This window comes from Ostrea edulis, chromosome 2 (assembly GCF_947568905.1).
Source record: "Ostrea edulis chromosome 2, xbOstEdul1.1, whole genome shotgun sequence".
NCBI lineage: Eukaryota > Metazoa > Mollusca > Bivalvia > Ostreida > Ostreidae > Ostrea > Ostrea edulis.
In genome coordinates, this window is record NC_079165.1 from 97,069,386 (window position 1) to 97,135,797 (window position 66,412).

The 66,412-nt window shown below is 34.7% G+C and overlaps 3 protein-coding genes and 1 long non-coding RNA gene across 4 annotated transcripts in view; 1 reads left to right on the plus strand and 3 right to left on the minus strand.

Annotated features, from left to right (window-relative positions):
- LOC125680583 (cytochrome P450 3A9-like) overlaps nt 1-4,598 on the minus strand; it is a 30,486-nt gene extending 25,888 nt beyond the window's left edge. Inside the window, exon 1 of the mRNA XM_048920264.2 lies at nt 4,310-4,598. Coding sequence (XP_048776221.2) covers nt 4,310-4,392 — 83 coding nt within the window. The 5' untranslated portion in view covers nt 4,393-4,598. The remainder of the gene's footprint in view (nt 1-4,309) is intronic.
- Nucleotides 4,599-11,709: 7,111 nt separating this feature from the next.
- On the minus strand, nt 11,710-16,222 carry LOC125681762 (uncharacterized). The gene is made up of 3 exons (XM_048921979.2): nt 16,077-16,222; nt 15,602-15,668; nt 11,710-14,557 (listed from the first exon to the last, which is right to left on the minus strand). Exons 2-3 carry the CDS (start codon nt 15,657-15,659, stop codon nt 13,497-13,499), a joined length of 1,119 nt encoding a protein of 372 aa, XP_048777936.2. The 5' UTR covers nt 15,660-15,668; nt 16,077-16,222; the 3' UTR covers nt 11,710-13,496.
- A 9,364-nt stretch (nt 16,223-25,586) lies between these two features.
- Nucleotides 25,587-60,714, minus strand: LOC125679734 (neural proliferation differentiation and control protein 1-like). Its single transcript, XM_048919190.2, has 7 exons — nt 60,496-60,714; nt 55,707-55,760; nt 42,800-43,066; nt 40,472-40,538; nt 29,353-29,520; nt 29,046-29,145; nt 25,587-27,408 (listed from the first exon to the last, which is right to left on the minus strand). The coding sequence occupies exons 1-7, from the start codon at nt 60,572-60,574 to the stop codon at nt 27,310-27,312; spliced, it is 834 nt and encodes a 277-aa protein (XP_048775147.1). The 5' UTR covers nt 60,575-60,714; the 3' UTR covers nt 25,587-27,309.
- Nucleotides 43,320-44,914, plus strand: LOC130052003 (uncharacterized). The gene is made up of 2 exons (XR_008800311.1): nt 43,320-44,413; nt 44,685-44,914. It is a non-coding gene; the product is annotated as an uncharacterized LOC130052003 (long non-coding RNA).
- Nucleotides 60,715-66,412: the final 5,698 nt, after the last annotated feature.

Here is a 66,412-nt window from a genome sequence, read left to right on the forward strand (position 1 = left end):
GTGGATTTTGTATATATGTATTGAAAATTCAGAACATGTATGATCCCGTATATCACGGAACATGAATCAGTGCCAGCTAAAGTAGCAATGCCACCTGATTCAAATACATTTGTAAGGAAAGCTGTATCGATCGATCATGCTGTTCATTTCCTTGTCAGATATTTCTACGAAAATTCAAGTAGTTGTGAAAGTCCTTGTTCTCAAACGAAAACAAGGAAATTTCCTTTACCAAGCCTGCTTCAAAAAGATATAATCTGTATCATCTGTGTGGCCTGGAAGTAATAATAAAGTAGACAGCATGTTGTTCTCTGATAATACCGATATATTCTCTTTCATCAAAATATTGTTTCCCCACATACGTCCTTAATACAAGTAGGGACAACTAGGGAGGAGCTCCCCCAATACTCACTACACCTGGTATTACCCCATCAGAAAATGAACTATAGATGCACAAATAACACAACATTGCTAATGCTTGAGGATAGAAAACACACAACTTGTTAAATACAAATCATATCAAACCATGGGAGGTTCTATATAAAGAAATCAATGGAAAACAGAAACTATTTTTAACCCCCCCCCCTCCAATAAAAAAAAATTCCTTTTTACAGGTATTATAAATTGTCAATACTTTTGTTGTTTCATGGGGGGGGGGGGGGGGGGGGGGCACACATACATGTATATAGGTTTACAGACCAAAACACGGCAAAAACATTCACTCTTTGATAAATTGCAAATGTGGTTTACAGGGCTTGAAATTAAAATTTTATGTCACCAGTCCATTATACCAGTGGGTATAATTTCAACCAGTCCACAGAAAAATTTACCAGTCCACCAGAGTTTTCCAGAAATAAATATATTTCGTTAATGTTATAAAATAAAATTTAATGGAATTTAATTCGATATGCCTCAGACTTGTAACATTTATGTGAGATTATTTCATTAGCAAAATCATAAAGCTATTTGAAATATATATGAGTTGAATTTCCGTATATGTAGGCAGTAATCCAGAGTTAACTTGGGTTAATTCTTCTATGATATCGTTTCTTCCCAATTACACTGGCCACACGGACTATTTCTGTTGGATCAAATATAATCTGACATAAGCTGATTTGATAGTGATAACATCCATGTGAGATCAGGAATCATATATAGGAGTGTATTTTATGTACTAATCCCCCCTCATCTAAGATATATAAAAATTAACTCTTAAAATATATTATACCCTAACTCTAGACTACTTTGACTAAAATACTCACAAACAATACATGTATTTTCTGACTCAGTTTCATATATATATTTAAAAATCATTCTCTTTTATCACATTCATATTTTCAGTTTTCAATCAAGCAATGTTGCCCCAAACTGGACTATTGAACTGTCTATTTTTGCTGTTAATCTATAACCATAATTTTGAATTACAAAAATAACAGGTGTTTGTACATATACCATGTACCTGTAAATTACAGATAAATCGTATATGTATATAAATAATATATACAAAACAAATGAATTTCAGTTAGGCCTAGATAAATAAATTGTGTGTTTCCGGTTCCCCGACCGACCCTAAAATATATGAGCCGACCCTGAAAAATTTATCCGCCAATATACTTCCCGGAAGTAAACAATTCCGGTTTCACTATTAGAAATCCTAATCTCGATCATTAATTTTCCGTGTTTGAGAAAATATATATCCTATACGCACTCAGCTCACCTCGGAAGATTCGTACCTCATACTTTGATGTAGGTAATGGAATCAGCCGAGGTTGGCCGAATGATACTATATGCATTAATCAGAAATGTTCAGACAGCGATTTCTCCGGGAAAAATGGCATCGTGCTTGCCTTGACAAGCATATTACTGGTAATTACGATAGGAAAATACAAACATCAAGTGGGAAAAAACTTGATGACTAAAGTAAACAAGAGACCCAAAGGGCCACATCGCTAACCTGAGTTACCTTGGCCCATATCTGAAGACTTTCTATATATATTTGCATGTATTGTACAACCTTAGTCCGTATTGCAGGGCTCGAAATTAAAATATGCCCGTCAGTCTGTGACTGGTTAAAAGTCTGGCGGACTGACTGACATTTGTTTTAGTCAGTCCGATGGGACTGCTTAATTTTCTAAAGCATCATTTTGGAAAATATACTTTAACATGAAATTTTATACACATTTGGCATGCTTCAATCTGTAGATCTATCAGACGAATCTGATTCGTAAGTATAAATCCCACATTTAAGTGTTACAATATTTTCTGAGGCATAATGAGTTAAATTTCATTTTAATAACATCAACTAAATATGTTTAATCATTTCTGGAAAACTCTGTTGGTCTGGTAAATTTTTCTGCGGACTGGTTGAAATTATACCCCATCAGTCCGGCTGGACTGGTGTCATAAAAAGTTAGCTTCAAGCCCTGTATTGTGGCCCCAACCTACCCCCGGGGACCATGATTTGAACAAACTTGAATCTGCACTATGTCAGAATGCTTTCATGTAAATCTCAGCTCTTCTGGCTCATTGGCTCTTGAGAAGAAGATTTTTAAAGATTTTCCCTATATATTTCTATGTAAAACTTTGATCCCATATTGTGGCCCCAATCTACCCCCGGGGGCCATGATTTGAACAAACTTGAATCTGCACTATGTCAGGAAGCTTTCATATAAATTTCAGCTCTTCTGACTCATTGGTTCTTGAGAAGATTCAAGAAGATTTTTAAAGATTTTCCCTATATAATTCTATGTAAAACTTTGATCCCCTATTGTGGCCTCAACCTAACCCCGGGGGCCATGATTTGAACAAACTTGAATCTGCACTATGTCAGGAAGCTTTCATGAAGATTTCAGCTCCTCTGGCCCAGTGGTTCTTGAGAAGAAGATTTTTAAATGACCCCACCCTATTTTTGTGATTATCTCCCCTTTAAAGGGGGTATGGCCCTTTATTTGAACAAACTTGAAAGCCCCTTACCCAAGAATGCTTTTGGCCAACTTTGGTTTAATGTAATTGGCCCAGTGGTTCTTGAGAAGAAGATGAAAATGTGAAAAGTTTACGCCGACGCCGACAGAAAACGGAAAAATTTTGATCAGAAAAGCTCATTTCAGGTGAGCTAAAAACAATGAATCATTGTTTAGTATTTTTGAGATGCATCATGAAGAGCCATCTGATTGGCCAAAACACTGCAAAACTACAATATCATGTTCAATGGCCAAATAAATCGCATTCCAAAAACACGTAGCCGTATGTCGTTCAGGGCAGTATTTCTGTTGGTGACTTAGCTGGATTTGAAATGAAATATTTAGAGTTTATTTGTGAACCGAACGTTGACCCTACATTAGACGCAGGGTTATTAGTGGCAGCTGAATTGGTGACCAAAAAATCTATTGATGTCTTCCAGGTTTTTTAATGTCGAAAGGACGAGCATTTCCAAATTAAGAAAAAAATGTCCAGGTAGCTTTTCCATAACTATGTCAGTGTAATATGCATTTCTTAAAATAGTTTTACATGTACACAATGTGCTTTAATCCTGATGTAAAATGTCATATTGTCAAAGTTGAATTTTAAACAATAAAATGTTAAAATAAAATAAAATGTTTTCCCTACCTACCTACCTACCCTATTTTTTTTCAGGCTGGAATAGGAAACACACTATTTATTTATCTTGGCCTTAAGAATTATAAATTTTCCTGTCCTTTTCTTCCAGATAGCAAAAATCATCAAAGTGTGAGCTGCAGGCAATTTCACCATGCATGCTTGGGGGAAAATTCAATTATCAGTGTTTAATATATTTACAGTCAACAACTAGGGCCTAATTAAATTGCCCCATGAGTTTTGAACAACTTTTTGATAATTTTCGAGGAAATTAAATGCATAATTTCACCTACTTTGCTATGTCATATATTATTCAAAACAAGAATCAGTTGTGATGTGAAAATAAAGTTTGAAATTTGCTTTCACGGAATTACTGAATTTTGGAGAAATCAAAAGAATGCTTATGAATTCCAAGGTAGCCATTAATAATTTTGCAAAAGAATTCGCCTAGTAAGTAGTAAAGACTAGTTTACCATTTTGAAATGTAACAAATATATGATAATCATGCATACAGACTTTAATCGAATGCGAGTCATGACATAGAAGAAGCGAGACGTGAATACCCATGTTAATGATGTTTGTGTATGTAATATACAGATATAGGTATAAAGTAAGTGATGCACTGATGCATCAGTAGATCTACATCCATCAGTGATGGTTTAGGAAAACATAAGAGCTAGGGCCTATTGTAGAAGAGGTTCGATGTGATGTATCTTACCATAACAGCAAAAATAAAATGGTCGACAATCCTCCTAATAGCAATGTCCACGAATTCAACAAACAGCACAGGTGCAACTCCATTCTAAGTCACCAGTAAGTGGCCTTTAATTATGCCGATACTTTCACTTTCAAATCGGAAATGGTATGACTATATACAGGAAAGACACGGTTCACGATTGATGAGAGAAATTCGAGGAAATACAGATAACATCCTGTCACACCTTCACAAGAGAAATATTGTTTTAACTTTTTCCACTCTTACAATTCAGTAGGCTTATCAGGTGACCATAATGCGATCTACTTTCGTGCAGAAAATATTTTTAAAACTATTTTTCTTTTTTACCACATTTAATATACAATGTATATAGTTTTACAGATTGGTGTTAGATAAAATTCTGCAATATTATCATAAGTATATGCATGTATATTTGTACAATTTTAGTAGGTCATGTATTAAAGTTAACAATTAATTAACTGAAACATTCCCTATCAAGTTGGGTGTTACACAGGGAGACAATTTAAACTCCCCAAATATTTTAGTAATATTATGAATGGCAACGTACAACTAGATGACAAACTAATTCATTGTTTAATGTATGATGTGGTTTTATTGTCTCAGTCACCTCAATAGGTCTTCAACAAAATATCGACTGTCTTGATAAGTTTTATAATGAGCGGTGTCTTGATGTCAACATTTCAAAACCCAAACATTCTGATTTTCTTTAAAAAGCAGGTACAGTCCCTGAAACGTTCTACTTTACCATTTTCCCGTTCGCTCAACGTGCGCTCTCCGACTGTTCACGAAGCGTTCGTGAACCGTTAATATTGCCATTCGGAACACAAGAGTGAAAGGATTGATCTTCACAGCAAGACAAGAATGAAAAAGGAACGTGTGCGTAAGAGTGAAAGTAAACTTTCTTATTATATCAGAAATTTAATTTATAAAGTACAAATGTCAGGGGCATCAACTGTGAAAATTCAAGGAAAATGTAGTACAGATCACTCACCAATATCAACGAATATGATTTATATAAATCATTTTATCAATACAAAACATATAATTATTATTTGGTTAAAAAGTGCGAGGAGAAGTTCTGAGTGAGAGAAGACTGTAAGAGCCTACAGTTATGAATTCAACCCTTATAAATGTACCACAGGGGCTAAGCCCGTTTTGGGCCCGAACCCTGTGATCTATATTTATGGTATCACAGGGTTCGGGCCCAAAACGGGCTTAGCCCCTGTGAAATGTACATGTAGCGAACCGGAACGAGCGCTGGTACATGTACAAAATATGAGGCAGTTTCAGTAAATAAATACCTCAACCAGCAATCACAACCCCTCCGAATTATCATTTCAACATTTTCAAGTTTGTGCAAATTAAAGCACAATGTATCATTGTCATTATTTTGTCTCACTTGACAAGAATTTTAAACAAGTCATTCCCCCCTTACTTAAAAGAAATCCCAAACCATGCTACATTTCAATGCATATTCGTGCCCAAATGTCAAACTGATTTGACAAGTATTTTCATATTATTTTACGCCTATATAAAATTATGAAAGACATTGTCAATAAATGTATTTACTCTTTCCCCAAATTTGAAACATTTGTATCGTTTGTCTCTAATATAAAGATGTAATTTTTCTCGTACATTTCTGTCCCACATATAATATACGTGTAGTTCAGTACAATCAACAGTTTTATCCCATCAAAAATATATACAAATATTGCACAATCTAAAGGTAAATTCATGGCCACATTAGATATTTTGTACTTACATTAATTCTGGGATTACTTCCTCTGGTGGATATACTATACATGTATTTGCACATAAGAAATTTTCGTTTGTTTGTGCGTCTATGATTAATGCTTGCATTGATGTGAAATTTATTACATGTAATAAAGGAAAGGATACAATTCATGGCTGGACCGTGACTCTTAACCCGGGACCCCTGCATTACTAATTAGGCACTCTAACCACTGAGCTATCCAGGCCGATATCCACGGTCCATACAGCCCTAACTCATCATTCTAGAATTTCTAAGTGTTATGAGCTTATACTTATGCTTCCGTATATACTACTAGATAGAAAAGGATACAAAATAACGAGTGGAAGTACTAGTAGAAGTTCGTTACGTTTTTCCTGGATAAGGTTTTCACATTGTGAACATTTTCTTTATGAAATGGATAACAAATTCTCGGATAAGTTTGTCCAATTAAAATTTACATTTTGTGAAGTAGTCAACTCTTTTCTTTAAAACAAAAAACCCTTTCGAGAGGAAAAAAATGATTGAATTGTAAGCACTTTTTATTTCCGTAAGAGATTTGTGCACAAGCAATGAAGTTTTAGGATATCAATTTCCTGTATGAAAATTGTAGAATCCTTGAAACCTTTTATAAGTTTAATCTAAATCGGATTTAAATTTTGTACACAGAGCTAAACAACCGAACGAACAACCGAATGAACAGACAAATTACTATTTCCTCCTTCGTAACCGGAAGGTCGTGAGCTCGGGCCCCGCTCGTGTTTTTGTGTTAATTTATTTGTTTTTCGTCCTGAGACTTGTTTTATTCATATTGAGACGTTACCAGAGAAAATGAAGTAACACAAATTTAGACCTATGCTTAGTTTTCAGGGCCATAGCGGTGAACGTGCCAACGCCTACCGCGACCTCCGTTTTTAAGGTCATATCTGAAAGACCCGTGACTCTCACTTCTAAATGTCGAGCGTTTGGTGAAAGAGCAATCACTACATATATCTACGTCTTAGGTTTGACGCGGCCACGACTCTAGTGGATGTTGAACTAAAAACCTCCATGTCACGAAGCGAACGCTCTAACACTGAGATTCCGCGACCGGTTTGCAAAGATGCGAATCAAATCAACCATTGCCCTCATTGATTGAATTAATGCGCGCAATAATTGAATTGATGATATAAAATATCTTAAATTATTTGAGCTTCAATGTTAATTTGGTGTTCCATACTCGACGGATGTATAAAAAAAAAACAAAAAACCCACCGTATTACTGTTGGGACGTGACAATATTGAAACCCATTAGGAACCAATGTATTTCTACAAAGCACAAACAATCAAGTTACGAGTGGATGATAATAAACAAGGAGAAATTTATCTATTCATCATCTTTATATCCTTTTCCCCCTAATATCAGTTCTAAATGAAATGTATGTACTTTGAGAAAGGGTCGCCTTAATGTATTCCATTTTATACTACTTTATGACAAACGGGATGATTTCAGCTTCTCCATCGTCAACTTCCCATATTTATGAAAATTTAAAATGAATCTAGATTAATGATAAATTGGACAGTGCTTTATAATAAACAATTACACATTTTCCCCACATTATATAAATGAACATTTAATAGTTTTAATGTACACTCTTATTTGTGAACAAACAGTAGAAAAGGTATACAGAGAGGAACGTTAAACAAGATGCAATCAATCAATAGTTTCAACATTCATCATACATTTACATTTATTTAATTTTAAGGGGGAGGTGGGGGGGGGGGGTGAAAACTGTGAATTTAGCTTTTTGTCAAACACTAAACTTTTAATCTCGCTCCTTTAAAGTCGTCGATTAGTTGGATAAATTACATTAGTTCTATCATTGGGTAGAATGATATCATTATCAATGGCAATGAAAAAGTCAGATTATCGCTACTCCGAAATACTTTAATCATGATTCAACCAAATACTTCATTCTAAGTATATTTCCCAAATTGTTTGCCACAAACTTGCTAGAATTGTTTGCTGCGAACATTTACCAGAACTGTTTGCTGCAAATTTGCCAGAACCAGATTGCTATCAATATGCATGCCAGAAATGTTTGACAGAATCGTTTGCCTCAAACTTGCCAATACTGTTTACCACAGAGCTTATTTGCATGACAATTATGAATTTGCAGCAAGCTTGCAGCAAACATTTGCCAGAGATTTGCTGCAAACTTGCGGCAAATTTACCACAACTGTTTGTCAGAACCTTTGTATTTCGGTGAGGGTAGCAATATTTCATTATCACCTGCATATCGTGTTTACATCTCTCAACTGATTCGATACACAAGAGCTTGTTCTGCTTATATGGTCAGTTTTTAAATTGAAACAGGCTACTGACAAACAAGTTGATGGTGCAGGGGTTTCAACAGTTTCGTTTAAAATCAGCAATTTCGCAAATTCTATGGTCGTTATTACGATCTAGTTTGCCAATACAACCTAGCATTGGGTCAAATGCTGTTTGACGTGTTTCATTCCGATTGTTAGGCCGTTCTTGGCACACTGATTTTGACTGCGGATAACTCCGTTTACCTGATCAAGATATAGGTCTCACGGCGGGTGTGACCGGTCGACAGGGGATGCTTACTCCTCCTGGGCACCTGATCCCACCTCTGGTGTACCCAGGGGTTTGTGTTTGCCCAACTATTTATTTTGTATTGCTAATAGGAGTTATGTGATTGATCACTGTTCGTTATCTTCACCTTTCATGTACAAAGTACGCTTGAACTTTGTACATATAGTATAAAATAGAACACATTAAGGTCGAAATGGATTTCTCCAGAACTGAAGAGTTCATTTGACTATAGTCCGTCGTTTCACCGTACCGTATTTTAAAATCATACAACCATTTCAAGCCGTTGGCTGACTTCATGTGCATTATACCAATGATTCTATCAAGAATTTAAACATGTACAGTCACGGGCATCTTTGAGATAAGTATTTGTCAATATATCTTTCGATGCGTCTTCATGATAACACAAACCTTGCCTTGTTCATAGCGATTTTAATCTGAGACTTAAAAGAAATACTTTACGACTGTGTTGATAGGTTTGCAGTTTATCAATTAACATAACAAATGAATTACTACAATCATCATTTATCAAACCGTGTACATAAGTATAGTCAGTGAGAAACTGTTTATATGCAATTAACACAGAGACGACGAAAGGGTAAGATATTATTAAAGTGGAAACTTAATGTAATTACATTTTAAAATTTATCATTGGACATGTGTCTGTAAACCCAAAAATGTGATTTTTTTTTTAAATTTCGTGTAAAGTAATTTCTACCCACTCAGAGTTTTATTCAATGCATTCATCCCATAAACTTCTAAAAATATGCAATTATTCAAAATGTATCTAAAGTAGAGTACAGTACACTTACAGAATATTATATTTATATATTATTTAAAGGTAAAGTATGAAGAGAACCAAAGTTGCAGGTATTGTATGCCTTAAAAATGGCGATCTCTTCGTTTTGGATTGTGGTACGCGCCAACTAATGAACTTTAACAGACGATACGAGTACCGTGCCACGAGACACCTTCCCGTTTTTTGTCATTCAATAACAGGCATTGAAGGAAAGACTGTTGCAATCACATGCGGGAAAAATGTCCTCTTCTACTCGATGAAAAATGGTGGCATAGAATCTGAACGCAAGTCATTTGGTCTGATCGGATTAGGATTCCACGTCGTCTTCAACAATGGACGCTTTGTCATTGTGTGTTTCTCCACTTCCGATGGTGGTGTTATCCAAGTTACGGACGGCCACGGCAAAAATATTCGAACGATTTCTCAAGAATCTTGTAACAGCATCCTTACACAGGACACGAAACTCTGCATCCACGAAGATTGTGTTTACGCTTGTGTTCCAGAAACCCGAAGAATTTTGGGATTTAGTATACACGACGGGAAGCTTACGGTAAACGTTGGTCTACGCTGGACTCCTCAGGATATTATTTCGACTCGCCATTTCATAATAGTACTCGACGAAGAACAGCATTCACTTGGTGTATACAACAGAAGTGGTAAATTCCTTGCGACAATATGGCAAGGGCCAAGAAATCGATTCAAGGAATCGGTGGAGCTGATGTGTTTTGACAGGAAAAGAAGCTCGATACTGCTTTACTCTTCCCTCAAAGGGTCTTTAAAAGCAATTCAAATTGAGGAATAAGAATTTTCAGAACTATCTGAATGAGACGTATAAAAACGTTTTAATTTCTTTGTACTAGAACTGAATTGATAATAATGCAGTGACAACAGTTTTACTATATAAACTCTATATGTATTTGCACTCTCCTGTATATTGTCGGTAATAAACATTTGCTATATTTCGTTGTTTTTTTTGGGTTTTTTTTAAATTCATAAACCGTTACAAGTAATCTCAGATTCACACAAAATTCTTTATATTCTCCCTCATTTTGTTCGACCAATGAACAAAAAATGTTTTAAAAACTTGTATCCCCCACATTACTAGTAGATTCTATAGGCACCTGATCCCACGTTTGGTATATCCAGGGGTCCGTGTTTGCCCAACTCTATATTTTCTAATGTTTATAGGAGTTATGAGATTGATCACTGTAGTGTTCTTTATCTTCACCTTTCATACAGCACTACACGCTAAATCAGTGGCGGATTTAGAGGGGGCGCAGCACGTCATTGTGTTTACGAAACACGAAGATTTTTGGGGTTTAGTATACACGACGGGAAGCTTACGGTAAACGTTGGTCTACGCTGGATTCCTCGGAATATTATTTCGACTCGCCATTTCATGAATTTTCAAATTTAAGGTAAATCGCGGTATCTTGTTTCCAAAATGTACTAAACGATAAAAGAAGCAATAATTTCTTCCACTCCTGAAGAAATAAATGACAAAATCGTTTGATTTCTTAAATTACTTTATTGGGAGAACTTAATCCCCCCCCCCAAAAAAAACCCTTAAAATTTGGGTCATTTTATTAATTTCACCTTATTAAAATGATAGAAAATAGTACAAATGACTAAATGGGAGAAATATGTCAAGCCCCATAAAATCTGCAAAATCCAGAAGCTTTCGGGGACTTTGCCCCCTGGACCCCCACTAGGGTTTCGCCCTGGACCCACTGCCTCACAAAGTGGCGCCCCCCGAAACCGCAATTCCTGGATCCGCCCCTGCGCTAAATAATAAGATCGACGCGGTAATATAGAGAAACACATGCCAATAGGAATTCTGTGCACGTTATGTCGTGTATCAACATACCAAGTGTGAAGTCAGTTGTCCGTTGAACAAGATCCACACACACAACTTTTCTGACCTGGTAGCGACCTTGACTATACTGACCTGCCGAGCAATAGGATTTATGTGCACGTTGATGTGTTGTATAAAATCTACGAATCAAATCGTTCTCCAATTATCCGCTGTGGAAGACCAATTGTACACAAACTATGTCACGTCTGGTAATGACCTTGACCATACTGACCTGGTATGAAGTTTGTGAGAGCGTTCTACAGTTGTGTATGGAACAGATCGACTGAAGTACCGACCGACATGTTTAAAACAATATAATAATGTCCTCCTTGTACAATGGGTGTACAATAAACTGTAAATAGGAATAGCTGTTCACTAACACTCTACTATAATTCTATTTATATACACGCAAACGTTTACAACAAACTTGCATTTTGATTACTAATATGCAAAAATAACCATCATGAATCAAATAAGAAATGGTAATTCAATTCTTTTTTTCTTTTTTTTTTTTTAAAGTGAAACGATATAACAATATATGATTAGTTTGATAATGCATTAGATAGAAGTTTTGACAATTAACGCAATTCGTCTCCTCCCACCTCACTAACGCAGTAATAAAATTTCTTACGAGTAGGTTTAAGCTGCCACATACTCTCGTTTTGAAATGCCCAATTGCCACGTGACCTACCCGAACACCTATTCGAATACTCTAACGCACTGGATTATAAATATTAAAAAACGAAACAAGCCAAATTACAAAATACGAAGATGATGAATAAATGTCTAGTTTGATCGTACTATGGGAATATGACAATGGAACCCGTGGATAATTTCTGCATATTCAACCTCGTCAATAATACTTGTCAAATCACCCCACGCTTCCTTCTCTGGTAAAACAAATTAACACATGTTTCCATGGTTTCATATCCCCATTATACAAACAAGGCATTTATTCCAAAATCCGATTGATTAAATGATGTGTACGACTTTATTTTAACATTCGATCCATAAATAATCTCCAACCTACCATGCATCAATACAACTAGTATAAAGCTGAAAACTAGAATGGCAAATGACACTCTTCGCATGGTATCCACAACACTACTTGCAGTGATTACGAGCTGTGATCTTGACCTATGACCCTTTGAACAGAATCCCAAAATATCTATATAATATAGCAAGTATGGGACTGAAATGGAATGAAAGTTTCATTAGCTGCAGAACTCTAAGCTCCCTTGTCTAACAGATTACATGGCGACTGCTCGCGTCGTCCGTCCACAGCTAGTAGTATAATATAAGAGTCACATTTAAAGCAATACAACCTGTAACTGACAGTAAATAAATTGAAAAATAAAAGAACAAATAGTGAACATATTTGTGATTGAATATACATCACTTAATAGAATCAGAGTTAATCTGAAGCAATAAACCCGTCAAATTAGCAAACAATGTGAATTCATGAGTCATTGTCATCCTGTCAGTAATTCCTGCTCGTAATCTCCGATGTTGCAGTGACCTTGGAGGTCACCAGTTCGGAAAAAGCGAAAGAGAGGCACTGAGCACGTGTTAGATTTGTAAATAGTTTAACATGCCAATTTTATAGAAAATTCACAATAAAATTTTCATTTGAGTGGCACATTTGCGTAATCATTACCTTTTTACATTTATATAGTATTCCTAGTCATTCATGAAACAACGTAATATTTTAAAACAAACGACACGTGTAGTTACTCGCGTCAGTTTCCGTCTATGTTTAAGGCCTCGGTCTCAGCAACCCGATTATGTTCGGCAATCACCGTTCCCATGTCCGTGTATACGACACAATGGCGGTTTATACGAAACGCTCATTGTAGGTATGCTCTCAAACAATATTCCCTTGTTTATTTTGTTGAATTTTTCTTCAGATCTTTGGGATTATATTAGTTACACCGGTAGGTGTTATTTGGTGCATAATTGGATAGTTGAAAAAATACCGTCAGTTACAGTTTGTATTGCTTTAAAAACAATTCTGACAGTGTTACTCTAATCTAATCTACAGTCAAATATCATGCAGGACAATAATTAGTCATCTTAAATATAGATCACCACGTATTCAAGTGATTTATCTTCTAACTCGATAGAATAAGAAAATATAAAGTGAATAACTTTGGAATGACAGATGATATATCAGCTATTTCCGTTCTGGACGTACTGATGAATAATGTCAAGAAAGCGGTTGGTTACTTTCATTTCATCCTCATGCATTTCCTTCATTTGCCTCATCCTGTGTTCCTCCCTTTCGCGCTGCTCTCGACGGTAATTCTCAAAACTCTCCAAGAGACTCTGCAGATCGCTAGCTCTCCTCTTTTTCATTTGTGGTGGTTCTGCACGAATCTCTATTTCACTTGAGCCTCGTTTAAGATTGTCTGAAGTTTCTCGACAAAGATCAATGATGGCAGTACCCGTAGAAGAGTTGTGATGTACTGGTTGCGAGCGATCTACATTTTCTGTCGAAGCACTTCTTTGGTATGGAATGTTGGATATTGACTTTGAGAACCGTTGTTGTTGTGAAGGCTGTCTATTCCTCTGAACGATACTGCTGTACGTTACGTTGGGATGACTAACAGAATCGATGGACTGTGCCATGGTTGGATTTGCACGGGGATAATGTGGATTAGAGATTTGGGTTGGATTAAAGCTAGAGCTCAAAGTTTTATTAGCTTCGCTCATCCCTTTCCCATTGTGTGGTACTAGCAGCACCGGGACTACTGGGGATCCATTAGTTTCGTTCGATGAGTTTCGTTGTGCACTTCTTTTCGGTTCGATAACATCTGGAAGTTTCGGATCTGTTTTTTTGCTAGATCTCAGTTTGCTACTCAAATGGAAAATTGCTTCTAATTCGTCAAAGAATGAACATTTCCGGTCATGATTTCCTGTCATACTATTATGTTGGACATTGTTTCGGTAAACAGTTTTGAGGTTTAGAAATTTCCTTTCGCACTTTTCAGCATCAAAAGTATAACCATTTGAACGGAGGATTTCTGAAATTTCTCCCCAAATTTGTTTTTTCTTAGTGTTTGGATCTTTGAATTTGTCCTCATTCTTCACATAGAGTTCAAGAAGAGTTTTTGTGGCGCCATGGGTCCATTTATTGTCCCATGGAAAGCCGGGACCAGACAAAATCATGGTCACGCTAGCGTTTGAATTGCTTACTTCCGATGACAAGGTCGTGTTGTCTGTGTCATCCTCTGTAATATTCATAATAATTTTTTTCATTATTTGAAAGTAATGAATAATAATTTTACTTTAGTTTACAGCATATGCATACAATCGATTCTATAATGTGATTAAGATCAGATGTTAGATCCGCTCACATACTGCGAACTACTTGACCGGATCAAAACCTAGTAAATATAATCTCCTGTGATTTCTTGACACGTCATTGTGTAAAATATACTTTGCAATGGGTCCCATTAAAATAATGGCCATTATCAACTTTTGACAATCTCCCTAATCTTTACTCTATCATGTATCAAATGTACCGAAGAAATATATAAGGTCCGTTATCTACACTATACACTTTATACATTTCGATATGTTTTGTAAAATGCTTTGCCCCTTGAACCTTACTAGGGCTTCGTCCTCAACTGACCGGGCTCTCGAGACGGTCCTCATGCTCCCCCTCCCTGCCCAGTTTTGTGTACTTCTAGATCAATATTTAACCGTGACAAGTTGACAGGAATTATTGTGTAAACATTGACTAATATAATGTTTAACTGTACATACTTTTTTCAGATTTTTACAACATGGGTACAAACATATGATATGTATATATTTAGCTCTTGCGAAATTTAACACAAGGCAATTAATTTTTGTTATAACAAATCAGTTACCACAAGTTACAAATTTGCAAAATGAAAATATCAATTTCTAAATTATAAATCAATAATTTATTTCAAGTAAATCAAAAAGAGTATTCAATAATTAGTAATAACAAATCATACAAATTTCAACAGCAAAAAAGTGAATGAGACATCCACTAATGCGGCCCTAGTAACTTTATATAGAAACAGAAAATGACAAATTATGCAATCTGAAAATTGAATCTAGAGGGAAGAGTACATATATTACACATATACACAAACACCAATCTAATTAAAATCAGACCTTTTCTAACCGTAGAGAAGGTCTGATTTTAATTAGATTGACACAAACACACACATACACGTCTGCTTGGCTTTTTTTTTTTATCACAAGAGGGAAGGGTACCATCTTGGATCACAATAACATACCAATGATTTGGATAGTACTTTTATCATCTTCTGGATTTGCGTTTGATTCGCTGGCCATGGTATTATTCTAAAAGAAAAATTGTTAGGTTTAAATAGAAAGAAATTACCCCCCTTAAAGGACCCCTCGCTGTAATCTCGAAAGAACAAATCGATCGATTACGAAACAGTGGGAAAAAATCACTGATCATATGATTAATGCATGAGACGTATGATTTCGTAAAGTAATTAACGTGTGTCTATTTTTCATTCTTTACAAAACGACACCTGTATATCAATTGATTCATCGCTAGTACTTTAAAAAGTGTAGTCAGTCATAGCAATGCAAGCTAGTCTCGAGCTATTTTTAGCTGGTTCGGGTTATTGTGTATACATGTGATTTATCGTAAACACGAGGGTTATATATCTGCGAAAAGGACGTAGTAACTCGGAAAAGAATTAAATGCATGTTAAATTGCTAGATCGGTATTAAACTTACCGGACGTATTCAGTTTGACAGCTATAACGATTGACCAGAAGTAAAATCCCGTCAGACCAGCCACTGTGATCGAACTTGAACATGATTATTGTCTCGATGCTCCGCCATTTTGCTTGCAGGGTGTATGGATTATTTATCAACGCGTCAATCATAATCATGATGAGAGGTTCCACAAAGGGGCATGTCAATTTGCAGGAGCTGTCATTCATTCATTAAATGTCTTTTGTATTATAGCCTAATATATCCACTATCTATAAGCTTACCATGCTTGTTGCCAGACAAATTTTACTTTATATATTTCTACATATCGAACTTGTTAATATTTTGGTATACGTTCACATATTTACCGGGAACTAGTCTCTGTTGTACCCGACCTGGTATCTTTTGCCTGGGGGTCGCAAAATTTTACATATATAAATGCTACAATTGTCCTAGAAATACACTACATATTCAATATTCTAGAATATTACAGTATGAAACAAATGACATTTTACAGTACACGTACATTATTGATTGAATAATAGTTTTAGATGGATTAATTTGTAAGAGTTCCCACGAACATTGATAATCAGTGTACTATAAACACTCGATAAATACAGTCTGTACTTATTATACACGGTACACCTGATACTGGTCACATACGCCATCCACCACTCAATTCTTCATGGACCGCAAGTTATAGAATACTACACAAATTATACATGCATAATACTGAATCCACACAATGCTCCAATCCAAGGACACAGTCTTGAATGAGAGAGAGAGAGAGAGAGTATACAATTATCCATCACAAGGGAACTATAGAATTCTGGCTCAAGGGCTTGAAACCCTTCCCGCAAATACTAATTAATGAATTCAGAACTAGAACAGATTTTGGTATAAAAAATTTCTAATCCAGCGACTTTGACCCAGTGATGAAAATCATTCGGAACTTATGTCCGAGGTAAGATAGCGTCCAAAGTGCATTTAAATTGAAAATATATATATACATGTATAATATATACAAAACCAACACTAATTTACAAGTTTTAAACCCCTCCAGCGACTTTGACCTATATTCATAAGAAATAAATCTGCATGTTTGTTTTGATATCTCCAAATATACATTCAACCTTATTTGATTACCTGTTGCTTTGTATATTTAAAATACCGGTATATGGGTTTTAGGTCAAAGTTTATTTAAGGTAATTCCACCCTTCTAGAATTATAGGTTCAATCTTATATTTGATTGTTGATTTTTCAAATAATACGTCTTAGTAACAAATAAAAATGAATAAATAAGTATGTTGCGGTATTAATACTTTTTTTTTATCAATTACTTAGCACACATATACCTGTATCAATGTCAGAAAATTGCAATTTTCCTTAAACAGCATTATCAAAATTTCACAAAAACTGGTTAAAACGATATAATAGTATTCATAACAATTTCATGAAACTGTTTCTTTAAAAAATATACAAAATGTTTGCGAAAAATAAAGGAAATCTATCGCATAATGGACTTGATAAAGGATTAAATGAAAACAGAGTTATGCCCTTGGATTCAATATTTTCAAACATATACCGGTAATTGATTATTCATATATATAATTTAAACATTTGAAATATCTATATTCATATATATAACTTAGACATTTGAAATATTTATATTCATATATATAACTTAGATATTTGAAATATTTATATTTATATATATAACTTAGACATTTGAAATATCTTATGGTTAACAAGATATTTTACAACCGTATTGAAAAAGACTCAACAAAATTTATGTCCCCGATATGCATAAATCTTAAAGGCATAGTGTCTATCTTTTATCTCACAAATGACATCACAATATTTTGCAAGAAGAACTCGAAAAACAGATTTGTAGATGAGTTATCTATAGCTGCAGCGCCTTGATATTGAAGTAATTTTGACGTTGTGGCCCTTTATAAAAATTTTGTCTGAAGGACACTATGTTAAACTGGTATCCCGCTGATTGATGGATACTCACAAACATAAGAGATGCGAAGTCAACAGGGTACCAGTTTAGGCAAATGAGAACAGGAGATTATTTTGTAATTACTATCGTATCCAATGTGTTTGTAAACATTCTGAAGAACTTTTTGTGATTTTCTAGCTATGATCTTTAATTTCGCCACCTTTTTGGAGCATGCAAAATTTTACCAATATCTTAAGACACTATGCCTTTAATAAAATCATTGACTGCGAAATCTTATGACGTGACTGGAGGGTGGAAATCCATTAAAGTCAATGTTTTTATCAAGAGATTATAAAAATTAAGTGAAAAATAATTTTGTTTTCAAATATTATGTTCTCTTCAATGACAAGAACCAATCACGATAATGCAAAGTACCACCGTGGCCAAACGTCATTTGGATACAACCGTTCCTATGCAGGATACAACCATGCATTTAAGGCAGAGTGCAACCAACCCCTACGGCAATTTACTATGGAGGGTGTAGACTATATAATTCTCAAGAATTATCCTGTTTAACAAAGAATATGGGCCACTTTCTAACCCCTCCTCACGGACATCTACACTCTCCATAGTAAATTGCCGTATGGGTTGGTTGTACTCTGCGTTATCTGGCGTTTGAATGGTTGTATCCAAATGACGTTTGGCCACGATGAGTATGATTCCATTCCTGAAGTATCATGGCTGTGGTGTTTTTCCTTTTATAAAAAGTGAACAATAACTGGAGATACACCAGTGGGCGGAACCATTATTTGCATTTGTTTTAAATTGTGCTTTTGTAAATAAATTATTGAACACCACCTGACAATTTCAACACATGGTGAAGTTCATATCAGAATTCACGAGATCCACAGGGGCTAAGCCCGTTTTGGGCCCGAACTCTGCGATACCATTTATGGTATCGCAGAGTTCGGGCCCAAAACAGGCTTAGCCCCTGTGACGAGATCGGCTCGCGGCCGTGTCGATATCCATTTTATCATCTCCCAGGTTAAATTCACGAAATGTGTTCAGATCACCACATGCTTGTGAGAAAATCCTCATGATCATCATTGAACAAAAACTGTACACCCAAATCGTGTGAATCGCCAATCAATGTTCATAGTTGAGGTGCTCTGATCAGACGTTTCCTGTACATCTGCTCTCAGCAACTATCGGGCGATAAATGTGCGGCGGGAAGAGGAAAATACCAAAGCGATCATCTGACAAAAACTTTACTTTTAAAAAATCATGCAATAACCACTAGTCACATGACAGATATTATATTTCTAATTGGTCATGATACAAGTAAGTTATTGAATATTCATTTCGGTGTACCATGATGTATTTGGATGAAGGGTGAAGACTCGTGCTTCGCACTCGTTACCGCCCTTCGCCCAAATAAATCAAGATACACCGAAATAAATATACAATAACTATTACATAAACTCAAATAAGTAATAGTTATTGTATATTTATTTCAGATTTTGTCAGGTGATCGCTTGATCATGCATGTTCATCGCGCACTAATCGCCCGAGAGTTGGTGAGAGCGGATGTGCAGAATGTGTCTGGTCAGAGCACCTCAGCTAGTTATGAACATTGGCGATTTTCACGATTTGGGTGTACAGTTTTTATTCAATGATGATCAGGAGGATTTTCTTACAAGCATATGATCACACATTTCGTGAAATTAATGTCGGAAATATTTTTAATGGATGTCGACACGACCGCGGGCCTAGATGTCGTGAATTCTGACTTGTGTTGAAATTGTCACTTTCAGGTGGTGTTCAATAATTTATTTACACAGCACAGTTTTAAAAAATATGCAAATGATGGTTCCGCCTACTGGTGTATCTCCAGTTATTGTACACTTTTTATGAAAGGAATTTGAAGATGTATTCAATTATCTGAATTAGATCTCACCTATTCATTTGATGCGCTCAACAATTCATTCAAAGATCTCTAGAAATAATGATGTATTCAAATATAAATTACTGCGCGCTACAGTTGAGTTGTTACTCTTTTCAAATGAATTGATGATATCAATAATTGAAATGATGCCGCTATAATTCAACCAATTGGCGCATCACCAATTCAATAATTGAATTGTTTTCTTCAAATCAATTCACCATTAGTGCACGTAATAATTGAATTATTGCACTTTTCAATTGAAATAATGATTGATGCGCGCAATATTAAAATTTAATTCTGAGAGAGAGAGAGAGAGAGAGAGAGAGCAATCACTTGATAAGAGATATTTTGATTTCAACATATCAACAATTAAATTTATGATCTCTTTAATTGAATTGTTGCCCTCTCTAAAAGAGTGATACTCTCATTGATTCTTTATACGACATCGTTATGAATTATTAAATATATCTTCAATTCAATGAAAGAGATCATCAAATCATTTATACTGAGATCCAAGTTACACTTTGTGAACAATACTTCCACCACATTGATACGCACATCAATTTGATTAATAAGAGCATCAATTCAATTATTGCGCGCAATATTTTAATTGATGCTTGTATCAATTCAATTATTACCCACAGCAATTCAATTGATGCACGCATCAAGTTAATCATTGCACCAATTCAATTGATGAGAGCAATAATTGATTTGATGCGCGCATCAATTGAATTCTTGCGCACAATAATTGAATTCATTTTTTCATGATATCTTCAATTATTTACGTTTATGTTAAGTTGGCGCTCCATAGAAAGCCGATAATAAGCAAGGTCTCATATACAATATTCCATCCCTGCAAGCTAAGAGGTTACAAGATGTGGTTTAGTACAAGTAAGCGGAAAATCCTCTCACGAAATATAATGTTATTCAGTGGAAATCATCCTCAAACATAAACTTTAGGTTAATGCATGTCCTGTAAGACTGCGATGGGTATCTTCTCCCTCCCATTCACAATGTGTGAAGCACGTATCAGTATGAACGATAAGAAGTGTTCTTTTTATCGTGTGCTGATGGTGACCTAACCGCGATCATCCTAAAAAGGAATTGGCGGCTGACTTTCTTTCACAATTATGAAAAGAAAAACTATAATGATACTCTGAGAATCCAAATTCTAGTGAACATTTTCACCCACTTGTACTAAATATATGATTCTATGTACAAAATGCTCCAAAACCGCTGGCCGAAAACCATCAGCAGCAAAGACCTGTGGCAGCGAAACAACCAACTCCCTGCAGAAGAAGAGAAGGAAGATGGAGGAGGTGGATTGGCCACACACTCCGTAAGCCAGGGTCAAACATCATAAGACAAGCGCTACCCTGGAATCCCCAAGGAAAGAGAAATAGAGGCCGGCCGAGAAACACGTGGCGCCGAGACCTCGAGGCCAACACCAAGAAAAGGGGATACACTTTGGAACAGATTGAACAGAAGGTTCAGAATAGAGACGCCTGGAGATCTCTTGTCGGCGGCCAATGATCCAGGAGAGATAGCAGGCATAAGTAAGTAATGCACAAAGACATCAACCTTGTTTTATCGGTCGCAGTAGCCAAGTGGCTAGGGCACGATCGATACTTGATCTCAGGCACCGCATCAAACCCATATACCGGTAGCAGTCACTGCACCATCACAAAGCGCCTAGCATTCGAGGAAATTAAGCTTTTCGGATATTACTTTAAGAACAGGGATCCTGAGTCACGATAGAACGACAAAGAATCTTCATTGCTACATGTATAGATCAACATCTGTGACATTTACGCTATATGGAGCACCACATTAACATAAACGCAAACAATAAAATTAAATTATAGGGAGCAAGAATTAATAAATTACTCTGCTCTCATCATTTGAATTGATGCGCTCATTAATTGAATTACTGCGGGCAATAATTTAATTGATGCGCTCATTATTTTGTTTAATTTGGAGCTCGATATAAATAATTTGATGTTGACACAGAATCTTCCATTTAAAAATACAACTAATTCTTAAGCCTCTGCTATACTGTACTGTTTTCATCCATGTAAGTAGATGGATCAACTCAAGTCATACCCGTGGGGATCCAGGTTAGAATAGGTCCTCAGTACCCCTTGCTTGTCGTAGAAGGCGACTACCAGGTAAATGGGGCGGTCCTTCGGACGAGACCGCAAAAACCGAGGTCCCGTGTCACAGCAAGTGTGGCACGATAAAGACGCCTCCCTGCTCAGAGGCTAAAAGCGCTGAGCATAGACCTAAATTTTGCAGTCCTTCACTGGCAGTGATGACGTCTTCATATGAGGAAATAATCTCGAGAGGGACGTTAAACAATATACAATCAATCAATCAAAACCAATAGGGGTCACTTTCTCTTGAAAATTTACCAAGCTTGATGTCTGTCAAGCAAAGGGTTCTCCAGATATTAACCAGACACTATATTTTGATGTCCAGTTTGACCCCTGACCTTGGATCATGTAACCTCGAAATCAATAGGGGTCATCCTCTGTTGCAGATGTACATGTACCAAATTTGATGTCTGTCAAGCAAAGGTTTCCCTAGACATTAAGCGGTCAGTATATCCCCATGTCCAATTTGACCCTTAACCATGTGACCTCAAAATCAATAGGGGTCATCTATTTCTTAGGATGTACCAGCGTACCAAGTTTGATGTCTGTCAAGCAAAGGGTTCTCAAGATATTGAGCAGACAGTGTCTTCATATGTCCAGAGTGGACTGACCCTTGACCTTTTCACCTGAAAATCAATAGAGATCCTCTTCTACTCATAACCAACCCACATATGAAATATCATTACGATCAAGTGAATGGTTATGAAGATATTGAGCAGACAACATGTGGTCTACCGACCGACCGACAGGTGCAAAGTAATATGCCCCTCCTTGAAGGAAACCTATAATGACATTTGGCAATCACTGCATTGTATGTATAAAATCCAACACATTATTATGCCTCTGTGCTATTGGTCTACTATACTATTTTCAACCATGTAGGTAGATGGCACCACTCAAGGAGTTATGAGATTGATCACTGTTCATTATCTTCATCTTTCAAGTCATATGTACATGTATTATTGTTTAGAAATTTTTTTAATGTCAATTGTGTAAAATACTAAAACAGAAATATTTTAAGGCATTCCATGTATAATGAAAGGATAATGAACAATTTTGAAGGATTTAGATCATTATAAATGTTTATTGTTAAATAATGATGAAAGTGAAGCAGATGAAATTCCCATGACTGGTAAATGATTAGAAGCTGACCTTTTGCACTTAAGACTTTTTGGAAGAGTTGTCTGCCCTTTGTAAAACTAAGAAAAATCAAATTTTCTAAAAATGTGTGAGGTCAATGATTAATTTTATTTCATATTTTCATTAAGAGAAAGTGTAACTTTCTACCAAGAGATTTGTATGAAAATATAATTTCTATTTAAAATATTGTAATAAAACATGTTTTTCCCATATACTTCGTTAAATTCTAGGTGAAATAAATCAAGCAGTAAACAAAATTTTGAAAATTCCTATGGTGGATTATTTTTATTTGATGAACCCTTCAAAATGATACCATGGTTACAAAAATTCCACCATCCATTTATTAGATATGAAATATGTTCATTATACATTGAATACCTTAATTACCTGTGGCTTGAAAACTGGTTTCATGCAAGTATATTATAGTATAAGTTGGCCAAATTTGTTCAAAAGGGGCATAATTCCTATAAAAATTTCCTGCAAATATGCACATCTACACTGTACGTCCTTATTACATATTGTAACAACAAAGTTTTATTAATGAAATTCTGTTCAGTGGTCTCGGAGGAGCTGCACCGACAGACTTTCAGTAGTATATTTAATTTTCGAAGTTTGAAAAAAGGGACATAACTCCCAGAAAAATATCAAATACGAATTTCCTGCAAATCCGAACAGTATAATATCCTTATTAACTACATAGTTTCATAAAATCCTGTCAAGCAGTTTTAGAATTGTGTTGACAAACTGTATCAGTGGTATATCTTATTTTGGCCAAACTTCTAAATTAAAAAGGGACACAACATCCAGGAAAAAAATCAAATCGGAATTTCCTGGGGAAATGAACATCTTCATAGAGAGTCCTTATCAATTACAAAGTTTTATGAAATTTCATTAAGTGGATTCAGAGGACTTGCGCTGACAAGATAAGGAAAGAGACACAACATATTATACCCTTTGCATATTATTGTATGGAGTGTAAAAACTTTGATCCCTATTGCGACCCCACTCCATCCCCTCTGGATCAAGATTTGAACAAAGCTGAACCTGCACTACCCGTGGATATTTGTATGACTACATGTAATCATGTCCCTTCTGTTGTTGAGATGGAAGATTTTAAAAGATGTTCGTCTGTATATTCTTATGTAAGACTTTGTTCCCTATTGTGGCCCCACCCTACCCCCAGGAGCCATGATTTAAACAAACTTGAATCTACACTATGTAAGGTAGCTTTCATGTACAACTTTTCTGGTGCAGCGGTTCTCGAGATTTTAAAAATGACCCACCCTATTTTTGCCTCATCTTCGATTATCTCCCTTTTGAAAAGCAAATAGCCTTTCATTTGAACACTTTGTTCAAATTTGATTGAAATTGTCAATTGTTTTGGAGAAGATAATGTGAAAAGATTACAACAAATTTTTTACCAGAAAAATAAATCAGAAAGCTCATTTGAACCTTCTGCTCAGGAGAGTTAGAAATAGGTCATGAAAGCCCAAACTCAAACTTGGTCTGTAATCCATTGATTTAAGTTCCTGTATAAATTTTCAATTCACCAGCTGCCAAAAAAGTCTGAAAAACTGTCAATGGAATGATGGCTGATCACGAAAAGGCTCACACCTGCAGGTGGGGCTCTAAAAACAACCACCGACTTTCATCTTGTGCACTACAGGCTGTCAAAAACCTGTAACAAGTCTTGTAATTTTCTAATCCTCATTAGTAATCTAACAAGAGAACTACTATCAAAACAATTAAGGAGCTCTGCAAAGTGGGCATCGCCCCACAATATATGCAATCGGTATATTATTTTTTGCCAAGAATTGACATTTGGGTTCTTCCTCTGTGAAGTATGGACTCTGGCAAAAACTGTTACCTGTAGGGTGTCTACAAGCATTTTCTGTTACACCCTGTAGCGACTTTGACCCAAAAATCATTGGGGTTTATCCTCTATTGATAATAACAAAGCTATATGTAAAGTATCATCTCAATCGAGCAAAGAACGTGGCCCGTCAAGTGTCTACTAGCTCAGTAATAAATACACTCAACCACCCACAAATGGTTCCATAACTAGATCCCATCGCAAGGAATTGCGGGGAGGATAAAAATAATGTTAATCCTATCTTCGTAATATGTACATACTACTCTGTGAATCCAATGCGTACTATATAAGAAAAATTGTCTCAACATAACTTCGATTTGTGAGTGCATTAAAAACTTAAACTCATCCAAAGACGATGTTTGGTAATTGAACAGTCCAGAGAGTGTAGCATTTTTATAAGACCACAGGTCCATCACATCCAGGAAAGCTCAAATTCATTGCAAATGATTGAATTCACAGTTTAAAATAAAGAAAGTTTGCTTTGATCAGAAGTTTTATTTCATATGTGGTATATTGTACAGAATCACACGAGCTGTTTAATATATCAATTCTTGAAAAACTGTCCTAAAATACTGAATGTGCTTTTAATACATTTTTGTGTCAAATAATTTCACTACACAGAAAATTTCAAATACTACAAAACCTCTGTAACCATTATAATTCTTGGGAAAAAAAACACCTTTAAATCAACCATAAAAAAGAGGTTGGACAGGGACTTTCCGATATTCTACATATGAAATGAAACCTGTGAAGATGAGGTAAATCTGACAACATCAGACAGCTACAATGATCATGTTAATACATCTAGTTGTTTTGGCAAAAGACATGATTTCTTGTATTCTCTTCAAAATAGGACTTTCTATCTTATGCCAAAACAGCTGTAGCTTGGATTTACACAACAATTTTTAATGGCCATTACCTATAGACAATAATCTAGTGTACTTTCTACTGAATGTTGGAATATTGAGATGAAAAGTATTACAGTTGAAATTTTCCTGCTGCAGTAGATAAAATGCATTAAGTTTGACAATTATTTTGGCATGATGTACACATATGCAAGTGATATGGTCAAGTCCAATTTAATCTTTTTAAATGTATAATGTTACAAAATATTGTTTGAAGAGTAATCTTATAAATATTGCAGAAACATAAATACTTTGAAACAATATGGAATGTGCAAAACAAGAGATCATTATGGTTCTATGGATTTCTTTTCATGGAGATTGCTTTAGTATGTACTATATGTATAATATTCAGAATAACTGTCTGAAATAGAGTAATTTCCATCATTTCTGATGGATAACAAATAAATATAATATATAAATCTTAAAACATCAAACCGGGTATCAACAGCTTACGAAAATTCTCCAGTGCATCAAACATGGAATTCTTTTTTTCTCCTATTTCTTCTTATCTTGTAAGAATCATTAAATTTCACTATCAAAATGCATTGGTAGATCAAGAAAAGGGGAGGTTGCAACTCAATAACGTACCCTTTCCACTGGAAAAGGGGGAAGGGGGATTGCAAGCTCAAAAATAAAACCACCAAAAAACCATTAACTGACTTTTTTTCTGTGAAAAATTTTCATCAAAAAAGCGGGCTACAACCCCAGTAATCCCCCTTCCTCAACAAAATGCCATTATTTTCAACAAAATCCTACATACCAGAATTAAATGCAACAATAATTGATTTTGTTTCTGAATAAATTAGTCAAATGAAATATAGATATACAGATAAAGAAGTAATTTGTCACATGATTTACAATATTGACCTGTATACGTCATTGAAAGACTGTCTAGAATTAACGCCGACTTAAACCCTCTATGTAAACATAACAAGTGAGAATCATGGAGATTTTTCTACATGATATTGCGTATCACAATTAAAGTTAGGAGTGATGAATAAAAGTAGGAAATGCAGATCTAACATTTTCATGTATACAGGAACACTAAATACAACAAAGAAAAGATGAAAATAGACCCATTCTGCCAAGACTACACCCATTACTGTGTTGATCCACAAGATAGTACAATAACAATTTACTCAAACTACACAAATCCAGGAAAAACTGTTGAGTGAAATTCAGTGTAAAGCATCCGAAACATTACAATTAAAACAGCCAGTAACAATCAAGAGCAGAATTTTGTCAAGCTTTCTGACAATGAGAGAATAAGTGTTAGGAAAAGGAGTGGTGGATCTACTGTTGAGGTGGATCCTGAGGAGTGTTTGTGGACTGTGTGCCTGTAGGTGTTTCTGCTGAAAACATGGGGTTCCTGACCTCCATCACTTCACCCGGCTGTAAATGAAATAATTTAAAACATGAATGCAGAGCACTATAAGCAGACATATTTTATCTATTCATGGCACTAGCACTACTTAATATCATAAAATCAGCACAACCCAAATAATCGAATTTTCAAATGTGTAGAGATAAATATATCAATATCTATGAAACCAGTCTTTTAAAAAACTCTGAGGTCTGATGCCTGATACTAGTTAAGTTTGTCTGGTCTGAAACTTGTCAAAAAAGTTGTTTGATGGGCTAGTAATACATCATAAACTATTCTTAACAGAAATTACATTGAATAAAATATGAGTTAACTTTTCCTGCATTTTACTTTTCAATATGATGCTTGTTACCTTGACAGTCCATGGATATTTAAAAGTGTTTTAGCAAGTGTGACTACTGTAAAATTGTTATCTATGCTGGGGGTTAAGTATGCATTTTTCCACGTCCAACATTACGCGTTGGGGAAAAAATATGCAATAACTGAATATACTATATATAACATATCAAATATTTATAACAATAGGCTTGGGGGGAAATTTAAGTGTTCATTACATGATCGCGTAATTAGTATAAATTTCCCCCACGCGTAAATAACTACTATTACAGTATATCCTTGTCCTTTGAAATTACAGTGAAACCAAAAAAATAGGAGGGGGGGGGGGGGGGGGGGAGAGGGGGGAGAGATGGAGAGAAAATATGAAAGTAAAGTTGTACATGTAAAAGGTAGGCAAAACTTCCCACTTTACAATTTAGAGTCCGCCCTTACTCTCCCCCTCACGTCATGATATAAAAGTGGAGGTAAGAGTCCGAGGAATATCGGATTAGTTGATAACTTGATATATATCCCTACTGAAGGAAAGCCAAGTCAGACATCTGAAATTTTTTTGGGTTTCTTAAAACTAAAGCCAATCCGGATGTCATGGCTAGAAAAAAAACACCCATTTCATTTATCGTTAACAGGCTAATAATACATGTGTGTGTTTTAAATATCCATATAACTAAAAAGAAATAATTAACCCAAAAAATAATAAACATTTATTACTACATGTAGATACCGATTACATCTTATCAATCACGGATTGATACAGTTCTTTCGATTTTGACCGATTATCGATTATGAAATTTTTCCGATTATTCAACACTACACTAGAGTATATATGTGATTTAAAGTAAAACAAAAATGTTTTAATCACCCTAATAGAATAGCAAAAGTGGCTTTAAAGATTTCTTTAAAAATCATACACCATTTGGCAATAGCACAAGGGATGAAGATGGACATCAAAACTGTAGATTCCTTGAATACGACATGGACTCCCAATGATTCTGTCAGGAGCCCAAAACTAAGGTGAATTCTGTAGTAATACTGCTTGACTAGCATGTTATAATTATTGGTAATTTGGTGTACTATTTGATTTTGAAGTTTACTGTATTTTGGGCATCATAGATGTGTGAAAATATTGGGATGGGGTGGGTGGGGAACTCTCCTAGAATCTTCAGGCTGACAGTTTTCAGTTTGGTTCTCTGCTAATAATATGTCCAAAAAGTTAGTGTCTAACAGTGACTGTTTCATAAAGCCAGGAACACTACTAATATTTTAGCACTTGACATAAGTATATCTATCTCAACACCCGATTAGTACTTACAGGAGCCAGCCCCGGGCACTCGTACACTGTATAGTCTCCCTCCTCATTCTCCTCATCGGATTCCTCCTCTGATGCTTCATTCTTCATCTCCCCGTTGGCCCTGTTAAATGTTATTATCACACTTCTTAAAACTTCACAAGACCATTTATTGAATAATTTAATCATCATTGTTTTGTTTTTTTAATAACATACATGTTGCATGCATCAACAGTTTGTTCCAATCATCATCTTTTTTGAGTAATTCTACCTGAAATGCAATAATCTGAAATATTTTTTTACAGAGAAATCCGCAGAATTTAAAACATACTTCTCCATAGCAATCATCTGTTGTTTCTGATGTTGGTAATGGTACATTTGAGCACTCTGAGCCAGTTTCCTGTCTCCAGGCCCTGGTCCTATTCGCTCCTTAGCAGGACCAGTGACCCCGTATGCAGGGTAATCAACTTCACTTGCAGCTTTCGCTTTCTTGTGTAACCTGAAACAGAAAATCAGACATATCAATTTTTCTCCAGTCATCAGCCATGTACTTGCTAAGAATGATGTTTTGTCTGCTATACTCGGACTTTGCATTTTGTACAAGTAAGTATGATTCCTCATTCACAATTTTCTCCTAGAGAAGTCCTTATGACAATTTCTGTAGACCTTTAAGCTTTCGTTTTTCTACCAGCAGTTTCTTTTAGTATCGAACTGAACTGCAACTTTTTGAAACACTATTACATGTTTAACACCAAGACATGTATCATGCATCCATACACAAATTGAAAATGCAAAAATTATACAAGCTATTCTACTGACCAGGCTAGTTCCATAGGTGTGGGGTGTTTTGGAAACCAATGCATACTGAATTTTCTAGGCTTTTAGCCAAAGTAAATCTCCACTACACAAAAATACTTGCTCTCATACACTAGTTTTAAACAGAATGTTCTGATATGTCATAATGTGGGGAAATTACATTTATGCATCACTCAACATGTAAAACTTATAGGGTACCAATTTTGATGCACCAGATGCGCATTTCGACAAATAATGTCTCTTCAGTGAAATGTTATGTCAGTTCACATCAAAAATGGAAAATTTGAAGTATTGGTGAACCTTTCAAATCTAATCAGGTTTAAGCAATATCTCCTATATATATATGAGATTACGTATTTCTAATCATAAATGTTCAATATTGTCCTAAAAATGTAACTACTCAAACTTCAGCAATATTTACAAAAATTTGATCAGTATATGTGACTGTGTAGGAAGTGACAATGATGATGGAGCTTTAGGCTAGGATCTTACAACAGATTACTGGTACCGAGATCATTAAACCACTAGAGTCATCTGCACACTCCAACTCATCTCATTAAGCCTTAAATGGATTTATCACATGCACTGACATTAAAGTATTCTAGTGGGTGCAGTAGTTGGTGACAATGTAATTGCAAAGTTCAATTCTACCTTTCAGAGAAATACTACTAATTGAATGAGACAGGGGCTTCAATAAGCATGCATTAGAGAGGAAATCTTTAGAATTTAATTATTTCTGGAAAAATTCTGTTGGACTGGTAAATTTTTCTGCGGACTGGTTGAAATGATACCCTATCAGTCCGGCTGGACTGGTGACATAAAAAGTCAGCTTCAAGCCCTGCAGTCCAGATATCACTAGATTTCTTAATTCACTTCCAAAATTAAAAGAGAAAACAAAAACTGTATTTCCCCACGACTTGGATTCATGAACATGGTTTACTTCTTTCCACCATTTTGACACATTAAATCTTTAAAACACTGGATTTAAAAACGAACTTTTGTGTTGGAATTTACGAAAGGATAGCTTGATCTATACCCACCGAGGAAGGCAAGGTAGGCAAAGTGTTAACAAATCTAAACACATCTAGTCAACAGCCACACAGTTCATCACCTAATCCACACACGTCATGTACAAGTCCAATACAAGCACTTGTAATCCACATCAGCTGCACAAAGCACCACAATAAAATGTATATCAGTCCTTAAAATCCAAACTATTTACAAAAAATAGGCAGAAAATGTGTTGTCTAGTGGACACTGTGTCAATGACAGTTAACAGAATATGTCAGACAAAAATCCAATCACAAAAGCAAAAGACCCGCACAACCAGCATGAATTCAATGTATCAGTCATATCAGTCACTCACTCAGTCAATCCTATTTTGCAAGACTATCGATATTTTCTGTATAAGATGTGAAGACCTGGTAGAAGAATATTAAAATGATAATCCTTCTTTAGTAAATGATACTGAATATACATATCATATTACAACTTGCACACTACTATGACTTGTTGCGTCTGCGTCAGAATCACCAATAGAGTAAACAGTCATCTGACAGCAAGGTGCCTGACCATTTCTAGTGCTCTCTTTGTCACCTTCAAGTTTGTCAATGGAACTGAAAGCGAATACTGTATTTAAAAAAATCAATAGATTTCCTGTCACCCAAAGGCTGCAGTTACTACAAGAGTTAATTTTTCCTGTCATTCAAAGGCTGCTGGTCCTACAAGAGTTAGTTTTCTTTCTATCATTCTAAATCAAGAACGTTTCCCACAACAATATACAAAACCTATGTGAACTTAAATATTTGTAGTTACCAATAACTTTCTGTGTATTATTTTTCTTGATGAAAGCACTGACAGAGTTCGGCAGACCAAGTCCACCAAAGATTGGGAAGTCAACCTAATATTCTGTATTAGGTGGACTGTTGATACACTTTAATTAATAAATACTTTTATTTCATGAGAAATACACTGTGGTATGGTACAACTAAATGAAAACATATGGCAGCTGGAAGTTTATCACAGAAAAAATGTTACAAAATTGGTTGGACATTGCAAATCCAACCTTTGCCAGTCAAGAGAACTAACAGTGACGAAAAGAAGGTGACACAGTAGAGTTATGAAGCAGAAAAGAGGTGTAGATCGTTTCAAATATCATGGCCATCTACACTTCCTTGACTGACTAACCATGGGAGAAAATTTCATGGGAGAAAATTTCTCCGAACTGTGTGCTGCAGGGAGTAAGTGTACATCAATCAAATAAATCATGAATACAAATCAATTGCTTATTTTTTTAACCAATCAAAGCTATGACTGCTATTAATTTAGACATTTATTAAGGTTCACCAAAATTTTTGAGAAGAACCACTTAAAATTTTTGACCAATGGACCTATGGTCCACCAAGGTAAAAAAGTTAGCTTTAAACTCTGACATTTCAACCTGACATAGAACTAGCTGCAGAACTGTAGCTCTCTGAAAAAATATTTTGATGGAACAAAGAGCTACAGATCCATCCCTTGTAAAAACCTTCAATTTATGGCGCACAAAAAGCTGCACACGGTTGGAGCCTTATATCGTTGTATTCTTGAGTTGCTGTCTCATAAATTTAATATAAAAAAATTCTTAACATATTTTCCTACTATACTTGTGTCCAAACATACCTTCAAATATTCATTAAAGCCCCATACGCTTGCAAGCCAATAATTTTACCTTAGATTTTTCTTTACACTAAAAGCAGTTATCTAATATTGTTTTATATATATAGGTTTCTCTTGTTTTTGTACAAAATAAATGTTTTCATTAGTCATTGGTTTATATTCCTATGACATTGAAAGATTTTGAGAAAAAATGGTTGCCATCACTTTCACAGCTAATGTCCCTTTAAATTTACGAATCAAAGCCTATTATTGTCATTTTACAATCAATATTTATTCTACATCATTAAAGATGCTCTATATCATGTTTAAAAGGACCAGATGTTGGCATGAATACACAAAAAACTAGATCTATGTCCTTGAAAATTATTGATGACCACAACATACCAAAATCTGTCCCATCGAGACTTTTGATGAATTTACTCACTGTTTTTGCCTTAGGACTTTATTTGCAGATCATAGAGCATATGTCTATATCCAGGTTTTTGTCAATTACCATGATATTACATATGTCTATTTCAAGTTCTTTTTATTTGTTTTATGATTTTATATTTTTTCTCAAACATCAATATCACCCAAGTGCAAATTTTTAGTGATGACAGTTGTACCCTCTCCAATGTGCCCCTGCAGAGAGGCAGAAAAGGATACAGCCCACATTCTACAGACATGCAAAAACCACCAGGCATTGAGACAACAGATCCACCAGGCATTGAGACAACAGATATGGCCTTAATCATATCCAACCACACACCAACCCATGGGAGATCCTATATATATCAGACTGAATACAAGAAAACTGTCACATATTTTGAACCCTGGGAAAAAGTAAACACCGGTTCAATTTTCCTGTCCAAATTGTGACAGAACTCAATGCTGTCCTTAAGATCTAGGGATATTTCCTGCAAAATTAGACACAAGTTCCCGGCCAATCAGATTTTCAATTAGTGACAAAAAGAGTGTAAAAGACTGCAAATGTCCTTAACTTTATTGAAAACATTACCATTTACTTTTAAACCTTCCGGACGACCCTGGTACTGCACTTCCATTACACAGTTCTGATGGTATATCAAACACCGATTCACAGAAGACAATGTATTACCCACGGACTTAAAAAGAAACTTAATCATGCCATTTTCATGACCAGAAGATGACATAAAGCGCTAGTATATTAGTGTCACATAATGACAGAAAATTCTTTACTGGGAATATTTCAAATAACATAACTATAGCATCAATCAATAACTATATAGAACAAGCCTCAATCTCACATTGATGACAAAGAAAATAGGATGTCAAAATCAATTCACACACACTTTGTGACAAACTCCATACACGGATGGAAGAAAAGAGTCATTTGCCTTCACGTGTTTGGCAGGGATATTCCTTTTCTCTCTCTATAGAGATAATCATTAGCTCTAATAACATGACAATGGTTGTCCATTATTTCTTTGTCGGAGCATATATCACTCAGTCTCATATAAAGATCTGCGAGTTCCACTGAAAATTACACCATGTGTAAAACAACGGGATATTTGTTTCATTTGTCACTTGGTGTTGATTTAACCTTAGGAGTGAACATTAATGATCTTGGATACTAGTTTTAGTTAATGTGTATTAAGCATGTAATAAAAGAGATCAAAGGCCTCAAAGCAATACAAGCTGTAACTGACAGTAAATAAATTGAAAAATAAAAGAACAAATATTTGACACATATGTGATTGAATATATATAACTTAAAAGAATCAGAGCGAATCTGAAGCAACAAACCCCTCAAATCAGCAGAACATGTCGATTCATGAATCATTGTCATCCTGTCAATAATTCCTGCTTGTAATTCGATGTGCATTGACCTTAGAGGTCATCAGTTCGGAAAAAAGTGAAAAAGAGGTACTGAGCACGTCAGATTTGCAAACAATTCAACATGCCAATTTTATAGAAAATTCACTATCAAAATTTCATTTCAGTGATCATTACTTTCTTACATGTCATTCAATGTAACGATGTAATATATTCTAAACAAAAGAAACGAGCAGTTACTCACGTCAGTTTCTGTCTTTGTACATAACCTCGGTCTCAACAACCCGATTATGTTCGGCAATCATCGTTCTCATTTCCGTGTATACAACACAATGGCAATTTATACAAAACGCTCATTGTAGGTATGCTCTCGTACAATATTCCCTTGTTTATTTTGCTGAATTTTTCTTCAGATCTTTGGGATTATATTAGTTATACCGGTAGGTGATATTAAGTGCATGATTGGATAGTTGACAAAATGCCATCAGTTACAGCTTGTATTGCTTAAAGAGACATAGACACGATTTGAGCTGAAAATTTTCAAATTTTATTTTCCCATTTTTAATGTTTAGAATGCTTAACTAAGGTATTTCTAATGGTCAGCAAAAATTTGAATGTCAGTTGTCCAGGTACATGGGAGATACAGAGGTCACAAATCCTTGTTATGTAGACAAGGCTCGTGCCATGTTTTTGTTTACGTAGGTTAACTATACTAGTATAAGTTTGTTTAAAGTAGATTTTTCAATGTACAAGTTAATTCTGAACATAATTAAATATATTCTCGTGTTTAAAGTAGATTTTTCAATGTACAAGTTAATTCTGAACATAATTAAATATATCCTCGTGTTTAGCACATCTCATTTAGCTTTAAACATGCTATTTTCTAGTAAGTATATCTAAATGTGAACAAAAACATGGCACAAACCTTGTTTACATAACAAAGAATTGTGAGTGTTGTAATTCACATATAACTCGAAACCTGATATTCAAATTCTGATTGACCATTAAAATTACTTTAGTTAAGAATTGTTAACAATGAAAATGGAAAAATCAAATTTGAAAAATTTCACCTCAAATCGTGTCCATGCCCCTTTAATACAATAAAATGCTGCTTTTTTCAATTATTTAAGGTTCAAAGTCAATTTTGGTTCTTTATCATTGAGAAATTGCTTATTTACTAAGGAAATGAAGAACATAAAGTATTATTTAACAGATAAACTTCTTCCAACCAAATTATATGAGTTGTCTCTACACTCAAAAGAGTTGCCTTTAATAGGTTGCAAAATAAATCTCTCAAGTCTTCCCCTGCCGGCTGCAGATAGTATACATTTGACAAATCTTTTCCGATAAAGACTCCCTTTTTTGCAGTTATCTATGTAAATGATTTATCAATATTGGTGCTATGTGATGTTGTTATTGCTACTAAGAAAATAAGTTATACAATTATACACAAACCATTCCATTTCAATTTTAAAGATCAAAAAAGATAATTAGCAAGTTCACATTTTATTCTCATTTTACACCAAGTACGCACTTTCCAACAGTGATAGTTTAATGATTTTCCATTTGAAAAATAAGTAAGAAAACATATTAGCAATCCTGTTGTGCTTAATCCAAAAAGGATTTAGAAGGGATGATGATGGCTGCGGAGATCAATGAGAGAGAGGATTAATTTGCTTCATGTTACTGTCACTGAAAGCGTGTGGTGGCTGAAATTGGCGACACCTCACCTTCCAACTCCTCTCACTTTTTTCTTCCAAGTCTAGCATTGATCACAACCTACTTGTCATCATCTGTATTGATCATTCTCCGAGTATCACCATCTGAATGAAAACTGTATCTAACCTACTGAATACAGAGGTAATTTGATGCATCATATAACAAGGTCTGCAAAGAGATTGGTAATATTACCCTTGTTTTCTGCAATTAATATTTCATGATCCCTGACACTAACATAAACTCATTCACTAACGTTTATGCAGCGTCCATTGGAAAAATCGAAACCAATTATCAGCAAATTATAGACAATTAAGTTAGGCTGTGTTTGGAGAGATCAATGCATATTTGCTGAACAACCTCATAAAAACATATCTAATTTTGAGCGATTAAGATTCCATGCAGGATGATGCTCTGCAATATGAAACAATTTGGACAGAATTACTATAAATTGGGAAGAGAGAGTGCTTTCATTGCAGACTGATCTTAACCTCATCTTCAATCAATGTCTAGGCACTTAAATTAACCAATGTGTTTGTGAAACACCGATGCCCCCATATAGCAAAAAATTAATTCCACCAAAAAGAAAGGTCTTGTCACAAGGATATACATGTGAAATATGAAAGCCCTTTCAATTAGCATTCAAAAGTTATGGTCAAGGTTAAAGTTTTTCAAAAGTAAGTCAAACTCTAAGGTCAAGGTCATGAGGTAAAAAAAATAATCAATGGTCTGGTATGCAATATGAAAGCCCTAGCACTAACTGTTGAAAATTTATGACTAAAGTTAAAGGTTTTTGCAGACAGACAGATCAAAAACTTTATGCCCCCGAATCTCGATGTTGACAATGATCATCGATACAAAATCTTTATGAAAATATCTTTCATCCAATCTCATTATGTGTACATGTATACCAGTGACCATTATCTTTATTCCTATAATGTTATTCCAAATTTTCTAAATTCTTGTGTATCACTATGCTTTTGACAAATATTGATCAAATTCACCAGAACAAGAAATGTTTCAGAAACATGAAGAAAAAAAAAAAAAAAACCATCCTCAATTGTAGAAACCTCCTAAATTGGAGAAATACATACCTTACAAAAATGTGTATGAATTCTAACAAAGATTCTTTGATATATTTTAAGTTATTTTCTATTATTATCAAAGTCTTAAAATAAAAATAATCAGTGATCAATCATTTGTATACTTGCTCTGAGAATCACAGAGATATTGTAGTCTGAGAAGGATAATTATAATACAAAGTATCCATGTGTAATGGCCAGCATGTTTTGCAGTAGACACAAGAAGGGTTTACTGTGATTAGGGTCTTGATCTTCATTCAATTTGAAGAAGACCTTTCCTGATCAAAATTAAATGACCATGTAGCATGTTCTTTAATACCAAATAACAGCTATCTAATCTGATGGAAATGAAAACGTCTACATGTGAAGATCCCTCTGGGTATTAGTGAAGATACAAGGCAGGTGCAAAGTGTACCACTCAAGAATTTAACAGTATTTCACTATTATTTTATAGCAACATCATAATTGTCACTATTTACTTGGTCATCTTTCTGATCAAGTACACAGGTACTTAATCATAACATCATCATCAATACTTCATAAGTTCTTACTTTTAAGTTTTAATGAATTTTGGTACCCGAAAATTGGATGTTGAGATGAGTGCCTGCTTCATAGCGTTCTTGTTGTCATTTCTAATTTTTTAAATCTTGGAGGATATAGATGGCTAGTGTTTGACATACCAAGAGACTCATGGGTCACATTGCTTACATGAGTCACCATGACCCTGTTTTTCCAATTGTTGTGATTTTCATTCCCATGAAAAATGTTGACCTCATATTGCGGCTCTAACCTAGTCCCAAAGGGTCGTGACATGACCAAACTTCAATTCATATAACATGGGGATGCCTCAATACCAATATGACTAACATGATCTGGAGATCGAAGGTCATTTTAAGGTCAAAGATCATAGTATGAAATTTGAACTTGTCTGGACCAGTGGTTCTTGAGAAGATTTTGAAAGATTTTTCCTATACATTCTCATGTAAAACTTTGATTACCTTTTGTGACCCCCACCCTACCCCTGGGGGCCATGATTTTAAACTTGATTCTGCACTATGTCAGGAAGCTTCTATGTAAATTTGAACTTTTCTGGCCCAGTGGTTCTTGAGAAGATTTTATAATCCCCTTCATCCGAGGATGCTTTGAGGCAAGTTGGATTGAAATTGACTTACTGATTCTAGAGAAGAAGATTTTAAAAAAATTGTCATTGTATTTTTGCTATTGTTTCCCCTTGAAGAAGGGCGTTGCTTCTCATTTGAACAAACTTGAAAACTTGCTAAATCTGATTTGAAATTGGTCCAGTAGTTTTTGAGAAGACTTTTAAAATATGCTTTGCGACAAGTTTGGTTGAAATTAGCCCTGGGTTCAAGAGAAGCAAAAATGTCAAAAGTCTATGGACAGATGGTTGGATGCCAAACAAAGGGGGATAAGAAAAGCTAACTTGAGCTCAGAAAAGTTCACTTGAGCTTTTTCAGCTCTGGTAAGCTAAAAATCATAACAGGCAGAAATCCATATTTTCAACAGTTACATCCTATGATGTCTGAATACAGTGACATGAATTAATAACTGAATTAAAGCAAACTCTGGTGCTAATAAAGTTTCTGTAATTAAAGATAATATTAGAATCTACATAAAATCCCATTAGGACAAACATTAATTGCATGCAGCGCTGAACGTTAGCCTCCATTCACGAATAGTCGAATATTGATCTGATTTTGTTGAAACGTAGGCGGCAATACTTTGGAATAATTCTCAATCATTCTGCCTACTCTGAACATAATAGATGATATTCATTCTCTATGAACCAGAAACTGGATAATGGAAAAGCCTGGCTACAGTATAAGGCATTGGACTGTCATTTGGATCCATGCAGTGCATGCAAATAAAACTCCTTTAATCTTCCCTCAATGAAAAAAATCTCCAAGTTCATTTCCTCTTCTCAAAATACTTAATCTTTGATTAATAAATTCAAGTTTTTCAAAAATCTGCTACAATCTATTTGTAAGAGTTTGTTATGTAAATAACCTTTATCACTGTGAGCTTAACTTTCACATAAATTAGTAAGATTAATTCACTGCAAAACTAAGACTTTATTGAATAACGTTGTGTATATATACATAGTGTTAACCTAACCAAACCTTCACAAAATGTCTTGTCAATAAATCCAAAGAGCAACATCAAAGAAATAAAGTTTCAAACAACCACTATGTCTGCACACAGAGGCAACAAAGAAACATAAACAAATTAAGGTAAAAAACTTTGACATCAAAACAAAGGTCTTGTCACAGGGCATACATCCATGTATATGAAATCCCTATCACTTATCATTCAAAAGTGATGAGAAGAATTAAGTTTTGGTTAAACTTTTGAAAATTGAATCAAACTTCAAGGTTAAAAATCAAATGAAGGTCTTCCCATAGGGCATTTAAACACAAAATATAAAAGCCCTGTCTCTTAAATAGTTTAGGAAATATTGCCTATGTTAGGGTTTCTTAAAAGTACATCAAACTCAAAAGTCAAAACCTTTGGTACCAAAAGAACAGTCTTTTCACAAGAAATGTACATATGATACATATTAAGTCACCATCTAAAATTCTGAGCAAGGTTAAAGTTTCGAACAGACAAACATACAGGAAAAAAACCAATGTCTCCAACTTCAGTCGTGGGGCATAAAAATAAGTGATTTACCATCACCCCTTCTGAATATCTTTTTATCCAGAACAATATTTTTCTTTTATTATTTACATGTATGCTACCAAATAAATACATTAAAACAAAAAATTAAAATAAACCCTGAACTGCAAATATTTTATGCTACCTGGAATATGGCATTTATTGCATGAGGTGTTATAAAATCTGAACATTCCAATCCCTTTCTAAAATTTTCTACAGTTACAACAACACTTCAATTATCAACCTTGGAAGAGTTACCATGGAAATGTTCACAACACTTTCAATAAATCAATTACAAATTCCCAAAAGACCTGCCATATACGCAACCTCTGTTAAATAGTATTGATATATGAACTTTCTGTATACAATGTAATGTCATTGGATAAAAAAGGAAGCAAGCTTTCGTTACAAAGAACTCTTAATAATACTCTATAGAACAGTAGTTAGAAGAAACTGAGGGATCCGTGTAACACCTTTTGGTAGACACCACTTCCCTCACAGCTTCTTTGATGACCATCCCATGAGGTTGGATGTCAATATTATTGGACACCTACCTGTACTTTGAGATATGATGAGTTCAATCTCTACAGTCTTCCCCGTTCCCACACCATAAAATCAGAAGTCACCTACAAGTTACTGACGCCACCTACACAAACTGATCTACATATCTATTCCTTCCTATGCTTTTTACTTAATATATGGATTACTTACTTGTACCAAAACACTCCTGCCATGATGAGGCCTACAAAACCTGCCAGACTGCATGCCGCCACAATTCCTGGAATATTAATATCACACATTAATATATGATTAAAGAACATACAAAAAACACAACTTATGTTGCTTGAGCATCTATAAAATATTACATTGTACATCACATATAAAACAGAATTAAATATAAAAATACCACAAGAAGAATATTGAGAATATGCACTTTTAGTTCATAAAGATTGTGTGGCTCAATTCAGACAAAATTCCTCTACATTTTTCTTAACATAGGTACACTTTCAGAAAATGCTTTCATTTCCATGATATAATTTAAAGGTCAAGTGTAATAAAAATAGATTTGAAAATAAAGTTTATAATTCATTAAAACCTGTTTTGAAAAGTTTATTGATGTGTTTATTTTTTTTTAAAATCCAGGTAAATGCGCAAAATACCTATTCCAAAATCGTTGTTTATAGAAACGAATGGATTGTCACCCTTTCTTATGACGTCATCTGAGACAATTGTAGTTGTTAATGCCTGTATATCATCGTTTTAATTTCTGTGAGAAATTGCCAGTTTTAGCAACACCGTGGATAGTGACGATGAAATACCGTAGATACACTTGAGTTTAGGGATTCAACCTTTATAATGTTTGCACCTACACCTGTTTCGAAACCATCAGATAATAATATTTATATGATATATACATTTATATGTTCGACAAATATCTCATTGGAATCTCATTTAGAAATTATTTACCGGGCCAGTCCATAGAAAATTGGGAATAATATTGGTAAAAAAAATGTTCTATCAAAAGAAAACCTTTGTATTTTACACAGTCGAGGCTAATCAAAATCAGACTTCATAGATACTCGCCGTATACTCTATTGTAGCGATTGTGAGCGTATTTAACTAGATTGACTCTCACGTTTGTATTTTTTTTTATTATGGGATTTATTTGTATGAGATTGATCAGATTCAAATTATAATGTGTTTAGCTAGATATATATTTAACTAAAAAATGCCTTTTTGAAAAAAGAACAATAAAAGACAAAAGAAAAAAACTTATTATGCACAACGTTATTTGTAACCCCCCCCCCTTTTTTTTAAAAAATAACATCTACATGTAGATACAATATCATAAAATGTAAATTAGGCCTATTAGTACATGTAATTTCTTCACAACACACGTCAAATGCGAAATTGATATATTACGGCACAAAGTTAACGAATTGTAGCATTTTGAGGTGTGAAATTTTGCCTTAATGATTCATGATATATATGTAGCACATTAGGAATGTAGCATATTAGGAAAAGGAAAAACTTGTACTTGTTTTCATAATGAACTTGAAAAAAAAAAGCTTTGGAAATTGGACTGACCTCGCAATAAATAAGGTTTTATGAAAATGGGTTTTTAAAATTAAATTCATTTCCATTTTTACTATATTTTATTTTTTCAATATATATATAGTGAAGAAATGAAATGATGACGATGAGTCCCTTATAAATATAGTATGAGTACGACAATATTCGAAAGATATTTCATTTAATAAAAGAAATAAAATCAATTCGAACTAGGTAATGGGTGACATTAATTTTTATGTGCAATCGCAAACCCATTGAATACAATGTCGCATTAAAGCATTCAGTGGTGGATGTAGAGAGGGGTGGATTGCGTGCATCCCCCCTTTTCGGGTTGAACTTTTTATATAATTAAAATACATCCCTCCACTTGTTTTGTAGGATGTCCAGTTAATCATCACTTTTCACTTTGTTTGGAGTCAAACAGGATGATGGAAACCTGATCCTCGTTAATTAAAGTGTCACTCACTGATCCTCATGGCTTGTCACAAATCTCAGTGTCTCTTTTCAGTTTCAGTATCCAAATTCTTCGAAATTTAGTATCTTTTGGGAAAAGAAATATACTTAATCCCCGTCTCGATTTCACATTGCAATTCAAAGCAGCGCATTGTACCATAAATACAGGACTTTTCTATGTAAACACTATAAAACCCTATCAATGCAGTCGAAAGTTGTCTCAGATGACGTCATAAGCTACGAACGATAACTCACGTCACAACACATTTATCGATCGCTCAGGTAAAAGTTTGATAGCGCCGTGTAATTCAGGCCAAGTGATTTTTATTGAAATTGCCATGGAAATTAATCCATAAGTGTACGACAGACATTTTTCTGTATAAAACTCAAGTTTTAGGAAAATCACCGTACTTGACCTTTAACTAACAGGTAATTATCAAATTTGCATCATATCTCGATAGAAGATTTTTAACGTAATTTTAGAGAGAAAGAAAAAAATACAATGTTTCAGACCTATAAACAGCATGCTGTCTTTTGACAAAGGAATGAGTGGCTTTTTGCTTGAGTTAGGGTCAGGCTGAACATGGGGTTGGGGTGCCTTAGGCATTGGGTGGGGAGTGGTAGTCGTCTCATCTAAGGATACAGCCTTCGAGGTTTGAACTTTCTCTTGGTACTCATCCTTGGCTGCTAAGTCTATCCCATTATCCTCTGCTTTCACTTTCTCACTCTCCTGTCTTTCATCAAATCCATTTTGAATCAGATCTCTTAATGGAATACCATCTAAAAGAAATTAATGTACCTTAAGACTAAATAATGTCACATTAAAACATGAAAATCAATCGATGAAATCCATTCCCTTCTTCCACGATCTATTTAATTTCCTGGTATGTGCCTAACAAGATCTGATAAAAGAGATGACAAACTACAAAACAACATTTCAACACTTTCATAAACAAAGAAAATTATTTTATTTTGTTAATCTGTAATAAACCAAAATAAAAATTATGAAACTTGTGCTTTTATGCCTCCATAACATTTTTTGATGTTTCAGCTGTCACTGATTTTCACTTTAATATATTCAACAAACAAATTGGAAGCTACCACGTATATGATTGTCAGAATTTGATGAGGTGTACAAATAATAACAAAAACTTCTCTGTGCACACCATCTATATAAGTCCAGTGGATATACAAAGCTCTTAAGAGGCCCACAGGCCTTATCGGTCACATGATTTAGTACCACTAGTCCCAAGGCCTATAAAAATGTAGAAAAAAATTATTGATTGAATACTAATATTCAACAAAAATACATACATGTGTAAGTTTTAAGAACACATCCTTTTTAAATGCCCTCGAAAGTGCCTATAATGATGAAAAGCTTTACATAAGATAGGCAACATTAACAAAATATGACTAATTTGGACCCGTCCTCGAGTCAATACCCGGAGTTGCGAAATTCACAATTTTGGTACATCCTTTTCTGCTTTTCCTAAATATGCATTTAGTTTATATAACCATATCTGAGCAAACTTCAAGAAGTATTTCAAAAGAAAACATAATTACTATAATAATTTTGGCTCCACCCTGAACCAAACCCTTAACCCCTAGGATTATGAAAGTTAAAAATTTATTTGAAAGACTACCTACTCATTCTAAATATCTATTTAGGCCAAGATAAATAAATTGTGTGTTTCCGGTTCCCCGACCGACCCTAAAACATTTATCCGCCAATATATATTCTGGAAGTAAACAATTCCGGTTTCACTATTAGAAATCCTAATCTCGATCACTTGCTTGTTTGAGAAAATACATATATATCCTATACGCAAATGGCAGCGTGCTTGCCAAACACATCGCTGGCAACAGGACTTGCGCTGCCCATCGCATTTTGCGATTTTTCAGGGGGGAAATGCGATAGAAAATCCGGAAATGCGACACGGATATTTCGTATTTTAGATATCTCGGCGCCATCTTCAATGTCAGCTGTTGGCATCCAAACAGCCTCAGGACTGTTTTACCTGTGCAGAATGAATGTGGATACCCTGTCGCATGGAAACAATAAGACTTAGGGGTGTCTTGTTTATTTGGCAGTTTACACAAGACAAAGGGTTGATCCTCTATGTGCAGGTAGGTGTGAATGAAATTAACTGTGCATGTGCGAGTTGCCTACATATCGTAACATACTGAGGAGATACCCCGAGTCATGTCATTACTGGGGAGCTACCTATTTTGGACTTGGTCAGTTACTATTAAATGGAGGAATGTTGGGAAATTGCATCAATCTTTAGGTCTTTGGAAAATGGCCATAAGGAAACGCAAAATTGTAGGTTCTTCTGAAATTGCTATGCTATCATCTTTTGACTTCACATCATCCTAAGCCATTTAAAATTTATTTCAGACTTCCTGAAGCCCCTTCTCCTCCACATGAGATTCACTAAAGGACCACCTTGTCATTCTGGATTTCAAGATGAAAATAGGATTCTTCAGAGAATTCTTTGAAAAATGTTATGTGAAACTATGATTATGTTTACAGAAATTAATCTTCAGTAACTTTGTCATCAGTGACTTTTTCTGAGTATTATATGTCATTTACACTAATAACATAATTAATAAATATATAGAAACTCATTTCTTGTCTTTATTTAATGTCTTTATTTAGTGTAGCTTGTCATAGGCTATGAAATACTCCTACATTTTTCTGGTGTGAAATAGAATTAAGTCAACTTAGCCAAAAACAATACTTGAAAATAAAGCCATGATTGTGCTGAAATGTCATCTTGACTGACTGAAAAGCAATCTGCTGAAATACAATTTTCGCTATATCATAACGCAGTATTAAGTCTTCCCCGGAAGACATGTGTCGCCTGCTAGTTCATTCTATATGTAATATATCACGTATAATGTTGAAAAAGTAAATTATTCAAATGGTTTTTGTCACTTTAATACTCCTTTTAAAGGTTTTGAGAATTACTAAACATTCTTTAACGATAACTTAATTGAAATTGAAAGATGAGACATTATTATGCAATGGAATTTGTGGGAGAATCTGTTTGAAATTAAGACATTTAATAAATGTAGACTGAATGAAAACATATGTTTGAAAATATGTATCAACCTGTTACTGTGCTCTTCAAGACAATGGTAATAACCATAAGTAATTATCTGTTGGGTTTACTGCTTAGTCTTGTTGTCTTTTTATATATCCAATTTACTGTTTCTCAAGAAAAATCATAATTAGTGCTGTTCTGAAATCACATATACTGTCCTTCAGTATGGGAATTACAAATACTGTCCTTTTGTACATAAAAATACAGTCCTTCAGTTAATCATAAAATAAAATCTTCAGCAAAAAATTTTTTTGCTGTAAAAAATTCTAAGTCCCGGCAAACAGGAAGTTGATAAGCGACAGATTCGAAAATGTCTTACACAATACAGTTGGCCACACTGATGCTCTGTGCCAAATATCAGGGAGTTGTCCCATGTGGTTCTTGAGAAAACTGTGACAGAAATTTTTTGTGACGACGACGACGCCAGACGACAGATAGTGATCCCTATATGTCGCCACTGCGTGTAACGCAGGCGACACAATAATAGTGATTCATGAGAAAAAGCTATGTTGTATACATCGTGTAAGAATAATACGAGACATATATATGACATATATATGATATGTTGTATATGTCTCTTGAATAATACACATGAAATATAGATCTAACAGTAAACGTGTAGGAGTCTATGCATGCACGCCAGGTTGTGACTCAAAATTGTGGTCCAGTGTGAGCCTTGTGACAGGCAATTACAATAGGAAAATGCAAACATCAAGAGGGAGGAAACTTTATGACTACGGTAAAAACAATGAATGAAGGACCGTCCATCTGAATGGCCAAAACACTGCAAAACTACAATATTATGTTGGCCAAATAAACCGCATTCCAAAAAACACGGAGCCGTATGAAGTTCAGGGCAGTATTTCTGTTGGTGATTTAGCTGGATTTGAAATGTAATAAACTGTACTTCCTCTTTGTAGAGACTGTTATTCGCATGGAAAACTGCCATTAGTAAGCCACCCTTTTGTGAGAAAGAAAAGAACCTTGTTTTTCTCATTTTGTTTCTTGTCAAAGTTGAAATTAAAACGATAAGATGTTGAAATAAAATAAAATGTTTTTCCTACCTACCTACCCTATTTTTTTCCAAGTTGGAATAGGGAACAGACTATTTATTTATCTTGGCCTTAGTCAATTTTGTATTAACAGCATTAAAAAAAAAAGGTCTTATCTAAATGTTTTACACATATACACTATATATACCAAGTTTGGCCCCGTCCTGGAATTAAAACCTCTACCCCTGGGATCATGAAATTTACAATTTTGGTAGAGGTCTTCCTGATCTACATCATTATGCACTTAGTTTTCCTTACACATGTGCAGTTGTAAAAAGAAGATTTTTGAAAATTGGTAAATTTTTGGCAGTTTTTGCCCTGCCCTATAGGCCCCAGGGGTACGATATTCCTGAAATTTACAATTTATGTCTCCCTTGTCCCAAAGTTGCTTCATACCAAATTTGAAAAAAATTGGAATGGTAGTTATGAAGAAGTTAAATATGTTTAATTGTTAATCATGTTAATAGACAACAACAAATTGCAACCCATGTCATCTGAGTTTACTCAGGTGACCTAAACATCTAGTCAGAGCAAAAAGATCTCTATCACTTGGTGCTTTAATAGTGTAAATCAATCGATACAATAAATATATCAATTTACATGAAATTCTAATGTGTTGAAAGTGTAGGCTACCATTTGAGCGAGTTCAGTAATGACAAAGTGGCCAATCCAAATCATACACATCAAATCAACTCGTCCCTGATTTCAAACAATGAAGGGTATATACAGCACCATCTTATAAGCTTTAATTCTGCATCTTTAAAGTATGGTACAAAAAAAATATACATGCTTAAGTACAGACCCTGAAGCGCATTATTAATACACCATTTGAACCGTTCCGTTCACGATGAAAACTGTTACTTTCCCACATCAAACCGTTCCATTCCCAACGCAAAGCATTCTGTTCCCGTACCAGTTCCCAAACCAAAGTATTCCATTTTCATCTAAAAACGTTCCTTCCCTCGAAGCGTTTGTTCCCGCATAGTCATTCACTTGCGCATCAGTAAACACGACACATGGTCGAGATGGAAGAAAACTATCACTCTTGATTAGACACAATATTAATTATTTCAAAGTTGTACAGGGATGGAGAGTTCTGCAGTTCAAATCCGTAAAAGTTTACAGAACATTACCAGTTCATCATGACATAACAGAAAATATTTCTATTTTGGAGTAAAAGGGAAATTTACTTTCATCAAGGTTGTGAACGGACATCAATATATTGACAAACAAAATACATAAAAATGGATTATTCAATAAAAACCAATAGATAAATGAACTGATGAATAGCGATAATGTTACTGTTGATGAAAAGAATAAGACCTACTTTAAGTATGCATTTGAGAAATTAAAATGAAATACTTCTTAGAATTTCAACTGGTGTGGTATGCATCATCTTCAAAAGAAGGTATGAAATGACCGAGACACTTAAGAGTTGCTAGAGTAACGGTGTATATGTACTAGTCTACAAGAGGTAGTCCATCCTATAGGTCCCCCATCTCAGTTAACATTGGCTTCTTCAATATCCCTCTTTAAATTTTGGCATAACTTCAAAGTACGTGTATCAAACGGGTATCTTTACGTGTACCATCAATCAATAAAAGTCACAATGATATTGAAATAATTGCAAGCATTTCGCTACAGGCATTCCCCTTTAAGGTTTGAATGCAAAATAAACAAGATGTACTGTAAGCAATACTCACTAAGAATACCCCCCGCTTACCCCAATCTCCCAAAGGGTGTTGTTAATAGGTATAAATTACCTCTTTCCTGAGTGTAAAAATATGGTATGCCTTTGTAGAAGAAAATGGAAGATATAGTCCGACACAAATCCATGGCATAAACCTATAATTTTGACCTTGAGATCAAAGGTCAAGGTCATGAATGTACATGACACATAGTCTCATGGTGACACACCCATGTCTTACGGTATGACTATGTCAAAACCCTATAATCAATTTTGACCTTGAGGTCAAAGTTCAAGGTCATATAGAGGTCATGAAGGTACTCGACACATTGTCTCATGGTGATACACTCATGAGTCAAATATGATATGCCTATGTCAAAGAACAAAGAAGCCATGGCCCTGACACGAACCCATTGTAAAAACCTTTAATTTTGACCTTGAGGTCAAGGTCATATGGAGGTCATGAAGGTACATGACACATCATCTCATGGTGATACACTCATGTGTCAAATATGGTATGCCTATGTCAAAGAACAAAGAAGTTATGGCCCGGACACGAATCCATTGTAAAAACCTTTAATTTTGACCTTGAGGTCAAGGTCATATAGAGGTCATGAAGGTACTCGACACATCGTCTCATGGTGATCTACCTGTGTGCCAAATATGGTATGCCTAAGTCAAAGAACAAAGAAGTTATGGCCCGGACACGAATCTGCACAGACAGACGGACAGACAGACAATGATTCCTATACACCCCCAAGAACTTCGTTCGGGGGTTATAATAATTTTTCATTGAAAATAATTATAATCAATGATTTTCAAATTAGAATCCTTAATTAATATTCATTACTAAATTGCATGTAAATGAAAGGTGAAGATAATGAACAATGATCGATCTGATTCTCATAACTCCTACAAGGAATACAAAATAGAGTTGGGGAAAAACGGACCCCTAGATATAACAGAGTTGGAATAAGGTGCCTATAGGAGTAAGCATCCCCTGTCGTTGAATGATCACACCCGCTGTGAGCCCCATATCTCAGGGTTCGAAATTAGCTCATGTCCGTAAGTCCGAGACTAGTAAAAAACGTGTCGGACTAGTAAACTCTCTAGAGCACTAGTCCGTACGGACTAGTGAAAATCCGGAAATCAATCTTGAATATGGTAAAGATTTTTAGCAAGATTTGTCCGAGTCTCTTAGATGTTTGAACTTATGGTCGATTAATTACCTGCATGGTTAAGTGTTTGCGTGACTATGACATCCTGAGCTTCCAAACACATGGAGTGCATTCGAGACCGCCGTTCTTCGAACGTGCACAAATTGTCAAATTCCTGCCGATTCCGAACGCCGAGTACACATCATGAAAACGTATTCTAGGTGCAAGAATTGCAAGTAGTGTGGTCTGAGAACATGCACGTTTGTGCGCACTTGTTCTCGTCATTCGCGACTCTAACACAGTAGTTCATAACACTATAGCTCATGACTTGGTCAATCGAGTGAATTTTATTGACTTTATTGATAAAATTTCGAACTCCTGTGGCTCTAAGATCTGAGCACCAAAACAACAGGAATGTCGATCTCGAACACACTTATGGATGTTTATAAAAGGATTAACTCGGAGGTTAATATTGTATGCTTCTGAAGATCTTGAATGCGAAATAAAATATGGTGGTCTCTTTCTTCTGTACGTGTCAGAAATTAAATTGATTGCAACTGTGATGTGTTTGGTTTCATTAAATACTGTTGAATAAAATGAAGATCATTTAATATGATGTACTGGACGGACTAGTGAAATGTTTTGCGGACTAGTGAACATCAACAGTGACTAGTCCGTACGGACTAGTGCTTGAAAAAGTTAATTTCGAACCCTGTATCTTGATCAGGTAAGTGGAGTAATCTGTAGTCAAAATCAGTGTGCCAATGTATCAACTGATGTATTCATTTTGGAAACATTTACCGTATTCGTCCTATTGAGTGCCCCTATCCCTATAAGCTTGGACTACTTTCAACTCTCAAAAATTAAGGGCCCCCTTTGAAATACAGTACTATTTACATTTTTGATAATAAGAGTTTTTAATCTTTCTAGCAAATCTTGGTTCCCAACTGAATTTCATAATACATGGTATCTCTAGTCCACCAATACCGGTATCTTTAGAGTAGCGATAGTTTCCATTTACACAAGAGTTGTCGAAAACTGTCGGTCATGTTGGCAAGGCCGGTAAAATTTTCGCTGGACCGATAATTTTCTAGAAAATGTCAGTCCAAATGACCATTTGAAAATATCGGTGTGATCCAATTATTTTAGAGCTCGGGTTCAAGATGCGCAAGTGAAGGTCACTCAAACAACATGGCCTCACGGCTGATCAGATTTATGAAAGGTTCTCTATCTAGGAAGAAAAGACTGGTCTTGGTAGCTCAGATGTAGACCATACCATTCGCTTCGTAACTTGAAGGTCATGAGTTTGAGTTCTGCTTGTACCATGACCACGTCAAACCTAAGATGTAAATATATCCTTGTCAAACGCTCCGCATTTAGCAGTGAGAGTTACAGGTCTTTCGGATATGACATCCAATGTTGCAGCAGGTTTTAAGTTACACGTTAAAGAACCCTCACTACTACAGCCTTGGGTCAAAGTACAAAGCATAGGTCTAAATTTGTGATGTTTCACCTACAGCTGGTCACGTCTCATTATGAGGGGAAAATTTCTGACGGGACATAAAACAAACAAAGAACAGTTAGGAAAAGAAAAATATGCTGAACCTGGACCATTTAGAAAATTACGAAGGTTTCTGTGGTGTTCACGAGTTCAAAGATGGTTGGAAAACTGACCGTATTTGGCTGGATATTATGAGTGGGGGATGCATTGCTGTTAAAACAATAACAGGCATTTTGGTGCAGTTTTTATTTTTCTTCGTTCTTTCTATGCAATACAAAGCTTGATACAAAAATGTATCAAGCTTCAATTTCTCGAAAAAATCTCAAACATGAGTTTGAGTTTCCTTATCTGAGCAGTCAAAATTTGAGTAAAATCTCAGACTTAAGTCCAAGTTTCGACTTAATTTCTTTTCGAGAAATCCAGGACTGGTCTGACAAAACTTAACTCTGTCAGACCAAATGTCTGACAGTGATGTCAGACCAAATGTCTGAAAATGATTTAATAATTTTGACAACTCTGCAAAGCATTTCAAAGTTCCCCCATGTTTTAAAAAAGAATGCTACAACTTTACTAATTGTCCAACTACTGAACCGTCCTTTACAACAGCAATCGCATATTTATCCATAGGATTGTTGATCTCTCTTTTTGTTTTGAGAGTTTCTCCCTGGAATGGATTCGATATCTCTGTAAACATGAAATCCCCTAATCCAAGAAATATATTCGTACTCGGCGCAGTCGCTGCCATAGTTGTACTGCGAAAGTGAAACCGAAAGTTTAGTAAATCGTACGTGGTATTAGTCAATGACACAATTGAAAATAAAAGTGAAAGTAATAGCTACTACCGGATATTTTTCTGTATATTACAACTGATGATTTGAAATATAGACATGAATGGATTAATTATAAGTGTTAAAAGAAATGTAACAAAATTTATATGCAATTTCATATTCATTATTTAAAACATTTTTCAAACTTATTCAATTCAATATTCAAATTTAATGGGAATATTTCAGCATAGAATACTAAATACCCCCCCCCCTACCAAATTTTTTAAGAGCCCGGGGTGCCCAATAGGATGAATACGGTATTCTGAATATGCATATGATAAAGATTGCAAACGGTTTAACATGCTATATGCACTATAATGTACATTGTATAGCTATATGAATCCTAGTCCCAAACATATCCCTGGGGGTCATGGTTTTAACAGTCTTGAATCTGCACCAAGTCAGGAAGCTTTCATGTAAATTTCAGCTTTCTGGTTAGTGATGAAACGATTGTTGATCGTTTTAGGCTCTTCGATTCCGATTATCGATTGTATTTTTCATAATCGATTGTCGCCTGTATACTAATTAATATCAAATCCGAGATTCATCCGACTGTTAATCCCGCTTTTATATCGAGATATGTGCGGGGGAGAGTCAGAGTGGACTCCAGCGGTTCTCGAGAAGATTTTTAAATGACCCCACCCTATTTTTGCATTTATGTGATTATCTCCCCTGCAAAGGGGGCATGGCCCTTCATTTGAACAAACTTCAAAGCCCTTCACCCAAGGATGCTTTTAACCAAGTTTAGCCCAGTGGTTTTGGAGATTCAAGAAGTCAACAAGAGTACCGCAAAAGGTACAATATACGCCTGTCGGACAGTGAGCCTTTGACTAAATATCAGGACAATATCTGTATCCGTAATGAAAAAAAAAGCCCGGAAAACTGTTTGACCTAATTTTTTCCAAAAAGTAGATCAAGGATGGACCAATCCTGTTGAAATGCAAACTGAACTTGTATTCCTCCAAGAGGAAGCCTCTGACTAAATTTCAGGGAAATATCTGAATCCATAATGAAAAAAAGTCCAGAAAACTGTCTGACCTATTTTTGTCCAAAAGTGGGTCAAGGATGGACCAATCCAGCTGAAATGCAAAATGAGCTTGTATTCCTTTGAGAGGAAGCCTTTGACTAAATATCAGGGCAATATCTGTATCCATAATGAAAAAAAGTCCGGAAAACTGACCTATTTTTAGTCAAAAAGTATGTCAAGCATGGACCAATCCAGCTGAAATGCAAAATGAACTTGTATTCCTCTGAATGGAAGCCTATGACTAAATATCTGGGCAATATCTGTATCCGTAATGAAAAAAAAGCCCGGAAAACTGTCTGACCTATTTTTAGCTTAAAAGTAGGTCATGGATGGACCAATCCAGTTGAAATGCACACTGAACTTGTATTCCTCCAAGAGGAAACCTCCGACTAAATTTCAGGGCAATATCAGTATCCATAAAGAAAAAAAGCCCGGAAAACTATTTGACCTACTTTTAGTCCTAATGTAGGTCACGGACGGACGGACGGACCAATCCAGCTGAAATGCAAACTGAACTTGTATTTCTCTGAAAGGAAGCTTATGTGTAAATTTCAGGGCAATATCTGTATCTGTAACGAAAAGAAGTCCGGAAAACTGTTTGACCTTCTTATTGCCCTAAAGTAGGTCAACGATGAACCAATCCAGCTGAAATGCAAACTCACTCTTACAATTCTTGAGGGAGATATTGTGACCAAATTTCAAAGTTGTACATGCATCTGTTACGGATAAAAGTCCGGAAAACATGACCCAGGACGGACAGCGACATAACATAATACGTCCCGTCTAATGACGGGCGTATAAAAATGTGAGAAGTTTACAGACAGACAGACGATGAACAGTGGGTGATCAGAAAAGCTCACTTGAACTTTCAGCTCAGGTGAGTTAAAAATGGAGTTGACCCACACACATTGAAATTTAACCAAAATGGTCAAATTTAACAATTTTGACAGTGTTCTCGTTTTCACATTCAAATATTTCAAATAATTTAATAACTTGGGTGATTCATTTACTACCTATGGTAAATATATATATATAAAACTAATTGACACATTCTAACTCTTTTTGAGAGTGATTTTATTATTGTCTTTCCCACACCCAGTCGTTGGCACATTTTTTTGGCCTTGTACATCCATCTTTAATAGAAAAAAATCCATTTGGGACTTAAAAAGTCTTACCAGCCCCACATGTAATGGTCATTAACCCCTGAACACTTAAAGAACCAAATCTTGATAACAGCTCTGAGGATGACAATAGACAACATCTTGTTCAGTATCACTATGTATGTGTTTGATATGTTATCGGAATTTCTGTGGATCGAGAGACTTAATTAAAGACTCTTGGGTGTCAAGTTAGAGTATTGTCCTCTTTCCACTTAGTGACAAGGTGCTTGACCTTTTGCATTCTGTCTGCATTCAATGTATATATAGTCATTTTTGTTTATGTTGCCTTTAGGACCATCATTAAAAATATTTTTCTTTGATGTACTCCGACCCACATTTTTCAAGGTGGGTCGGTAGGTAGGTTGTTGTTTTTTTTTTAATGTCATGAATTTTTTTTATATTTTCTTTTAAAATAAGGAGAATTTTCTATTTTTCAAGGGAACCAAAAAAATAAAAATAAAAAAAAAAAAAATGAAATTTTAAATTGCTGAAAAAAATCGGGTAGGAGCAAATTTGACGGGTCGGTCGGAGTATATCAAACAATTCCATTTTTATTTTTGGCCTAATCTCTATCATTTACAATACAGCTGTGTAGAGTTAATAATTTGAGTGCACTTCAATTCAAACCACAGTTGGTACAACAAACTGCAGTCCAGAAAAACCATGTAGTCTCATTTCCAACCCTCTGTCTTCAAAAAATTTTTGGGGACAATGTACAACACTATATACCCAGTGTGCGAAATTAACCATGGACCGATAGACAATGTCTATAGAAAATCAAGTCGGTCTATAATGATCAAATTAGCTATAGACCGATTTGTCTATAGGAATTCTGAGTAAAAAAACTGGTTCCCTGCCGCTTATTAAACATATATGAGAAGTGGGACCAGTTTATATGTAGTATATGCTAATGTTTCTGTTCACCCCTTAGCTGTAATAAAATGTTCCACAATGTAATTACAAATCATTCGAATCAGATTATTCCATTTTCAACAGGGGTGGGTCAATTTGATATTTACTTCAATGTACGTCATTTTCATGCAAATTCGGAATGTCCTTTTTAAACGGTTTTAAAAATGTGTGGAAGGTGTACGCACTTGAATCAAACAGAAAGCGGTCAGTACAACAAGTTCCAGTAAGGCTAAATCGCAGAAAATCATGAGAAAATGAAACGTAGTAAATGTGACTTAGATGAAGAATCAGGCAGTGTAACTGACCTGGAACAAAATGAAAAAAACAAAACGAAATTCTAATTGAAAAGCTTGACGTGCATGAAATTGAAAAAGAATATAATTAAACTAATCTATGAACAAATTACCAAACTGAATTTGTGTCTATTATTTATTTTCAAATAACATTGAATATTGCACGATAAATTTCGGTCTATAGGAATTTTTTGTGGTCTATAGGAAATAAAATGACTATGGACCAAAAGTCTATAAGACTTTAAAGTTAGTTTCGCACACTGTATACTGTAGAGCGAGTTTTTTCCGTGGGTCTAAAATTTAGCGATTTGCTGGCTCAAAGGTATGCTAATAATTTTAGCGGAATAAATTTTGGCGAACTAGGAAGATTTATCTCTCTTGCAAATACTGAAGTCACAATTGGATGCATATTTGGTGAGTGAAATTTTGGCGGAAAGCTATCTAACCGCTAAAATAAGCCAAATTTATCACCCTGCGGAAAAAACCCGCTATACTGTATCTTATAGCAATGTTGGAGGAGAGAGTCTACAACACTAACTCTCGGAGCAAGAGGATGGTCTATTAAGCTGTGCACTTCTTCACATTTAATATTCAAATTCAGTAAAATGTAATATGTGCAAAAAAGACACCACACAATCGAGTTAGACTGTTAGATGATTTTAGAGTTTTCTACTGATAAACAATGTTGGATGCATACCTCCAACCTCCAGGTCTTCATATCTTTTAAGTAACTTGATCAATTCTTCATCATCTAAAATAAATACAGAATTAACTAAATAACCATCTACATACATCAACATGTGCACAAAGACTAAAAATCCTGATATTCATATTCTGGACACACTTATCCATGTAATATCTTGATTTAGTACCCAGAACCTAAAATTAATTTCTTGTAAAAACATTTGTTTTATCAGTGAAACATAACAGTAGCAACAAACACTCAAGACTATGATTCATTTTGTACAGACCCTGAAATATCTTCCTACACGACTTTATCATTCTATTACTGTTTCTTTCATCATCTTGGATTGTTCACTTCACAACCCAACGTGATGCATTGAAACTGTTCAGTCAAAATCATACATTCCAGCATGTTCATTCAGAACTCACTTGGACTTAACAGAAAAGGAGATCATAAAGATGGTTATTTATGAAATGGTGTTAGCAATTTCATGTATGTTGCAGGATAACCTCCAAGGTCAAGAAATGTTGTTTAGATATAAAAGCCGAGGCTTTCATGAATCAAACAATATTCTATCAGACAGTATTTTCTTACGTCCAGTTTGACCATTGACCATGTATTTTTATGAAATGATGTTAGCAATTTTATGCACATTGCAGGATAACCTCCGAGGTCGAGAAATGTTGTTTAGAAATATAAAAGCTGAGGCTTTCATGTATCAAACAATATTCTATCAGACCATATTTTCCCATGTCCAGTTTGACCATTGACCATGTGAACTCAAAATTGTTAGGGGGTCATCTACTCTTCACAATGTACCAGTAAACCAAGTTTACTGTCTGTGAAGGAAAGGATTCTTGAGATATTGATTGGACAGCATTTCCCTATATGTCCAGAGTGAATTGACCCTTGACCTAAAAATTAATAGGGACCCTCTTCTACTTATCACCAACCCATATATGGAGTATCATTACAATCAAGTGAATGGTTCTCTAGATATTGAGTGGACAACATATGGTCTATGCCTCTCTTCTTTGAAAGGGGGCATAAAAATATCAAGACCACAGAAGTCTTTCGAAACTTTACATGAATTCAATATCATCATTTGAAAAATTTACATCAAACATTTGACTGCATACACACGAAAATCACTTTTCAGAATTGGGATAAATTTGCAACAGGAACATATATAGCAAATTTACCATCAAAACTTTGATCATTTATGTCAATTATTGATTAATTCATTTCAATTGCTTTGTTGTCTCATGTTTTGTGATCCTTTGATAGCTGCCCATTGAGAGAAAGTGGTCTAAATATAGTTTATTGGCCATAGGAATGATCACGTCCCAGATATCAGAAACTTTGTAAGAGTTCACTTGACGTCAACACTGACCTCAATACTGAGCAGAAACTGGAAATAATAGTGTCCATCTTATTTGAGAACATGACCTTACAGATGGATAAGTTTTCAAAATAATCAAATCTTAAGTCTTGACATACACATAAACAAACTTTAAATGAAGCAAAACTGAGAGTTTAATTTGTTTTTCTCAAATTCAAAGTGAAATGCAATATAACGAACTATTTTTCTGTGAATCATAATGATACCTCCATGATCTCACAGAATTTCAAATGGTTTCATATATCAAAACGGCTGGACTGTCTAAAGATGGGTGTATCAAATTACTGTAAAAGTAAATCAATTAGGCTTTATTCACCAAGTTATAATTCTATGAATGAAATACAAAATAAAATGGATCGGTGACAAAACATTACATGGTAATTTTTGTGCAGGTGACTTATAAAAAAATAAGGATATCCTGTTTAAAAAAACTTACTAGTGGACGATTAAAAACTAAAATTTCAAAGATGTTTATATCCGGCATATCAAATATACTGTAAGATGAAAAACATCGATATAAAAACATTAAAGTGCTTTTTAAGTTTTTACTGAATGTGTTCAAATATTGTCACATTTCAACAGTTTTTCAGGACACTCGATGATAATTGGTGTTTACTTCTTAGGCTAGTAAGGTACAGATAAAGACTTTCTGTACTGACAAAATTATCAGTTCGCTAACATACAACAATGTACACTTAATCTCTAACTCATCTCCAAGTCAACAGTTAACATCTGTTCTGAGATCATGACATGCCTACAGTAAAATTTTCATTTAAAAAAAATCAACATCAGCTTGATTTTGTCTTTGCGAATCTTCCAGTGTAACACATGAATAATGTTCATAAAGCATTACTGGTATTTTTTTTATTTTGCTTTGAAGGGTAGAATCATTTATTCATAGAATTTTTATTGTTTAAAACAAAATAACATGATTGGTATAGTTTTGAATTCTTGATTGATGAATTGCTTTTCTTTCTGATAGCTCGTTCCTTTTTGTCTTTTCATGAGAGATTTTAATTCGTGAGTATGTTTCGTATCACAAAAGAACAACATTTTATGATTTTTCAGATTATGAAAAAATATTGTTGGTCATATAAGATTCCCTCTGATCAAATTGCCGATATAAAACCTTTATACATGCCATAAGGGGCGAGATCAAAAGATCGATGTCGGATAAAAATCTAAATTCAAATAGTTAGGGGGAGGGGGATACATCCTCCCGTGAGTTTCTGTCATCCGACATGGATTACACTTTAGTGGAAAAAAAGTGACGGTTAAAAACCACATAATATTACCTTTTAATAAACAGTGTAATAATAGTTTTAACATACACGCTCATTTCTGAATAAACTGTTATTTATACTCGTTTGCTTTTAATCGATTAGTTGGGGGTCTTAATGAAAACTGTGAATTTAGTTTTGTGTCAGATATTGAACTTCTGATCTCGCCCCTATATTAAAAGGGGTTAATTTTATTGGTGGCAATAATAATGTATTATATAAGTGAGTAAACATGATAAAAAAAATGTACACATCAGCTGCTAAACTTCATCTCTCTGTTAATCCAATTACATTTTTAATTATTATGGATCTTTGTAACTATTTGTATTAATACTCAAAGGAGATTGCATACCTGTCAATATCTAATATTCATTTACAGTACTAATTCAAAAATACTTTATATCAATACGTATATGCTCTAGTTTAACTCTGTATATATCCATAAAATACAATTTTAGTAACAATACATAAGAACGAAATAAAATATCTTTGTTTCCTATTTCACTCCCCCAAAAAGTAGGTAGGGTATGTATGTAAAACATTTTATTTTATTCAAACATTTAATTCGAAATCTTAGTTTTTGATACGTTTTGAACACAAGTCTAAATACATTACACTTTCCAAACATTTTTAAGATCAACATGATCATAGTAGTCAAAATGTACATCAGAGAAACTTGAATGCGAAAAGAAAAATATTTAAGTTTGAAAATTCCGTATTTTCATTTTATTCATATATTTTCAATAAATATTAAGGATGTTGCAAAAATGCAAGTAGGGTCGGGAAACCAGTAACACGAACTAAAAAAATTGTCAAACCTAAGGTATGTATGACATATTTTTCATCTATTGTTAATAACCATTAAATATTGATTGGTACACTTTGTCATTGGGTAAATTTGAGAAGAACTTTGAATATTACAGTATTTAGTTTTCTCTCATCTTTCATTGTGAGTGGGAGTCTATATATTCCCAAAGGATAAATTACTGTGTTAATGAAACTTTCTGTAAACATTTTCTAAACATTATTAGAATATAGTAGGATTCTAGCATGGATTAGCATTCTTCTGGGACTCTACTGAGGGAAGAGCAACACGACTTTGATAGCAACATCCATAATATACTGCATGTATTCACTGAAATTGTTCTACAACAATGAGCATATGCAGTGATTTTCAATATTTTTCAAAAGAGTCCTGTGGCATTCGAATTGGGAAAAATTGTCTACATTTTTATCAAATTGGGAAAACCTAGACATTATTGTAAATATATCATATCAAACAAAAAATCAAACACAAATTGATGTCATTCTTCTTTTATTTTACATATTAAACTTTCTTTACTTTAAGCTCTAAAAATTTTCGACTATTCTTTCTAAATCATCTAAAATTGATGTGTCTTTGTCATGTCCTATATATACTACTGACATTGAACTTATTTTAATTACAACAAATACGTCTTACACCAGTTTTTATTATTGGGAAATCACCGATATGAAAGTAATATTGCATTCAAAATTTCAAAGGCATTTCCAACTGCCCCATCCTAGTAATCCATGTAAATTCAAATTATTATTTTACATAGATTTTGCATTATATTAACTAAAAAAGAAATATTCCCATAAAACCAAAAGTCTTATTGGACACAACCTTAACAAGGCTCTTAAAACTGGTTTTAATTTACCATGAATATTATTGTGAATTCTATATTTAAAAAAATCAAAATTCTGCACAATCAGAAAATAGTCTTAATTTCTGCTTTTTGTTTACAGCACCAGAGTAAGTTTTAAAATGCTATTTTCTGTGCTGTGAATTTCCCAGCAAGTGCAACTGCATGGGTAAATTCCTTCTTAGAATATTGATATACAATATAACTCATTATTAATTTCTCAGACTAAGTCATTCAAAATGAAATAACGAATTCAACGATATTTGCGGCAACCTTCATTTGTGTCAAACAGAAGAATACACGAATGGACAAATAAAACGCACATATCTTTGTTGCGCATCATGCAATTAACACTTTCTGTTTCAAACAGAAATATGCGAGTTTCTGAATCCACAAAATTAACTCATACTAGATATAAACAAAGTTCAATGTGGTTCCACATATATACTTACCATATCTGTTTGGAAATGATTTACAGACATTATACGATAATACCACAATCAACCCTAAGATGAAACGGTTGATGGTCATTTTAGCCAAACACTTTTTGACAGATTTTTCTCCTGCGCTACATATTCACTGATTTAGTCCGAACTATTAGCCATTGTGGCCAAACACATCTTGCCACTTCGATTTTTCCTGAGAGACTAGTGACGTCATGAAAATGAATTTTATTAGTTAACTCGGACGCCAGAATGTCGCACGTTTTGTTCGAAACCATTGGAACATCACTCGGCCTTTTCCGAGGGATAAATTATTCCCTGGAAAATGTCGAGTGATGTCAGGTCGTCTGTTCGAATCTAGCTCGCGTGCGCGTGCCATAGCCGCGTCTGACGAAAAAGTATATTTGTTGATTAGCCAAGGAGGATTATACAAAAGCCAGGAGTTTATTTTACCGACACGAAATATGCACACATGTAACAAAGACAATATATGATTAAAAGAAATATTTATTCGTTATATACAAACATAAATACCAAGGATAACCCGGCCATGAAAGCTCGAAAGCTTATTTCCAATGGGGTCCTTTGATGCAAGGATGTTTGCGCTGCGGGGGGGGGGGGGGGGGGGGTCATTTATGTGGGAGGAAACCCACGTGTCCGAGCGGGCGATCGCACAACCACTGCCGATCATGGGGATCGAACTCGGGTCGCAAGGGTGAGATGCGAGAGCGCACCCTTCTGCGCTACCCGGGCACCCTTTCATATACTGTATGAAAACTAGTATGGCAATGATTCTAAACGACAGCAAAAACAAAATGAATACCTTTCCATTGACGACGAGACCAGTCAGTAAAAACCAGAAGTAAAAAACTTTATAATAAAAAATTCTGGAAACCTTTCATGTCTAATATCTTGTCAAAATCACAAATTATGCGCGCCATCGTCGGGATAACGCAGGGACTTTGCACGTGCACAGTATGAAAATAATACACAAATACAGTTTTTTGGTGTGTTTCTTTGCGTTAAGACGAGTTATCTAGAACTGATAGCTCGTGCTACACGAGCACTCTCGAAAAACAAGCTCACCACCACGTGAATCACGAGTCCTTCAGAAAAAAACAAAAATAAAAACAGATCACCCGTGTCGCGGAAGGCGTTGTGCACGTTTGATTGAACAACTCGAGTTGCTAGAGTTGTAAATGTTTGTGTATTTCATGTGGAAGCATCAAGTACGTGTTCAACATGGCGGAGAATGACGAAAAAATATTGAGTTTGACATGTGAAACTTTAGGCATAGGGTCTATCTTTTATCTCAAAAATGACATCACAATATTTTGCAAGAACTTCAAAAAACAAATTTGTAGTATTAATTTTGAGTTGTCTATAGCTGATTGGTGGCTACACACAAACATAAGAGATGCGAAGTCAACAGGGTACCACTTTAACCAAATGAGAACAGGGAATTGTTTTGTAATTACTATCATATCCAATGTGTTTGTAAACATTCTGAAGAACTGTTTGTGATTTTTTAGTTATGATCTTAAATTTCGCCACCTTTTTGGAACATGCAAAATTTCACCAATTTCCTCCCTAAAGCCTATGCCTGCTTTAGGGAGGTTATACTTAACAAATTTACCATGAAAAAAAAAGATATAGGCCTAACTAAAGTTTATTAATAAGTAATTGATTTTTAAAAAAAAATTAAAATGAATATTTGTAAGCAATTCTTAGATGTATGTTTTGATTCCAATATATTGTAGTAAATTTTTTGGGGTGAATTGTATACAATCTACGTTGGGTTGATTTTCATTATACACTATTTTAGTACCGCATGTATATCTTGTGTTATCGTGTAACAAGAATTATAAATACTGCTCGGTAATATAGAGATGTTTCTGAACATGAATCGAATATGAAGATGAATATGAAACGAATATTTATTATTTTTCTAATATTTTTTTTATTAACCTTCATATTCGCAGTATTTTTACAAAAGCAAACAATAACACATACATACATGTACATATATACGTATACATATACATGTACACACACACATGTACATACAGACATAAATACATATACATGTACACATATACATATAATAGATAATTTTCAGTTAAATAAATGATATTAAAGTATATATATATATATATATATATATATATATATATATATATATGAAAGTTTTGGGCGGTTTTTTTTTTTTATAGAAGAAAAGACAAGTTAGAGATAAGAGTTTGAAAGGAAGGAAGAAAGTCATTTAAAGAGATGCAACACATAGAGAGAAACATGGCTTTTCATAGCTTATGATGAATGTTCAATTTTTTGTAAAGCATTTTTCAAACATTTGTTAAATTCGTTGTACTTGCAATTTTTCAGTAAAATAAATTTTTCAACATATATTCGACTAATTTCATTCTTTTTTGGGGTCTCAAAGCTTTGAAGGGGTGAACTTGTTTGTATAAATATAGTATTTAATTAATAGAATTATAAGATTTTCCAGACGGTGTAATTTAACATTATTCAATTTACCAAACAAAATTGAATTTCTGCTTGTGTTTATATCAAATAGACTTTAACCAATGTTCTACCTCAAACCAAAGATCTTTTAATTTAGTAACATTCTGAAAACAAATGAATGAACAACTAATGTCCTGGCAATTGATTGCAGTAAGAGCATAGTGTAGAGTCTTTGATACCACATATATTCAGGTAGTAGTTTGTAGCAGATAATCTGTGAAGCATTTGGAATTGAAACCACTGCAATTTTGTTTCTGCAGTTGTTTTAAAAGGAAGCATATAAATAGTATCCCATTCCATTTATTTTCAGAAGTTGGATATTTTTTTCTCTTTGAGATAAGGACATTATACATAGCTTGGCAACCTTTCTTAGATGTGAATATTAGTTCAATAGTAGAGGGATATCTGATATTGTAATCTTTTAAAATAATCTTTTATAGAATTTCGGGTTTTTATTGATTATTAAAACTGTTCTGTGTGGGTATTTTTTAAAAGGGCTTATTTTGAATTATTTTGGACTTCAGGGGTATGCAAGACGTTGTTGACATGTATTAGAAATATTTTCAATAAGAAAAAAAATTCAATGAAATTATGTAGCCTATTAGGAGGGGAGGGGAGGGGTCCTGAACCAGAGCACCTGTGGTACAGTCACGTTCAAGATCATAAGCGATATGGTGATATATAATAAGTATATATACAAAAAAGGCAGAAAATATCCAAATTTGGATAAAAACATGATTTTCAAAAAAATTATTTCAATTTCAATACATATGAACAAAAGACTGGCGGATTTGAACTGGAGATCTACAATTCATCAGCCCAATGCTTTTATCATATCCAATTTCGCCCCATAACTGACTCGAACTTCGTAATACCTCATATACAAGTTTTGGGGAAGAAGTATTTTTAAGTCAGCTATGGCGCAAAGCGTGATATGCAAATATTTATTAGGTACCAGGTATCTTTGTGTGTTCACAGGCCGAACGGACTTAGCTCTTTCTCGTTCAACCTGTATAAATGAAAGACCAAAGACAAAGTTCTGTTCAGCTACTCTTTTTTAATAAAGAAACATTTCATTATTATAATTATTGATTACAATTCATATTATACAATATACAATTGAATAATAATTACAAACACTATTATAAAAGTTCAAACAAAACTTAACGAAGCCATCTGAAGAATTAAAAAGTTATTTCAGAAATGCACAATTATACTCTATATCTTACCTGTATAAATGAAAGGCCAAAGACAAAGTTCTGTTCAGCTACTGAAGAACTGTCTCTGTTCCTCGCATTTATATACCCCCGTACATCCTCCAAAATTCCTTACCATATTTGTTATATCTTAATAATCTGTAATATCGACATTAGCTTTTAATTCAAACTCAAAGCCAACACAATTATTTCCTTGAAAAATCTACAATTTAGCGTTGCATACTCAACTTCACTTTTAAAGTTTTGCATAATTTTTAATTTCATTTTTCTAGTAAATAATATATACAAATGCTTGACCTCGGTGACTGATTTCTTACACTCTGGTTACACGTTTCCTCTGACCAAAATCAATTTCACCCTCATGATCTTGTAAACAAGCTATAAACATACATACTAATAATCTCCCTGTCACCTCACCTCACGGTGAAAAGTTCAGACATTTTTGTTCTGCATCTTACTGTTGTTTTTGTCCCACATTATTTTGCCAATTCATTACTCCATTCATTACTCTTCTCCCCTATTTCAGAATTCTATCATCTGTTTTATACATTGCAAATTTCGTTATGATACTTTAACCACTGAGCTACGATGATGGATAAAACAATTAATTGATCGATACAAATAATTTCACAAAACACTTAAATCAATCTTCCCACCTGGGGACCTAGATCGATCATCAACTATTACGATCGAACTGCCTAATGGTGGAAACCGGAAGAGGTGTTACTGCGCATGCCTGGTCTACAATACAGCAACCTTGCCTACAGAATGGTTAAACTACATGCACACTAAAGACCCGGAGGCAAGCTAGGCATGCGCAATTAAGTTTTGGAAGTCCAATAGACATCTACAATGGTTGATGATCGAAGTAGGCCCGATCACCCCCCCCCCCCCCCCCCCCGCCCCCCTTCCTTGTGTGCGAAGCATAGGTCAAAGTAATCGAGGAACTGAAAACCGGAGCGGAATTTAAGAATTAGAATGATTAATGGTATTCCTCCTAGACACCCGATCCTCTGGTATATCCTGGGGTCCGTGTTTGCCCAACTCTCTATTTTGTATTACTTATCTATGAGTTATGAGATTGATCACTGTTCGTTATCTTCACCTTTCATACATATGCATTAGTATGACGTTTATGAAACGGTAGATTTTGTGGATGACTTCCCTCTATCTCTGTAATTTCTGCTTCCCTTGTTCATGATAAAGCTTTTATTTTACAAAATGTTGACCTCCTCATAACATCATAAAATTGCATACTAGAGTTTCCGTTTTGTTTTCCGTTCCGCGTTTTAGCAACACCATATCAATCTCTACCCAGAGTTGTCGTTCCTTGCTCTCACATACATATATGTGAATGTAAGGAACGATAACTCTGGGTAGAGATTGACACCCTATAATAAAGGTTGTCGTGTTTTACCAGTCCCCTACAGAGAACTACCGATTCATTCGCAACGTCTAAGTACGTGCGAAGATTTAAATGTTTTTCCTATGAAGAAATATTTTTTTCCCGATTCTTCTACTAAGTACTGTGTTAGAAATCTTTCAGAATAAATTTTGCCAATTATAAGTGAATCATCATTGACTGATAAACACCAATTAAAACACAAACTGTCCTCTCCATAGACATTTTGTACATGACGATTTGGAAAACAAATTTGATTTGATTTCAGGACAATTCATAATTTTCTAAGAAGAAGAATCGTCATATTTCACCAATTATAGGTAACACTGTTGACTTTTAATTTAGATCGGTGTTTATCATCATATATCACGATATTCATAGCCATCTATTCTAAATATAACTGGAAAACTTATTTTGAACAATATATGACACTGTATTTACATGTAACTATGTGTTATGTAATCACTTCTTTCGCCGATGGGCCATGCGTACCATCTGGTCAGCAATTTCTTTCGGGTTTATTTCTTAGCCTTTTCACATCCAAGTGATACATACAAGGCAGCAGGTTGCTATTTACCCATAGCTGGGGACTAGGATTGCAGGAATCAGGGCATATCCAGACAAGTCTGTGACAACCACAGGGGCATATATCTCGTCTTTGTATAGCGGGCAAGATTCTTGCAAGAATCCTCCTGAACCGTCTGATATTGCACCTGAAGAATGGTTTGCTACCAGAGAGTCAATGTGGCTTCAGAGCTGGTAGAGGAACTGTAGACATGGTATT

What these genes read in the sequence shown, in the direction of transcription:
- LOC125681762 (XM_048921979.2), bottom strand. Translation starts at nt 15,659, where the DNA reads ATGGCCAGCGAATCAAACGCAAATCCAGAAGATGATAAAAGTACTATC. An exon ending in AAGTACTATCCAAATCATTG is followed by an intron (nt 14,558 to 15,601) that starts GTATGTTATTGT and finishes TGAATATTACAG; the next exon opens with AGGATGACACAGACAACACG.
- LOC125679734 (XM_048919190.2), bottom strand. Translation starts at nt 60,574, where the DNA reads ATGACCATCAACCGTTTCATCTTAGGGTTGATTGTGGTATTATCGTAT. An exon ending in ATCATTTCCAAACAGATATG is followed by an intron (nt 55,761 to 60,495) that starts GTAAGTATATAT and finishes TATTTATTTTAG; the next exon opens with ATGATGAAGAATTGATCAAG. An exon ending in GCAGGAGTGTTTTGGTACAA is followed by an intron (nt 29,521 to 40,471) that starts GTAAGTAATCCA and finishes TTTCTGTTTCAG; the next exon opens with GTTACACAAGAAAGCGAAAG.